This window comes from Hordeum vulgare, chromosome 6H, assembly GCF_904849725.1.
Source record: "Hordeum vulgare subsp. vulgare chromosome 6H, MorexV3_pseudomolecules_assembly, whole genome shotgun sequence".
In the NCBI taxonomy this organism is placed as follows: Eukaryota; Viridiplantae; Streptophyta; class Magnoliopsida; order Poales; family Poaceae; genus Hordeum; species Hordeum vulgare.
The window spans coordinates 552,752,596-552,817,092 of record NC_058523.1 but is presented as its reverse complement, the minus strand read 5'-3'; the positions used below and the strand labels follow the sequence as shown (position 1 = coordinate 552,817,092).

Genomic DNA, 64,497 nt, shown 5'->3' with positions numbered 1-64,497 from the left:
ATGCCTTTATCTAGCAGATCTTGCTCTTTCTTATCCCACTTTGGGATGGCAGTCTCATAGCCCCCTGGCCCTAGCTTGTGGTGATATTTCTTCTTGTCGGCATTTATCTTGTTCTTTTCTGATAATGCCTAGGCATCTTCTGACTCCTTGTACTCTTGAAATGCCTTCCAGTGATTCGCCTGCTTGGCTAGATAACCCTCGAATACTGACACTTTCTTTGTCTTCAGATAGTTTTTCCATAGCTTCTTCTTCCAGCTACGGAACAGTTCAGCCATCTTCTTTAGAGTCCACTGCTTGACTTTGGCCCTCAGTTTGTGTGCAACGTCTTCATTCTCACATTCTGGCAAGTTGAAATGTGACATGAGATCATTCCAAAGATTATCTTTGTACCTTTCGGCGACATAGTCACTATCGGCTGCCCCTTTGCGCTTGTTCCACTCCCGAACGCTGGTCGGGACGTGATCCCTAACGAGAACTCCGCATTGCTTCTTGAATGTGTTAGCAGCATTCTTAGGAAGCTTGGGTTCGCCTGTAGGCAATATCACCTCAAAGGTGTAATGCGTCCGTGCATCCAACTTCCTTGTCGGGCCTCGTTTCATAGCTTTGCTCGATGTGGAGGCCTAAGAGGGAGAAACATTCGTCAAATGAATGTATATGTATACAATATAGAGCTATCTCCAATATTTTTCACATATTAGAAGTGATTGTCGAACTTCATATGTATACCTCGCTGGACTTTATTATTTCTTCACCGGCTTCTCCATCAGTGGAGCTATCACCTTCTCCATCATTGGACCTATCTCCTGCCCCATCGGCTTTATCTTCGTGTCGGTCGACCTCCATTCCATATCCGGAGGGGTTTAGATATGACGACGGAGATTCAGCTGGTTCAACGTCGGGGCCGTCTTTGATTATATCTTCGAGAAGTTCTTCCTCTTCGAGGTTCCTGATATGTGGATCCATAATTCTGCAAAAAACGGATTCTCGTAACCTTTGTACCAAAAAAGAATTATTCTATCAGGAACTCCGTTCCAAAACAACTTTAGTCCCGGGTCGTGGCTCCAACCGGGACTCCTAGATTTCTGCATAGTATTCAAAGTAGGAGTACTTTTCCAATTTGAGCATTCAATAAGAAAAACCAAATCGTAAAATAAAGTAGTATTCAAATTAGCATGCATTCAATTATAAGCAAATACATCATCTCTTTTGTCCGTACATCGTCGAATATTATCACTAATACTCCTCGAATACTATCATACATATAGCATCATTGATACATCTAGAACCGTAGCGCCCGACGGGTATCCGCGCGGGCGGTGGACACCCAAAGAGAAGGAACCATCACAGGATCATAGCTCCAGTGAGATCCCCGAAGAACCTGCCAGGTATGCTCGAACCTGCCCTCCAACGCAACCATGTAGCGACGGACGTGCTCATCCTCCTCGCTGACACGGTGACGTAGCACCTCCGCGGTGTCCGGAAGCCTCGGCAACCTCACTGGCCCACGCGACCGCCACCAAACAAGGATCGGGTCAACGACGGGCTGGCTCCTCACCAACCTACACCCCCCGGAAGGTAGCACCTCCCAATACCAGCCGGGCGGAGCCCAGTCCCGGACAGGGCCCCTCTGATCAAGCAGGTGTCCTCCGCCGAGTCGACGACGAGGATGCGGGATAGGCATCGTAAAATGAACTAAAAAAATAAACTAGTTCTATTAATTTTCTTGCTAAAAATAAACTATTACCACTTAAGCATATACAATAGCAAAATTAAACAATAATCTAAGAAACACTATTAACACTTAAGCATATACACTATACAATAGCAAAATTAAATGACAAAAAAATATATTTGTTCTTCTTGTAACCCTAAACTAATTTTTCCTCTTCTTCTATTTCTCCTCTTCTTCTACTTCTTCTTCTACTTCTTCTTCTACTTCTACTTCTCCTCTTCTTGTAGTACTTCTCCTCTTCTCTTATTCTACTTCTCCTCTCCTCCTCTTCTAATTTTTTCTCTTCTTCTACTTCTCCTCTTCTTCTATTTTTCCTCTTCTTCTCCTCTCCTCCTCTTCTTATTCTCCTTTTCTTCTTTTCTTCTCCTCCTCTTCTTATTTTCATTTTTCCTAATCTTATTTTCTTATTTTTGTTCATATTTCTTCTTCTTGTAACCCTAACCTAATTCTAAATATTACTAACCCTAATAATAGCAGGGGCATATACAATAGCAGGGGCCTTTAGTCCCGGCGCGGCGCTCCAACCGGGACTAAAGGGGGTCTTTAGTCCCGGGGCGTGGCTCCACCCGGGACTAAAGCCCCTCCTCGGCTGCACGATAAGTTTAGTCCCACCTCGCCCAGCGAGGGGGACTAACACTTGTTTATAAGCCTCGTCGTAGCTTCTCCATCGAGCTCCTCTCTAAAGTAGGCTTACACGCCTAAACTCAGTGAAAATTGAAACTATATTCGAAATTATAGAGAAAATTCAACCTGATTTCAAAGTGAGTTCACTTTGAATTTAGATTGAATTTTCTCTATAAATTCTCATATAGTTTCAATTTTTTTCTATTTTCATAATTAATAATTTTGACTATCCGCTATTTTCAATTAAAAACTATGTTTATTAAAAATTCTTTTTGCATATTTGAGAATTTGACAAAACTATGATAATGAAAAGTGTTTGAAATTGAATAAATAATGCAAAACTATTTTCTATTATCATAATTAATAATTTTTACTATCCAAACTATTATCTATTTTGTTATTTTCAATTAAAAACTATGTTTATTAAAAATTCTTTTTGCATATTTGATAATTTGACAAAACTATGATAATGAAAAGTGTTTGAAATTGAATAAATAATGCAAAACTATTTTCTATTTTCAAAAGTAATTATTTTGACTATCCAAACTATTATCTATTTTGTTATTTTCAATTTAAAACTATGTTTATTAAAATTCTTTTTGCACATTTGAGAATTTGACAAAACTATGATAATGAAAAGTGTTTGAAATTGAATAAATAATGCAAAACTATTTTCTATTTTTAAAAGTAATTATTTTGACTATCCAAACTATTAACTATTTTGTTATTTTCAATTAAAAACTATGTTTATTAAAATTCTTTTTGCATATTTGAGAATTTGACAAAAAACTATAATAATGAAAAGTGTTTGAAATTGAATAAATAATGCAAAACTATTTTCTATTTTCAAAAGTAATTATTTTGACTATCCAAACTATTAACTTATTTTTTTTTGAGCTAGTTGACCCTGAAATTGAAAAGCACTAGAAAAGAAATCTGAAAATGTTGAAATTTGGCATGCTATCATCATTTCACCCACATAGCATGTGTTAAAAAGTTGAGAGGGCTACGACAAAAACTGGATGCACTTCGTGTACAAAACGGACAATCTCTCTCGAAGTATGAGCGTTTCGAACGAGAACTCATCTCTTACAAAGGGATTTCATTTTTTTGAACTTATTTGAACTCCATACTTTTTGTGTGTTAAAAATAGACCATTCAAAGGCACATCACAAAATTTCAACAATTTCTGACTTCATTTGGTATTCTTCGTGCATTTACTTATTTTGTTTGAGCTAGTTGACCCTGAAATTGAAAAGCACTACAAATGAACTCTGAAAATGTTGAAAGTTGGCATGCTATCATCATTTCACCCACATAGCATGTGTTAAAAAGTTGAGAGGGCTACGACAAAAACTGGATGCACTTCGTGTACAAAACGGACAATCTCTCTCGAAGTATGAGCGTTTCGAACGAGAACTCATCTCTTACAAAGGGATTTCATTTTTTTCAACTTATTTGAACTCCATAATTTTTGTGTGTTCAAAATGCACCATCCAAAGGCACATCACAAAAATTCAACAATTTCTAACTTCATTTGGTATTCTTCGTGCATTTACTTATTTTTTTTTTGAGCTAGTTGACCCTAAAATTGAAAAGCACTACAAATGAACTCTGAAAATGTTGAAAGTTGGCATGCTATCATCATTTCACCCACATAGCATGTCTTAAAAAGTTGAGAGAGCTACGACAAAAACTGGACGCACTTCGTGTACAAAACGGACAATCTCTCTCGAAGTACCACTGTTTCGAACGAGAACTCATCTCTTACAAAGGGATTTCATTTTTTTGAACTTATTTGAACTCCATACTTTTTGTGTGTTCAAAATGCACCATTCAAAGGCACATCACAAAATTTCAACAATTTCTGACTTCATTTGGTATTCGTCGTGCATTTACTTATTTTTTTTGAGCTAGTTGACCCTGAAATTGAAAAGCACTACAAATGAACTCTAAAAATGTTGAAAGTTGGCATGCTATCATCATTTCACCCACATAGCATGTGTTAAAAAGTTGAGAGGGCTACGACAAAAACTGGATGCATTTCGTGTACAAAACGGACAATCTCTCTCGAAATATGAGCGTTTCGAACGAGAACTCATCTCTTACAAAGGGATTTCATTTTTTTGAACTTATTTGAACTCCATAGTTTTTGTGTGTTCAAAATGCACCATCCAAAGGCACATCACAAAATTTCAACAATTTCTGACTTCATTTGGTATTCTTCGTGCATTTACTTTTTTTTTTGAGCTAGTTGACCCTGAAATTGAAAAGCACTACAAATGAACTCTGAAAATGTTGAAAGTTGGCATGCTATCATCATTTCACCCACATAGCATGTGTTAAAAAGTTTAGAGGGCTACGACAAAAACTGGATGCACTTCGTGTACAAAACGGACAATCTCTCTCGAAGTATCAGCGTTTCGAACGAGAACTCATCTCTTACAAAGGGATTTCATTTTTTTGAACTTATTTGAACTCCATACTTTTTTTGTGTTCAAAATGCACCATCCAAAGGCACATCACAAAATTTCAACAATTTCTGACTTCATTTGGTATTCTTCGTGCATTTACTTATTTTTTTGAGCTAGTTAACCCTGAAATTGAAAAGCACTACTAATGAACTCTGAAAATGTTGAAAGTTGGCGTGCTATCATCATTTCACCCACATAGCATGTCTTAAAAAGTTGAGAGGGCGACGACAAAAACTGGATGCACTTCGTGTCCAAAACGGACAATCTCTCTCGAAGTATCACTGTTTCGAACGAGAACTCATTTCTTACAAAGGGATTTCATTTTTTTTGAACTTATTTGAACTCCATACTTTTTGTGTGTTCAAAATGCACCATCCAAAGGCACATCACAAAATTTCAACAATTTCTGATTTCATTTGGTATTCTTCGTGCATTTACTTATTTTTTTTGAGCTAGTTGACCCTGAAATTGAAAAGCACTACAAATGAACTCTGAAAATGTTCAAAGTTGGCATGCTATCATCATTTCACCCACATAGCATGTGCTAAAAAGTTGAGAGGGCTACGACAAAAACTGGATGCACTTCGTGCACAAAACGGACAATCTCTCTCGAAGTATCACTCTTTCGAACGAGAACTCATCTCTTACAAAGGGATTTCATTTTTTTTAACTTATTTGAACTCCATACTTTTTGTGTGTTCAAAATGCACCATCCAAAGGCACATCACAAAATTTCAACAATTTCTGACTTCATTTGGTATTCTTCGTGCATTTACTTTTTTTAAGCTAATTGACCCTGAAATTGAAAAGCACTACAAATGAACTCTGAAAATGTTGAAAGCTCGCATGATATCATCATTTCACCCACATAGCATGTTTTAAAAAGTTGATAGGGCTACGACAAAAACTGGATGCACTTCGTGTACAAAACAGACAATCTCTCTCGAAGTATCAGCGTTCCGAACGAGAACTCATCTCTTACAAAGGGATTTCATTTTTTTGAACTTATTTGAACTCCATACTTTTTGTGTGTTAAAAATGCACCATCCAAAGGCACATCACAAAATTTCAACAATTTCTGACTTCATTTGGTATTCTTCGTGCATTTACTTTTTTTTAGCTAGTTGACCCTGAAATTGAAAAGCACTACAAATGAACTCTGAAAATGTTGAAAGTTGGCATGCTATCATAATTTCACCCACATAGCATGTGTTAAAAAGTTGAGAGGGCTACGACAAAAACTGGATGCACTTCGTGTACAAAACGGACAATCTCTCTCGAAGTATCAGCGTTTCGAATGAGAACCCATTTCTTACAAAGGGATTTCATTTTTTTGAACTTATTTGAACTCCATACTTTTTGTGTGTTCAAAATGCACCATTCAAAGGCACATCACAAAATTTCAACAATTTCTGACTTCATTTGGTATTCTTCGTGCATTTACTTATTTTTTTTGAGCTAGTTGACCCTGAAATTGAAAAGCACTACAAATGAACTCTGAAAATGTTGGAAGTTGGCATGATATCATCATTTCACCCACATAGCATGTGTTAAAAAGTTGAGAGGACTACGACAAAAACTGGATGCACTTCGTGTACAAAACGGACAATCTCTCTCGAAGTATCAACGTTTCGAACGAGAACTCATCTCTTACAAAGGGATTTCATTTTTTTGAACTTATTTGAACTCCATACTTTTTGTGTGTTCAAAATTCACCACTCAAAGGCACATCACAAAATTCCAACAATTTCTGACTTCATTTGGTATTCTTCGTGCATTTACTTATTTTTTTTGAGCTAGTTGACCCTGAAATTGAAAAGTACTACAAATGAACTCTGAAAATGTTGAAAGTTGGCATGCTATCATCATTTCGCCCACATAGCATGTGTTAAAAAGTTGAGAAGGCTACGACAAAAACTGGATGCACTTCGTGTACAAAATGGACAATCTCTTTGGAAGTAGAAGCGACCCCCACAATAAGAGACGACATTCTTCTTCTCTCATATATGGTGGACACTAGCTCACCTGATTTTTCAACCGTCGATGATGGTCGCTACTCCTACTTTCCCTAGTGCATAACCAATATCTAGCACAAGAAGAAGAAGGAGAAACGATCCCCCACAGCAACAGTCGACTTTCTTCTTCTCTCATGTATGGTGGACACTCCCTCACCTGATTTTTCGACCGTCGATGATAGTCGCTACTCCTTCTTCCCCTAGTGCATAACAAATATCTAGAACAAATAGAAGAAGGAGAAGCAACCCCCACAACAACAGTCGGCATTCTTCTTCTCTCATGTATGGTGGACACTCCCTCACCTGATTTTTTGACCGTCGATGATGGTCGCTATTCCTTCTTTCCCTAATGCATAACAAATATCTAGCACAAGGAGAAGAAGGAAAAGCAACCCCCACAACAAAATTGGTCCCGCGACACGCCACGTGGTTCCGCTGCACGCCACGTGGGACTAATGGTCTTTCATTTTTAAATGACTGTTTTAATCAAAAACAGATCTGTTACAAAAGGGATTTCATTTTTTGAACTGAAGACTTTTTCTATATATATGTGGTCGGAATGCATGATACCATGAAGTTAGAAAGGGCTAAACCATTCAAAAGTAGCAAATGAAGTTAGAAAGGGCTAAACCATTCAAATTTGGAAACTATAATGGCACAAACAGAAACTAGACATATATAAATTGGTCCAAGAAGTACATGATACTAGTCCAAACAGTACATAATAATAGCTATCATAGATATATATATTCGAGGTGACGCTGGCCATAGTTGACGACTCGAATCAGAATGTCCACCTTATTCGAGGTGACGCTGGCCATAGTTGACGACTCGAATCTAGCGGTACAACTCGTATGAAACGTATGCATCTTTTGCTGCATACTCAATGTTGATACGATCAAGTGGGGCCTTCTCGCAAAGTTTGTGCTGAGACTTTGGGAAATTGGTCTTCATATTACCATATTCCTCGTCGATCAAGGCAACTCCATATGAGCCATCGAAGTCCTGACATGTCGAAGCCTGAATACCGTTTGGAGATCAATGAGGCAACCAGTTGGTATCTCAATACCGAAGCTGTACCTCATCTTCAGCTTGTCGTTCGTTATGTCAACGGTAGCAAAAGTGATGCCGCTGCGAAGGAAGTCCATGAGTTCTGGACAATGCTTGTCACTACTGCAACAGAAACAAATTAAAATGGAACAAATGTTACATACTGCTGCAATAAGGAAACATGTTTCACTACAACTAAAGAGAAAATTATCTTTAGGATTCAAATAGAACATATTGCTATCCTATGCAATTTTCATATCCTACGAATTGATCAAGAAACCGTAAATTAACTATGACATATATATATATATATTCTCCCACGGTTTTGCAAATATTCAATAAGCTAGACATATTGCATATTGCTATCCAATGGAACCTAGAGAGATCACTATAGCTATCCAATGGAACCTAGAGAGATCACTAGCTATATGCAATTTTCATGACTATGACATATCATATTGCTATCCAATGGAACCTAGAGAGATCACTAGCTATATGCAATTTTCATAACCTTGGATCAAAGAACACCGCATAAAATTGTATCACTACAACTATGATTTCAATGGAACATATTGAACCAATCAGATTTTTCAGATTGTGGAACACTATTCCAATCAGATTGTGTTCCCTTCAACTAATCAAAATTGTTTCACTACAACTATTTGAAGCGAACCAACTATGATTCCAATGGAACATATTAAACACTAGTTGATTCTAATACGATTTTTCAGATTATGGAACACTATTCCAATCAGATTGTGTTCCCCTTCAACTAATCAAAATTGTTTCACTACAACTATTTGAAGGGAACCAACTATGATTGAAACAAATAAACTTACAATGTCATTACCTTGGATCAAAGAAAGCCTCAAAACTTACCTCGCCCATTGGAAGATCAAGACATGGTGTGCGAAACATAGTTGGATGACGGCAACACCGCGTTGATCGGCCGTGTACTCCAGATCAAGCCCCAAGAACTTCTCATGATCCACTGCAGCGTCAAACCATCGTTCCTTCAACTGTCTAAGAAAATGCGGCACCTCCCTGCTCTCGTTCGTGTACACGACATCGAGCTTGGTCTTGCCATGTGCGAGCACCTCTCCAAAGCGAGTTGGCATGGTGGAAGAAGAGAAGGGAAGAAGAGAGGAGAAGAAAAGAGCGAGAGCAAGAGAGGAAGAAGAACAGAGAAAGAAGGGCGACGCGACACAGACTCTGCTTCGGTTGTGGTTTTGTGAAGCGGGATGCAAACCGTTTGGGCCTTTAGTCCCGGGTTGAGCCACCAACCGGGACTAAAGAGGGATACCAATGGTTGCCACCACTACGGCAGGCCACGTGTTAGGCCTTTAGTCCCGGGTTGAGCCACCAACCGGGACTAAAGAGGGATACCAACGGTTGCCACCACTACGGCAGGCCACGTATCCCTTTAGTCTCGGTTTGGGACACGAACCAGGACTAAAGGCTCCTTACGGGCCGGGACTAAAGCCTCGAGGGAGGCATTGAGAATTGGGGCGACGTGGCCGGGCCTTTAGTCCCGGCCCAGAGGCAGGCCGGGACTAAAGGGTCCCGGCCAAAGGCCCGTTTTCCACTAGTGCTACTACTAAGCAGTCCCATCCTCACTCACCGGAGTTGTCCATAGTAGTAGCGTTTGGCTGAAACCAGCGCTACTGCTATTAACTTAGCAGTAGTGTGGGGACACGTCAAGCGTTGCTACTACGATCAGCCGGGCCTAGTGTTAGAGCATATATCTCCATATGTGGTTTTGGTAATTGATGACAATTCCTATGGACTAATGGTTGCCTTAAGTTATATTTATAGGATTTGTCCATAGGCACTTCTTGAAGTCCATCTGTTGGGTTCAAGGAGTTTATATGATGACCAAGATGGTATTCAAGGTATTATCCAAAGAATGGTCATAGAGACACATGGTTGATCAAGATCTCAGACAAAGAGTAAATCAAGATGATCAACACACAAAGCGTACAAGATGTACCGAGAGGGATCAAGTGATCCCATGGTATGGTAAGCATTGTCCAGTACGTGTTTGTGTACTAACCCATGGTCTTCGTGAGAGTTCTATGTGGGGGTCAGGTGTGTTTCCATGGGCTTGCGTCAAAGGGAAGATCTCATACAACCCATGAAGTATGACGTCAAGTTGTGATCGTCAACAAGATTGCGATGTGCAAGTTCAAGTGGATCAACACGAAGATATCATGCTTGAAGCTTGCCGTCCATTGTGGTGGCAATGGACTTGTGAAGATATCCTGAAGAGTGGCTCACCCATAGTGAGTATGGGGGAGCAATCAACTAGTCTTCATCAAGCCAACGCAATCAAGAAAGGTAGTCCATCTTGAGGAAGCCAAGATCATCATCATCTAGCTCAAGAGGACGAGGTGCAAGGTATAGGTTTGCCCTTGATAGGTTTTTTGTTTAGGATAGATTGTTGTACTATCAAGGGGGCTCTCAAGTGAGTAGCTTGATCGTATCGTTCGTTGAGAGCTCAAACCACATGCATCCTTGCATCATACTTCTTGGTTCTTGTTTGGTGTTTCTCTTTGTGAGTTTTAGAGCTTATGGTCATCTTCGTGACAAGCTCGAGTTCATCGAAAACGGAGTCCATATGCATCTACTATGATGTTTTCGATGTTGGAGTTTTTGCCGGTTCTTCATTCATATAGGACTCACATCTCTATATCATTGGCATTTTCATATCTGCATGGTCTTAATATTTCCAACAAGCTTGGGTTTGCTCGATTCGGAGCTCGTATGCGAAAGTTATGGCTGTTTCAGTGGCAAGCGGTAGTACCGCGGGACCTAGCGGTAGTACCGCTAGAGGTGGCGGTAGTACCGCTGGCCCTAGCGGTAGTACCGCTAGAGCTGGCGGTAGTACCACTGTCCCAGCGGTAGTACCGCCCCTGGTCAGCGGTAGTACCGCTCCAGGAGCTTAGTACCGCCTGCCTAGTGGTTGTTCGTGGACGGACCTTTTTGCGAAGACTTTCTTGGCGGTGGTAGTGCCTTTGCACTACCGGGGGCCCAGCGGTAGTACCGCTGGAGAGCCAGCGGTAGTACCGCTAGTCGGCGGTAGTACCGCCCCCTGGTCAGCGGTAGTACCGCTGGAGTGCCAGCGGTAGTACCGCTGGGCTCAGGCTGTAAGTGGGGGTAACGGTGTGATTCCTTCCCCCACTATATAAAGGGGGTCTTCTTCCCCCTTGGTCTTATCGATCCGTTGAACTCTTGTTCTACCTCCATTGTTGACATTCTTAGAGCTTGCTTACTCTCAATCCCTCCAATGATTCTTGCTTGTTCTTGAGGGAAAAGAGAGAGGAGATCTAGATCCACATCTCCACCAATCACTTTCCCCTCTATGTGAGGGGAACCCCTTGGATCTTGATCTTGGAGTTCTTTGTGAGCTCCTTGTTCTTCCTCTCATATTTCTCCATAGCTTTCGTTGTTGTGGAGGGATTTGAGTGTGAGGGACTTGATCACTTCGTGTGTTCTTGCCATTGCATTAGTTGCATCGGCTTGAGTTCTCCACGGTGATACGTGGAGGTGAGAAGTTGAGAAGCTTACTACCTTTGGTACTTAGTACCCTAGATATTGTTCTCCGTGGATGCTTTGGCGTCCTAGAAGCTTGGTGGTGTCTCGGAGCTCAATCATTGTGGTGTGAAGCTCCGGGCAAGCGTCGGGGTCTCCAATTAGGTTGTGGAGATTGCCCCGAGCTATTTGTACGGGTACCGGTAACCGCCCCCAAGGGTTGCCACGTGTACGGGTTCGGTGACCGCCCCCAAGGTTTGCCATTTGTACGGGTTCGGTGACCGCCCTCAAGGGTCCCTTAGTGGAATCACGACATCTTGCATTGTGCGAGGGTGTGAGGAGATTACGGTGGCCTTAGTGGCATCTTGGGGAGCATTGTGCCTCCACACCGCTCCAACGGAGATTAGCATCCGCAAGGGTGTGAACTTCGGGATACATCATCGTCTCCACGTACCCCGGTTATCTCTTACCCGAACCCTTTACTTATGCACTTTACTTTGTGATAGCCATATTGTCTCTTGTCATATATCTTGCTATCACTTAGTTGTTTATCTTGCTTAGCATAAGTTGTTGGTGCACATAGGTGAGCCTAGTTGTTTGAGGTTTTGTGCTTGACATATTAAACGTTAGTTTTATTCCGCATTTGTTCAAGCCTAAACCTTAATTATTTTAAAGCGCCTATTCACCCCCCCCTCTAGGCGACATCCACGTCCTTTTCACCTAGCTAACCGACCCAACTTAGCAACAGTGCGGGACGTCGACACGCGTTACTGCTAGGTGGGTTAGCAGTTGTGGAGGCCCGCGACCCGTGCTACCGCTAGCCCACCTTATCTCTGGCCCGCGCGCGTGCACACCCTCACTCTCCCTCTTCATCTCCCCTGGCCACTGCCGCCGCACGCTACTGCCCCCTCCCTCACCCCCACCCCCACCCTCGCCCCCCTCGCCGTTGTCGCCATCACCCCCAATGTGTCTCCCTCCCTCCCTTCTCCCGCCATCCCTCCCTCCATCCATTCCTCCCTCCCACCCTCTCCCTCTAACCTTAGTATATGTACATGTTAGGGTTAGTTGTAAGGATTTTTTTAATGGATAGATGTTAGGGTTAGAACTAGGATAGTTTTAGTATTTTTTTTGAAATGAAAATGTGAAACATTTTTTTAATGAAAATCTAAGGAACTTGACTCTATTTGAACATGTGAAGAAATAAAAATGAAAATGAAAATGTGAATTGAAAATGAAAATGAGAATGAGAATGTGAAAATGAAAATGAAAATGTGAATTGAAAATGAAAATGTAAATGAAAATGAAAATGTGAAAATGAAACTAAAAATGAAAATGTGAAAATGAAAATGAAAATGAAACCTCCGTGTGGCCTATGTTTTCCCAGAATGTTGATTAATTTCCATTCCCGTGAATTTCAAGTGCTCGATATGTCTTGTTTTTAGAAAAGGTTATGCCGGAATTTTGTCAGAATAGGAATTAGATGACATTCCGGCAAAACATAGGTCATTTTTATGTCATCACTCCGTAAATGTTATGTTAATTGACTAATGCTTATAGGATTGACTTTCAGTCTATCACAACTCCTTGTGTGACTTTCAGAATGTTCTTGATGGAGGAATACCGACTGTTGTCGTGGGGTCGCTTCCTCTTCTTCTCTTCATGATATATACCTTGGTATAATACGCGAGGAGAGAAGAAGAGGTGCAACCATCACCGACAATCAAAATATTAATGTGAGGGGGTGTCCACCAACATACACCACCATATCAATGTGACAGAGTGTGCACCATATACACCATAAGATATGCGGTTTTTTCAAGGAAAGCGTCGACAAACCGAAACTCAACCCATGCTGATTACTTTCTGGTATAATTTTCTTTGATTTTTAATCTTTGAATCATGAACACAGAAAATGTTTGACGACAAGGGGATCCTTGAGTGTGATTATTGCGGCGAAGATCGGGGTTTGTGCGACAGGCCTCACCAAACGACAGGTTCTTTACCATCAAGCTTGACGAGGCCTTTGATGTTTTTACAGTACACAACGATGACAACTATTTTTTCATAATTACTCATGACTTGTGTTTATTTGCTTTAACGTGTAATTCCCGTTTTTTACAATTCAACCAGTGCATCCCATGCCATGTAAGACGGTATGTCTTGAAGAAGCTCGGTTTTCAAAAAATGGATATGGAGACGAAGAGAGCTGACCTAAGGACTAAACATGGTTTCACATTTCGGATTAAACTATACAATGTAGTTAATCACTAGCATTTTGGTGGCTCAAATTGGGAAGCTCTAAGCAAGGCATATGGATTTCTAACCTTCGATATTCATTCTGAAGATGATATTGAAGATGATATCAACATTTGGATGGATGTCGATATGTTTCCACTTTTACCTCTATGTGTGTTTCTAAACCATATTTGTTAAGTAATTTGTATTGTTTATTTAAAAATAGTTGGTGTTCGTCCATACTAAGCTTATTTATTTATATTTGACAACTTATTTTTTGTCTTCGTGGGAAACACGGAAGATACTTATATATGGATCACATCTAAGAAGGGTGTTCTTGTCATCTTTGTTAATAGTGTCATGTCTTCTAAGGACAACATGTGTAATGGACCTGGCCCAAATCATATATTATACATGCCACTAGTGCATGAGAGAGGAGTTTTCTAGTTTGTATGACATATATTAACTTAGCATTATCGATTAATATGATGATGATTATGGCGTTTTTTGTTTTATGACATTTTAACTTGGTGTGATTAAGATGATGATGAGTTGTTAGATGATTAAGAGGATGATAAGTTATATGACATATATTAGATTAAAGTGGATGGGTGCAAGTGACCAAGTTGAATTAGAGTAAAATAACATCTTATTTTCCTCTAATTCAACTTGGTCACTTGCATCCATCCACTTCAATCTAAATGTTGCTTTTTGCATAATTATTATTGACGTTATATATTAATATATATTGTTGGAAATATGCCCTAGAGGCAATAATAAATTAGTTATTATTATATTTCTTAGTTCATGATAATCGTTTATTATCCATGCTATAATTGTATTGATTGGAAACACAATACTTGTGTGGATACATAGACAAAACACTGTCCCTAGTAAGCCTCTAGTTGACTAGCTCGTTGATCAAAGATGGTCAAGGTTTCCTGGCCATAGGCAAGTGTTGTCACTTGATAACGGGATCACATCATTAGGAGAATCATGTGATGGACTAGACCCAAACTAATAGACGTAGCATGTTGATCGTGTCATTTTGTTGCTACTGTTTTCTGCGTGTCAAGTATTTGTTCCTATGACCATGAGATCATATAACTCACGGACACCGGAGGAATGCTTTGTGTGTATCAAACGTCGCAACGTAACTGGGTGACTATAAAGATGCTCTACAGGTATCTCCGAAGGTGTTCGTTGAGTTAGTATAGATCGAGACTGGGATTTGTCACTCCGTGTGACGGAGAGGTATCTCAGGGCCCACTCGGTAATACAACATCACACACAAGCCTTGCAAACAATGTAACTTAATGTAAGTTGCGGGATCTTGTATTACGGAACGAGTAAAGAGACTTGCCGGTAAACGAGATTGAAATAGGTATGCGGATACTAACGATCGAATCTCGGGCAAGTAACATACCGAAGGACAAAGGGAATGACATACGGGATTATATGAATCCTTGGCACTGAGGTTCAAAACGATAAGATCTTCGTAGAATATGTAGGATCCAATATGGGCATCCAGGTCCCGCTATTGGATATTGACCGAGGAGTCTCTCGGGTCATGTCTACATAGTTCTCGAACCCGCAGGGTCTGCACACTTAAGGTTCGACGTTGTTTTATGCGTATTTGAGTTATATGGTTGGTTACCGAATGTTGTTCGGAGTCCCAGATGAGATCACGGACGTCACGAGGGTTTCTGGAATGGTCCGGAAACGAAGATTGATATATAGGATGACCTCATTTGGTTACCGGAAGGTTTTCGTGCATTACCGGAAAAGTTTCGGGCTCATCGGTAGTGTACCGGGAGTGCCGGGAGGGGTGCCGGGGACCATCGGGAGGGGTGTCACGCCCCAAGGGGTCTCATGGGCTATGGGAAGAGATAAACCAGCCCCTAGTGGGGTGGAATAAGTTCCCACTAAGGCCCATAAGGTTTGAGAAGGAAAAAACACAAGGTGGAAAGAGTTTCCAAGTGGGAAGGTGGAATCCTACTCCAAGTAGGATTGGAGTAGGACTCCTCCACCTCCAATTTCGGCCAAACCTTTAGGTTTTGAGGCTGCCTCCTCCCCTCCCTCCCACCTATATATACGGAGGTTTTAGGGCTGATTTGAGACGACTTTTCCACGGCAGCCCGACCACATACCTCCACGGTTTTTCCTCTAGATCGCGTTTCTGCGGAGCTCGGGCGGAGCCCTGCTGAGACAAGATCATCACCAACCTCCGGAGCGTCGTCACGCTGCCGGAGAACTCTTCTACCTCTCCGTCTCTCTTGCTGGATCAAGAAGGCCGAGATCATCGTCGAGCTGTACGTGTGCTGAACGCGGAGGTGCCGTCCGTTCGGTACTAGATCGTGGGACTGATCGCGGGATTGTTCGCGGGGCGGATCGAGGGACGTGAGGACGTTCCACTACATCAACCGCGTTCACTAACGCTTCTGCTGTACGATCTACAAGGGTACGTAGATCACTCATCCCCTCTCGTAGATGGACATCACCATGATAGGTCTTCGTGCGCGTAGGAAAATTTTTGTTTCCCATGCGACGTTTCCCAACAGTGGCATCATGAGCTAGCTTCATGCGTAGATGTCTTCTCGAGTAGAACACAAAAGTTTTTGTGGGTGGTGATGTGCGTTTTGCTGCCCTCCTTAGTCTTTTCTTGATTCCGCGGTATTGTTGGATTGAAGCGGCTTGGACCGACATTACTCGTACGCTTATAAGAGACTGGTTTCATCGTTACGAGTAACCCCCTTTGCTCAAAGATGACTGGCAAGTGACGGTTTCTCCAACTTTAGTTGAATCGGATTTGACCGAGGAGGTCCTTGGATGAGGTTAAATAGCAACTCATATATCTCCGTTGTGGTGTTTGCGTAAGTAAGATGCGATCCTACTAGATGCCCTTGGTCACCACGTAAAACATGCAACAACAAAATTAGAGGACGTCTAACTTGTTTTTGCAGGATATGCTTGTGATGTGATATGGCCAACGATGTGATGTGATATATTGGATGTATGAGATGATCATGTTGTAATAGAAATATCGACTTGCACGTCGATGGTACGGCAACCGGCAGGAGCCATAGGGTTGTCTTTATAACTAACGTTTGTGCTTGCAGATGCGTTTACTATTTTGCTAAGACGTAGCTTTAGTAGTAATAGCATGAGTAGCACGACAACCCCGATGGCGACACGTTGATGGAGATCATGATGATGGAGATCATGGTGTGACGCCGGTGACAAGAAGATCGTGCCGGTGCTTTGGTGATGGAGATCAAGAAGCACGTGATGATGGCCATATCATGTCACTTATAAATTGCATGTGATGTTAATCCTTTTATGCACCTTATTTTTCTTAGAACGACGGTAGCATTATGAGGTGATCTCTCACTAAAATTTCAAGACGAAATTGTGTTCTCCCCTACTGTGCACCGTTGCTACAGTTCGTCGTTTCGAGACACCACGTGATGATCGGGTGTGATAGACTCAACGTTCACATACAACGGGTGCAAAACAGTTGCGCACGCGGAACACTCGGGTTAAGCTTGACGAGCCTAGCATGTGCAGACATGGCCTCGGAACACATGAGACCGAAAGGTCGATCATGAATCATATAGTTGATATGATTAGCATAGAGATGCTTACCACTGAAACTATTCTCGACTCACGTGATGATCGGACTTGAGATAGTGGATTTGGATCATGTATCACTCAAATGACTAGAGGGATGTACTTTTTGAGTGGGAGTTCTTAAGTAATATGATTAATTGAACTAATTGTCATGAACATAGTCTAATGGTCTTTGCGAATTATGATGTAGCTTGCGCTATAGCTCTACTATTTTTATATGTTCCTAGAGAAAATTTAGTTGAAAATTGATAGTAGCAAAACTTTGCAGACTGGGTCTGTAAAACCGAGGATTGTCCTCGTTGCTGCGTAGAAGGATTATGTCCTTAATGCACCACTCGGTGTGCTGCACCTCGAGCGTCGTCTGTGGATGCTATGAACATCCGACATACACATTTCTGATGACTACACGATAGTTCAGTGCAAAATACTTAATGGCTTAGAAGCAAGGCGCCGAAAACGTTGTAAAACATCACGGAACATAAGTGATGTTCTAAAGAGATGAAATTGTGATTTCATGCTTGTGCCCTTGTTAAGAGGTACGAGACCTCCGACAAGATTCTTTGTCCACAAAGTAAAGGAGAAAGGCTCAATCGTTGAGCGTGTGCTCAGATTGTCTGAGTACGACAATCGCTTGAATCAAGTGGGAGTTAATCTTCCAGATGAGATAGTGATAGTTCTCCAAAGTCACTGCCACCAAGCTGTGAGAGCTTCGTGATGAACTATAACATATCAAGGATACATACAATGATCCTTGAGCGATTCGCGATGTTTGACACTACGAAAGTAGAAATCAAGAAGGAGCATCAATAGTTGATGGTTTGTAAAACCACTAAGTTTCAAGAAAGGCAAGGGCTAGAAGGGATACTTCGTGAAACGGCAAAACAGTTGCTGCACTAATGAAGAGACCCAAGATTAAACCCAAACCCGACACTAAGTGCTTCTGTAATGAGGGGAACAGTCACTGAGGCGGAGCAACTCTAGATACTTGGTAGATAAGAAGGCTGGCAAAAGTAAAGAGAAGTATATTAGATATACATGATGTTGATGTGTACTTTACTAGTACTCCTAGTAGCATGAGGGTATTGGATACCGGTTCGGTTGCTAAGTGATTAGTAACACGAAATGAAAGCTACGGCATAAACGGAGACTAGCTAAAGGCGAGGTGACGATACGTGTTGGAAGTGTTTCCAAGGTTGATATGATCAAACGTCGCACGCTCCCTCTACCATCGGGATTGGTGTTAAACCTAAATAATTGTTATTTGGTGCTTGCGTTAATCATGAACATGATTGGATCGTGTTTATTGCAATACGATTATTCATTTAAAGAGAATAATGGTTACTCTATTTTCTTGAATAATCACCTTCAATGGTTTATTGAATCTCGATCGTAGTGTTACACATGTTCATAATATTAGTGCCAAAAAGATACGAGTTAATCATGATAGTACCACTTACTTGTGGCACTGCCGCTTGAGTCATGTTAGTATAAATTGCATGAAGAGGCTCCATGCTGATGGATCTTTGTACTCACCTGATTTCGAATCACTAGTGACATGCAAACCATACCACATGAGCAAGGCCTTGTTTTCATTGAGATGAAATAAGATAGTAACTTGTTGGAAGTGATACATTTTGATGTATGCAGTCCAATGGGTACTGAGGCACGCAGTGGATATCATTATGTTCTTACTTCACTGACGATTTGAGTTGATACAGGAGTATTTACTTAATGAATCACAAGTCTGAAATGTTGAAAAGTTCAAATCCGTTTCAGAGTGAAGTTCGTCGTAACAAGAGGATAAACTGTCTACGATATGATCATAGAAATGAATATCTGAGTTACGAGTTTTGGTACGCAGTTAAGACAATGTGGAAATTGTTTCGCAGTTCATGCCACCTGGAACATCATAGTGTGATGATGTGTCTGAACGTCATAGCCACGCACTGTTTGGTATGGTGCATACTATGATGTCTCTTATCGAATTACCACTATCGTTTATGGGTTATGCATTAGAGACAACCGCACTCACTTTAAATAGGGCACCGCGTATTTCCGTTGAGATGACACAGTATAGACTGAGGTTTAGAGAAATCTAAACTGTCGTTTCTTGAAAGTTTGGGGTTTCGACACTTATGTGAAAAAGTTTCAGTCTGATAAGCTCGAACCCAAAACGGATAAATGCTTCTTCATAGGGTATCCAAAACAGTTGGGTACATCTCCTATCTCAGATCCGAAAGCAAAGTGTTTGTTTCTAGAAACAGATCCTTTCTCGAGGAAAGGTTTCTCTCGAAAGAATTGAGTGGGAGGGTAGTAGAACTTGATGAGGTTATTGAACCATCACTTCAACCAGTGTGTAGCAGGGCGCAGGAAAGTTGTTCCTGTGGCGCCTACACCAATAGAAGTGGAAGCTGATGATGGTGATCATTGAGCTTCAAATCAAGTTACTACAAACCTCGTAGGTCGACAAGGTCGCGTACTGCTGCAGAGTAGTACGGTAACCCTGTCTTGGAGGTCATGTTGTTGAGCAACAGTGAACCTACGAGTTATGGAGAAAGCGATGGTGGGCCCAGATTCCGACAAATGGCTGGAAGCCATGAAATCCGAGAGAGGATCCATGGATGAAAACAAAGTGTAGACTTTGGAAGAATTACTTGATGGTCATAGGACTATTGAGTAAAGATGGATCTTTAAAGGAAAACAGACGATGATGGTGATAAGTCACTATTAAGAAAAGCTCGACTTGTCGCAAAGATGTTTTCGACAAGATCAAACAGTTGACTATGATGAGACTTTCTCACTCGTAGCGATGCTAAAGGTCTGTTAGAATTTTGTTAGTTGTTGATGCATTATTTATGAAATATTGCACGTAGGATGTCAAAACATTGTTTCCTCGACGGTTTTCTTGAGCAAACATTGTATGTGATACAACCAGAAGGTTTTGTCGATCCTAAAAATACTAGCAAGTATGCAAGCTCCAGTGATCCTTCAATGGACTGGTGCAAGCATCTCGGAGTTGGAATATACACTTTGATGAGATGATCAAAGATTTTGGGTTTGTACAAGGTTTATGAGAAACTTGTATTTCCAAAGAAGTGAGTGGGAGCACTATAGAATTTCTGATAGGTATATGTGGTAGACATATTGTGGATCAGAAGTAATGTAGAATTTCTGTAAAGCATACAAGGTTGTTTGAAAGAAGTTTTCAAAGGAGTACCTGGATTACGCTACTTGAACGTTGAGCATCAAAGATCTATGGAGATTGATCGAAAGCGCTTAATAGAAGTTTCAACAAGATGCATGCCTTGACAAGTTTTTGAAGGAGTTCAAAATAGATCAGTGAAGAAGGAGTTCTTGGTTGCGTTGTGAGGTGTGAATTTGAGTAAGACTCAAAACCCGACCACGGCAGAATAAAGAGAATAGACGAAGGTCGTCTTCTATGCCTTAGCCGTAGAATCTAAAGTATGCCATGCTGTGTATCGCACCTGAAGTGTGCCTTGACTCAAAGTATGTTGAGAGGTACAGAGAGTGATCCATGATTGAATCACTAGCAGTGGTCGAAATTTATCCTTAGTAACTAATGGACTAAGGAATTTTTCTCGATTATGGAGGTGGTTAAAGAGTTTGTCGTAAAGGGTTACGTCAATGCAAGCTTTGACACTAATCCGGATAACTATGAGTAGTGAAACGGATTCGTATAGTAGAGTAGATATTTGGAGCATTTCCGAATAGCACGTAGCAGCAGCATCTATAAGATGACATAAAGATTTGTAAAGAACGCACGGATCTGAAAGTTTCAGAACCGTTGACTAAAACCTCTCTCACGAGCAAGACGTGATGAGACCCCATAACTATATGGGTGTTGGATTCGTTGGAATCACATGGTGATGTGAACTAGATTATTGACTCTAGTGCAAGTGGGAGACTGTTGGAAATATGCCCTAGAGGCAATAATAAATTAGTTATTATTATATTTCTTAGTTCATGATAATCGTTTATTATCCATGCTATAATTGTATTGATTGGAAACACAATACTTGTGTGGATACATAGACAAAACACTGTCCCTAGTAAGCCTCTAGTTGACTAGCTCGTTGATCAAAGATGGTCAAGGTTTCCTGGCCATAGGCAAGTGTTGTCACTTGATAACGGGATCACATCATTAGGAGAATCATGTGATGGACTAGACCCAAACTAATAGACGTAGCATGTTGATCGTGTCATTTTGTTGCTACTGTTTTCTGCGTGTCAAGTATTTGTTCCTATGACCATGAGATCATATAACTCACGGACACCGGAGGAATGCTTTGTGTGTATCAAACGTCGCAACGTAACTGGGTGACTATAAAGATGCTCTACAGGTATCTCCGAAGGTGTTCGTTGAGTTAGTATAGATCGAGACTGGGATTTGTCACTCCGTGTGACGGAGAGGTATCTCGGGGCCCACTCGGTAATACAACATCACACACAAGCCTTGCAAGCAATGTAACTTAATGTAAGTTGCGGGATCTTGTATTACGGAACGAGTAAAGAGACTTGCCGGTAAACGAGATTGAAATAGGTATGCGGATACTAACGATCGAATCTCGGGCAAGTAACATACCGAAGGACAAAGGGAATGACATACGGGATTATATGAATCCTTGGCACTGAGGTTCAAAACGATAAGATCTTCGTAGAATATGTAGGATCCAATATGGGCATCCAGGTCCCGCTATTGGATATTGACCGAGGAGTCTCTCGGGTCATGTCTACATAGTTCTCGAACCCGCAGGGTCTGCACACTTAAGGTTCGACGTTGTTTTATGCGTATTTGAGTTATATGGTTGGTTACCGAATGTTGTTCGGAGTCCCAGATGAGATCACGGACGTCACGAGGGTTTCTGGAATGGTCCGGAAACGAAGATTGATATATAGGATGACCTCATTTGGTTACCGGAAGGTTTTCGTGCATTACCGGAAAAGTTTCGGGCTCATCGGTAGTGTACCGGGAGTGCCGGGAGGGGTGCCGGGGACCATCGGGAGGGGTGTCACGCCCCAAGGGGTCTCATGGGCTATGGGAAGAGATAAACCAGCCCCTAGTGGGGTGGAATAAGTTCCCACTAAGGCCCATAAGGTTTGAGAAGGAAAAAACACAAGGTGGAAAGAGTTTCCAAGTGGGAAGGTGGAATCCTACTCCAAGTAGGATTGGAGTAGGACTCCTCCACCTCCAATTTCGGCCAAACCTTTAGGTTTTGAGGCTGCCTCCTCCCCTCCCTCCCACCTATATATACAGAGGTTTTAGGGCTGATTTGAGACGACTTTTCCACGACAGCCCGACCACATACCTCCACGGTTTTTCCTCTAGATCGCGTTTCTGCGGAGCTCGGGCGGAGCCCTGCTGAGACAAGATCATCACCAACCTCCGGAGCGCCGTCACGCTGCCGGAGAACTCTTCTACCTCTCCGTCTCTCTTGCTGGATCAAGAAGGCCGAGATCATCGTCGAGCTGTACGTGTGCTGAACGTGGAGGTGCCGTCCGTTCGGTACTAGATCGTGGGACTGATCGCGGGATTGTTCGCGGGGCGGATCGAGGGACGTGAGGACGTTCCACTACATCAACCGCGTTCACTAACGCTTCTGCTGTACGATCTACAAGGGTACGTAGATCACTCATCCCCTCTCGTAGATGGACATCACCATGATAGGTCTTCGTGCGCGTAGGAAAATTTTTGTTTTCCATGCGACGTTTCCCAACATATATAACCATGTGTAAATACAATATAAATATAAAAAAAGAAATATATGCGTTTAGTAGCAGCGCGGTATCCAAAAGTTCGCTACTGCTAATGCACCATTAGCAGTAGGGCTGTCTATGAAAGCACGCTACTGCTAACTCGGTTGCTAGTAACGCTGGATCAATCGACGCTGCTGCTACGTAAGGATAGGAGTAGCGCGTAGCAGCACGTGCTACTGCTGCTTAGCTGTAGCGTGGTAGCATGTGCTACTGCTATCCTAAAAACCAGCGCTATTGCTAACCTTTTCCCTAGTAGTGCTTTCTACTCATTCTATTTTTAAAGATTTTTTCCTCGAATATGCATAAGTATGCGTATAATTGCATTAGAGAAGAAGCGGCAAAGAAGTCGGGTACAATGCCTTTCGGCCATTACAATTTACAACGATAATCATGAGGATTAGCAGTCGCACACCCCAGGGGAGCTATGAAAATGCATCACCTAGATCAAGCCCAAGCCAATGGCCATGATGCAAATCACAAAGCTACCAATCCACGTCAGCCATCAGTAAAGAGCTCTACAACATGATCAAGACCCGAGGACAACACAAACCAACGTACCCCATCCATTTGTGCCAAGGGGAAGTCGGCAGGTGGAAGGTAGGGCCAAAGTAGAACTAGAAGGTGTTGTCGAGAGAGCGCCAACGATGATGTACATGGCGCCTCGGAGGCTGACGCCCACAGCAATTGCCGACACTGACTCGAGCCACACCAACGAGACTCCTCGAGAAACAAAATGATGCATCCAAGGAGGGAACACCCACATGACATCGCCATCGCCTGGTCCGAAGGTCATACCAAGGGTTTCCCCCGAGCACGAGGGAGAGAGTCCGATCGGGGCCAGGAGAATGCCTACGTAAATTACATTGCTAATCAGCCTCGGACAACACGAAGCGGGGATTTTTTCCAACCCCACACCACTATTAGAGTTATATTCGAGCTTGTATATTAGCCCTGTTGTATGAAGGGTTTCCTGGATATTTTTTTATTATTATTTTCATTTCATTTCATTTGTTTATTATTCTTTTTTTCGTTTAAGGGGGCTGGGGCCCTTCTATCAAAGGGTGGGGGCTAATTGGGGGAGGGGAGAGAATTAGCCCCGAATTAACCAGGGGGTCGGGACCGAGGCCAGCCAAGGCCATGGCCGGAGGGGGTGGCAGGGCGGTCGGCGACGAGCTCGACGGTCAGGGTGAAGGCGACCCGATGACCAGCAGTGGCGAAGAGAGCGGCGAGCACGGGCACGGGGCGCGGGGCACGGCGCGGCGGCGGGTGCGTGGGGCGGCAACGACGGGGGCAGCGGGACGCGACGTCAGTGCGAGCGGTGCCAGTGAGGCATGGGGCCAATGGGGCGGAGGGTGCCGGCGGGGCACCGTAGAAGCTTGTCGGAGGGGCGGGGGCGCGCGGCGTAGCGGTAGCTGGATCGAGGAGGGGAGGGGAGGGGGATCACACGAGGGAGGGAAGGCGGCCTCACATGCGTCGTATGAAGGGAGCGACGAGGCGTGAGGTAGTCCGACGGAGAGGGGACTAGGAAGGCGATGGTTGGGGGCGACGCCGACGAGGCATCGGGCGAGGGGGACTGCAAGGGGAGGGCCACCATCGGGGAGGGGGGAGTGGGGAAGAGGGGGAGGGAGGAAAGCTAGGGTTAGGGGGCTGCCCTTTGATAGGAAAGAGGGAAGGGGGGAGAGATTGGCCACCGGCTGAGGGGTTTTGGGCCGTCCTGATCGGCCTGGTGGCTAGCTGGGCCAAGGTCCGGGAGGAAGGTTCCTTCCTTTTCTTTTCTTTTTCTTTTTCTTTCTTTCTATTTTATTTATTTCCAGTACCAATGTACTTTTGTAAAAAGATGCACTTGCTCAAGTATTAAAGTTATAATATTTGACAGAGCCACAAATATTTAAGGCATTTTAAATTTATTTAAAAACTACGAAATTAAAGGGCATTTATTAATTGATTTGTACTCATTTTTAATTATTTTGAGGCACCAAAAGACTTGATACAATATGATGTCATATTTTATAGTTGCCATGTAAATATTTTCAAACCAATCATGATTTTATTTTTCATGTTTGACAAAATATTTTTTTTACTTATTATTTAAATTTTGATTTTCAATAGAAATTTGAAATGAGATACGAATCAAAGGTTGATCAAGCACTTTTAGCAAATGCATTTAGCTTAATTCTTCACCATCGTTGTAGCTTAATTACGATGGTTACTATAGCTTAATCCGAGGATGTCACATGTATGTAGCGTTTCGAAAGGCAGATCTAAGCAATAAAAGGATGTAAACACATACGAACTTACATTTCTCTAACACGCTAACATTCTCACAACCGTTTCATCTCATGACTGAAAGGAGGTGGCGGTTCTTCTAGATCCAAGGGCCCGTCGGTGATTACGCCGCTCCCCTCCTCTCCAATCGCCGTCTTGGCTTTGCAAGGGGGAGACGAGCCCAGGTTTCTCGGTCGTGCGTGTGCTGTAGCCCTAGGGTTTTTAGGTTTCTGAGTTTCCTCCGACAGTGTCATGGTGGGGCAGATGCTGGTGGTGCTCATAGGAATAACGGTCTTAAAACCCATGCTCCCTGCTCGTCAGAGATGTTGCTCGGGCCAACGAGATGTTTGTGGAGTCCAAGCTGTTGGAGCAACTTCGATCTGACGTTGTGTCTTGGCGTGATGGCGGGGATGGGTTGTTCTTGGAGTGCGACTGTGATGGCTGCTTCAGAAGACGGTAAAGGATCCAGCCGCCTTTTGAAGGGTGGGTTCTTGTTGGCCTCGAATACAACGTTGAAGAGGCTTGGAACCGATGTTTCTTATCGGGCTAAATCCAGCCTTCCAGGGTGGGTGGCTATCATAGCTCGTTAACAGTGCTAAGATGTGGACCAGGTTTTGATGCTCCCCTTCTTCGGCGTCAGCGAAGGTCATGGGATGCTTGATAGTTGCGGCAAGCACGGTATGCCACAGTACAACCACTTGTATCCTCCTTAATTTTTGGTGCGTGTACGTGTTTTATACCTCCCCTTACATCTTATGAACACAAATATTGTATGCCAAAAAGTGTACATCTTTACCTAATAATAAAAAGGCTATCGCTTCCGTCGGAAAACCCACCGAGATGATTTTACAAAAAAGCCCTTACTGTTTATGACATTAAACTCGTAGTATATATTAAATGTTTTTTAAAATATTCATATCTTTTAAACCGTAACTCCAAATTTAACATATTATATATGGAATTTGATTAGAAAAATATGTAGAATTTAAATATGATATTATTTTATCTGTTAAACGTTTAATAAAAATACTATCTAGGGTTCAATCTTAATAAATAATTCGTTATTCGTCTTTCTTTCATACCGGTACTCATCCGGGTTGGGGATGAACACGTCAACAAAATCAGGATTAGAGATGAAACTGAAGGTCACTTGACTGATTCTTTGTACGTATTAAATCTACATACAAGCCGTGTTAAATAAAAGACCTGTGAAATTTTGAACTGCATTTTTGTAGGATAAGACCATCTTATTTGTGTCGTAACTATAAATTCTCAGATTATAGACCATTTTTTATAAATTAAGAGCGTGTGGTATTTCTTTCTCCCGTTGCAACGCATGGGCCCTTTTGCTATATATACCTAATAATAAAGCGGCTATTGCTTCCGTCGGAAAACCCACCACGACATTTTTATAATAAAGCTCCTGTAATTTTTGTTATTCAACCCGCGCTCCATCATTTACTACAACGCAAAAGGAAAAAACGATTCGCTGCAAAAATTATACCCATACGCATCGCCTCCTCTCGTCGACCCTGGGCCACCCTGGCCTGTGCCCAGGCCGCCGCCACACCACTCGCCGCCGTGGCCGACCTCAACCGCCACCTCTGCCGATCTCAACCCACCCGCCTCCGCGGCTGTACCTCTCCCCGCTCACTGCCCCCGTTGCGGCGCTCGAGCGCATCGCGTCGACCCTGGTCCACCCTGGCTTGTGCCCAGGCCGCTGCCACACCACTCGCCGCCGCGGCCGACCTCAACCACCACTGTTGTCGATCTCAACCCACCCGCCTCCGCGGTCGTACCTATGCCCTTTGCTGCCCCGTTTCGGCGCTCGAGCACAGCTTCTGGATCAAATCAACGCGACAGCTACAGCGACTTGGGATGATGCGTCTGCTCGATGCAGAACGTCGGCGGTGCGCGGATAAGGCGCGGAGGAGCGAAGTACTTGCAGGTGGAGGCGGCCCTCCATGGCTCACACGGAGAACTCCAAGGTTATGGCGCGGCAACGACGACTCCTTATGGCCACATAGAGGCGACTAACCCCTTGCTCCCCTCATCGTATCCCCTCCTCCGGTAGGACTCATCATCTGGTGAGATCCCCTCCCCATGCCTCCAACCGTGTGCCAAGCACTGGCAAGAAAATTTGTTTTGTGGAATTTTTTTTGCTGATGAATGAATGTATTGAATGTAAGATTGCATTGTTGTAGAGAGAGAGAATGGAACACCACCTTCAGTTTGTCATCTGATCCCACATTCTCTACCCCATGAGTGAAATAAGATAATAGTTCATTGATCAATTCAGGTAGCCTTTTTGTTTTGCTTTGCTTGTCCCGCTCAATTTCTCATCATGGTGAAATTAACAATGAACGGGTTGATTTCTCAACAAAATAGGATAGGACTGACTACATTAGTTAGTTAGCTTATTATTTTAATAAATCAACATTATTATAAAAAGATTAAAAACGTGTGGTATTTTTTTCTCCCGTTGCAACGCACGGGCCTTTTGCTAGTCTTTAAGAAAAGGTATAAGCGGTTGTCCTGTTTTTATTTTATTATTATATATTTCAATTTAAAACCGGTTGAGCAGCATGAAAACAGAGCGAGTGAGCAGGCAGTACAAAAGTGCGTTTTCCCGTGTTTTTTTTTGTTTGTTTTTGAGACAACTGCGTTTTCATGTGTTTGATTGAGAACTGCGTAGAATGACAGGCCCATAGCCCTGGCTGGGCTGCGCGCGCCGAGGCGCGTCGAATCACCAAAGAAAGCCCTTGGGCCTCGGCCCAGCTGCGCGAGAGGAAGGAAGGAGCTGGTTCCTAAAAAAAAAAAAAAGAGACAGGAGAGGAGGAGGAGCACGGTGGGGGAGGAGACGCCGCATCTCCGGCGGGAGGAGGAGGTGGCGCAACCTTCTTCCTCCCCCCACCACCCTCTTCCCGGCCTCACATTTGGAGCCAGTACGGGCTCGGGCGGCAGATATGGACGGCGTCACGACGGCGGCTTAGCGCGTGAGGCCGTCCGGGCGGAGCGCGGGAGCGAGAGCTTCTCAAAGGTGCGTGCTCTACATGCAAATCTCTACTCTCTAGTTGTTTCTTACAACCCATGCCCTTTGGCCTTTGTGACGGAATCTCCAGCCGAGGTGTCCTCGGTTGATGCCCATGAGCAGTGAGCTAGAGCGGGCACAAGGTGTTTGCGGAAATGCCTGGGAGGAGAACCCGGCTGCTGGCGTATTTTCCAGTCCTCACAAATCAATCTGTCCCTTGAAACAAATCTTTATGGTGCTTCTGTGCTCCCCTAAAACCTTATTTAACCTGATTCCAAAGCGTACAATTAGGTAATCGATCAATGACTCTTTGAACCGGAGCGTGGTAGTTATCAAATCCCCCCAAAAAAGAGGGAGACGTAACCTTGGTACTGTTAAGGGTTGTTCACATTCTCCTATATAAGTTTCTCATTTCTGGACCGATGGCACTTGTTTAGTTATGGGTTATGTTGTATACTTTAAGCATTTTGGATCAATGCGACAGCACGTCTTTTCTTCTAGGTGAGCATTGTGTATGTTTTGTAATGTAATTTGAAGTCGCTTTTCCACATGATTTCTGGCACACTAAAGTGAGATATCCGATATAACCCTGACTATTTCTTACTTCCATGTTTGTACTTATAAAAAGCTGCATAGTAACTAAGAGACATATTGCATGAAAAGCTAACGAATATACAATTATACTATCCCTTTTTTTAAGGACACAAAAGATTAACTGCATAACTTGCCTTCTTTTATGCATCCAAAATTCTTCGTGAGAAGGTCTTTAGAAAGAACATTTAGACCTCGCTCATTTGTTGTGTGAGCTCCTGGAGCTGAAATACATTGTCTATATTAAAACAAAGCTTCTTGTTCTTCAAGAAAAATACCAGTTCACATATGCAGAAATTAGACTGCCAGGTACTAGCGTCCCTCTAGCACTGTAATGCTCATGGTATTTGCAGAATTCACAGTATTTTCTGCTGCTCCATCGGCACAATAGTTATTTTCTACAAAATACATAGGCTCTTTTGGAGTTGGAAGTGATATATCTCCATTCTCCAGAAAGGACACAATTGATGACATGAGTGGCCGCGCATTTGGGCTGCCTTGAACACATAAGAGTCCGATATGGATGCACCGTAAAGTTTCATCCAGTGAGCAGCCCCCCACAATTGGTGAGTCAACAAAATCCTTTGTGTTCCCATCCTTCCATAAGCTCCATGCCTGCATCCATTCTCTTCCCTTTCAAGATGCATATATTTACTATACTTGCAGAAATTCAAACATGTCATTTTACTTACATAGGCTATAATGCTGCTGAAGTCTGCTTTTAGGAGCACAGAGCTGATCTTTGAGCCACTCACAATCTCCAGTAGTAAAACTCCAAAGCTATATACATCAGACTTCACAGAAAACACTCCTTTCAAAACATATTCAGGTGACATGTAACCGCTGTTTGAACACAGAACATAATTTTAGTCAAGTACAAGAATAATGCGTAAAGATAATCCCTGCAGTATATCACTTACTATGTGCCAACAACACGGTTAGTATTTTCTTGCTGCTGATTGCCACCAAATATCCTTGCCATACCAAAATCAGATATCTTAGGACACATTTCGGCATCTAACAATATGTTGCTTGCTTTGAGATCCCTGTGAATTATCTTCAGCCTTGAATCTTGATGAAGATAAAGAAGTCCTCTAGCTACCCCTTTGATTATCTCGAATCTTATCGGCCAATCTAGCATTGATTTTCTTGTGGCATCTGCTACCAATAGCACCAATTGAGGGATAACATCAGTCATTTTGGTTGATTTCATTACTTACTGAAATTTGTCAAGACGTAAGCAGAACATACCGAAAAGCATGGCGTGTAGACTTTTGTTTGATAAGTATTCATATATCAAAAGTTTCTCATCTCCATGGATACAGAAACCTAGAAGTCTAACCAAGTTTTGGTGCTGCAACTTTGCAATGAGTATTACTTCATTTCTGAACTCCATTACCCCCTGACCAGAACCCTTACTTAGCCTTTTCACGGCAATTTCTGTACTATCTTCTAATGTTCCCTGCCAATCGCATACTTTTAGATCAAAGACGATGGAAATACAGTTATGTTGCTCTATAAGACAAAATTTACCATTACCTTGTAAACATTGCCAAAACCTCCATGTCCAAGCATGTTGGAGCTAGAGAAATTGTTCGTTGCAAGTATTATTTCTTTGAAGCTAATAAAAGGATACTTCATGTTTCCATCGCGAAGTTCAACAGAGGTGCTCAAAGTTCCTGACATCAGCTTCTTCCAAATTTTCTTGTTTCTTTGTTTGCCTAGCAGGAATATTGATGCAAACATTGTAATAAAGGAACATAGAACATAGAAATATGGAATAGCATTGGCCTGTGCAAACATGCTTGAGGGAAATACACAGAGAAAAGTATGGAACTGTGTTCTACCTCCCAAGTTGCAGATCCAAACAAGCCACACACATATGATCATGAGCAAACTTGACACAACTGGCAGTGTAATTTTTAAAACAATGCTCTTCCCCTTTTTATCTGTCAAAATTCAGTCTGTAAGCAAACATAATTTAAACATTTGCTAAATAGTTAGTTTCACAAGACAAATATTTCTTACAAGTATGAACTACATGCACATTGTTTCATTCTCAAGCAATCTATTTCTCACATGAATAATTGCATCATGAGTATGATAACATTTGGAACATGCAAATTGTCTGTTTGATACTTAACACTAAAACCCGCACAACATGTTTTGTTGAACTGGATGGAGTGGTTGTCATGCCCTATTTTTTTATACACTATAATCAGATGGCATATACAACTTATGCCAGAACATGAAGGTTTCCTTCTATAGGTATGTATAGACATGGATTCTATGAACTTGTAGGAGCAACTACATTTTCTATTAATAGGAAATAAACCCTCTGTTCCTAAAATAAGACGTTTTGGCAGTTCAAATTGAACTGCCAGCACGTCTTATATTTATAAACAGAGGTAGTAGACAGTAAGCCAAATTCATGTCCAATTAAATAGGACTTGAACCAGGGTTGTGAGACTGTACACTCACTCTCCTGTCAATATGAGCTATGCTCACTTCCTATACATTCGCTGAGATTAGATATATACACTTTGGAACAACTGTATTGGCGGCTGGCAAAATGTTTCTGAACACCTCAATGTCTGAAGCATGTATTAGAAGCTGTTCCTTAATAAATGTTTCAGATGGAAGTGCTTTACATACTAACTAACTTTATAAACATGATCCGAAATATTGTGAACCATTACTTGCTCATATTTTCATGCAACATCCGTGGCTCCTAATCTGCACCCTCCAATTGAATAAGCTATGTTCTTTTCATATAAAAAAGATTGTAGTGATTCACACACTGTATATATGTTACACCAAACTGTTCTATCATAATGGCATTATCAAGTCTTTACCCTCTAATATTTGCCCGCCACTACTAATTTAAACCTATCTTGTACTCACATTGTACGTATAGAACTCAAGAGGATATTACTGGAGCTCCACTGGAGCCGCAAATAGAGGAGTATATCTAACAGCACAAGCAGAGAAACAGAAATAGTAAACTGTACCACTCAGTCCATTAACCCGGATATAGAGAGTTTCCCCTTGTCCAATAAGCTTTTCCATGTCGATCAAATCTCCGATCCATAATAGGCATCTAGTTTCATCCCCATTTATAGCATCAATGCTCATATTGGTGTAAGTAAACGCCGTGCAGGAGCAGTTGCTGGTGCATTCTGCTATGCATTCATCTAAGCTTCTATTCTTGACATACAAGAACTGGCTGGGAACCTTCATGGTTAACATATTTAAGAAGCCATCCCCTTGACCACATCTTAGTGCTTCCATTCGGTGGCATCCCTGCGAAAACCTGCTGGCCGTCCAGTCTTGTTTGTTGTTTGGCTCAAAGCCATCAAGACACTTGCATGTCACAATAGGCTGTGTGTTGTCGCAGTAACCAAATGGACCACAATAACCAAATTTGTTGCATTCCTGGTTAGGTCCTGACCACAGGTCAGTCCATTTGGACCTGCTGCTATTCCAGACTCGTGTTTTTATCTTGCCTGAGTAGTCAATCTTCATTTGCAGTAATGAAACACCTGGTACCGGCAGTCCAAAGGAAGCATAGATCTCATCATCAATAGTACGCAGTTCATAGTAAATTGTGGACTTGATACTCTCGACATACTGTCCGACTACCAAATTTTTATTCCATATAGAACCTCGCATGTATGGGGTTGAGCCATTCCATATAAAACGTTGTCGAAACTCATCAGGGTCTGCACCATATAAGAAGTTGCCTGGGGACGGGTCTTGGGGACTTCTCCAAGAGATGAGCCGTTGTAGTGCATGTGTCTTGTGGGTGAGTCTGAGGTTCATACCTGGAAGGAGGTTCATATGTGGAAGGAGAGTGTCGGTCGGGTAATCGAAGCTTTGCCATAAGATGATGCCATGTGATGACTGAAGGATAAAATTCCCATTGTTCTCAAGCGTGGCTATTCCACCAGTTGCCTCTGACGATGAATTTCCTGCAGCGCTGATGTTTGTCGTCCAGAGAAGCTGTCCGTTGGTGTCTGACAACGCAAGATCGGATTCGCTTGTGAACGCGAGTGTTGCAGAAGAAGGATCAGTTATGGGCATGGCACGGTTGGCAACCCACACACAGTTGTCTTCGGGTATGTTCTTGTACCATATGCCGACGTAGTAATGTTTTGTGCTGGAGCTGGACAGGGAGAAGAATCCCAGGGCAAAAGTGCCGTCATCGGAGGTGATGGTGCTTCCAGCAGAAAGCGGCTTGTCGGGAAGAAGGCGGCTGCCGGATGATGCACAGAACGGGAATAACCAAAATGACCAACAAACAAGCCAGATGATTGTGTGTAGGGGAAGGGGATCCATTGCTGTAGTGAACTATGGAACTGGGATATGGAAGCAAAGAACTGCCTTGGACAATGCAAATCAGAACTGAGGCAGAGTCAGTCAAGCATTTTATTTGGGCTCCTTTTTCCACAGGAAGCTACTGGGAAAGTGGGAATCTTGGAAGTAGTCAAAGAGAGATGTTTCTAGGAAGTTTGAAAATGTTGGGTTGGTTGCTATCACCTGGACTATGATGGACTGACCTTTGTCAGCAAACAGAATAGCCATTTACTTTTCTTTTCGATGTGACTGCTGGGTTTTCTTGTTTGAATGTGCTGATCACTACAATTTTAGTTGGAACAAACCCCTTGTTTTGGTTTTGGTATGTTACCTTAGATTTTTTTGAAACAAACTTATCTTTTGTGTATCTACATATGAGATCATGGGTCTTTATGTCGGACATCAGTGGTGCAGGAAATTCCGTGGTCTTTCCTTTGGATTTGCTTTAGCTAATGTTTGACCATCTGAGTTATAACTGGATAAGTTGAAAACATGGACATACCAGCTCATAAAGAAGCAAACATTGTTTGTTCTTTCGGGCTTCAGATGAACACCATTGAACCCTGTCCGAATGTACAAAAGGACCTTGTGCTTGTTGCTTAAAAATTACATTAGGATGTGAGGTCAAACATTATGGGTGAAATAACGTATATATCCCTGTTCTCTGCAATTATAGAATTCGCCAGCTACGCTGTTGAGATGCCGCAGATCGTCCTCGCCGTGGACTGAAGTTCAGAGGCGGCCGCGGGCGCTTCCCAGGGGACGGCAGGGTGGCGTTGAGCTGCTTAGTGGCGGCTGCCAGGAACTGTCCCAACGTCCAGGAAGAAGGGCATGTGGCAGTCCGGCTGCGTGGCCGTTGCATGGTGATGGGGGGTGAGGCAAATCTGCTCGTTGCCGTCGCGCAGGGTGCTGGAACCGGGGCGCTTTCGGGGTCGCTGTGTGTGGGCCGCTGCAGGAGGCGAATCTGCTGGGGGCTGTTGTGGCATCTGGCCTCGTCGGGCGCTGGACAGGTATGTTCTTGTACCATATGCCGACGTAGTAATGTTTTGTGCTGGAGCTGGACAGGGAGAAGAATCCCAGGGCAAAAGTGCCGTCATCGGAGGTGATGGTGCTTCTACTAGAAAGGGGCTTGCCGGGAAGAAGGCGGTTGCTGGATGATGCACAGAATGGGGATAACCAAAAAGACCAACAAAGAAGGCAGATGATTATTTCTATGGGAATGAGATCCATTGCTGTAACGAACTATGAAACTGGGATATTGAAGAAAGGAAGTGGATGAGTTGCCTTGGGCAAGGTACATCAGAACTCCGGGAAGAAGCAGAGTCAGTCAAGCATTTTATTTGTGGTCCTTTTTCCCACGGGAACTTTCTGGGAGCCTTGGAAGCAGTCAAGGAGAGATATTTCTAGAAAGCTTGAAATGTTGGGTTGTGGTTGTTATCATCTTGGCCATGATAGACTAGCCTTTCTCAATAAAGAGACTAGCCATCTACCTTTCTTTTAGATGTGACTGCTTGGTTTTCTTGTTTGAATGTGCTGATTACTACAATTTTAGTTGGATTCCATATGTTTATGAACAGAGCAAACTCATGTGTTTATCAACAGAACAAATTCATGTACTTTTAGTTGTTTTGGTTTTGGTATTGTTACGTTGGATGTTTTTCTTTTAAATGAACCAATTTTTTGTGCATATACATATGAGATTGTAGGTAAATGTGAACATCAGTAGTGCAGAAAATTCCATGGTCTTCCCACTGGACATGCATCACCTACTGCTTGACCATGTAACTGGAGAGGTTAAAAACATGGACATGTCAGCTCATTAAGAAGCACACATTTCCTTTTCTTTTGGGTTTCAGGAGAACATCATTAGGCCCTGACTGGATTTACAAAGGGACCTTGTTGCTTAAAAATGTGAGGTCAAACTCTCTGGGTGGACTTAGACACACCGTTCTGGTCTCTGCAATTATAGAAGTTTGCCAGCTATGTATTTCAGCGTGCAGTCGTGCCCATGTTTGCGCCCCTAGCTTTGCAAGAAAACGGATTTTTTTAGATGTCTGAATAGAGCGTGTCACCTGTTTAGTGTCTCATCATTTATCTGAAAAGAGTGTATCACTTGAAAAGGATATTTTAGCTGTCTATGCATTTATGTTATTGCAGATGCTCACAGATCACAATGCATGGAAATGCTAAGATGGCAAGGCTGTGTCAGGACCCAAGTGTGTGTTCTCTGAAGAAATCAACACTGCATCGTCGATTCAGTTAAGTTTGAACGAGACAACTCTGACGCTCCTCCTGTCTCCGTACCGCTTCGCCAGTTATGAAGACCCAGATCGTGTCCGATCAGCATCTAACGGCTGCGAGAGCCTCGCTTGTCGCTGTTGGCTTTCCGGCAAGCCTTCAGAGAGCTAACTACTCCATTTTGCCTTTCCTTCTTTTTCCTCCAAGTTGTAATAAGGCTATAAAGCCGCGTTTATAGAACTCTCTGGGTATCTCTCTTGTATTAGGGTTTCCCCCTAAGGCCGCGCTTAGTAGCGGTGTAATCAAATACAGTCGTATTAATTTTCCAGGTGTATCTTACCGGTTGCTAGCAGATTTCCAGCCGGAAAAAAAAACGACGAGGAGAGGTCTGTATTTTTTCGACAGAGGTATTTGTGTCAAAACAGTAATCCAAACAGAACCTAAGCTGCCAGTGTTCCTGGTTGGCCTTTGGTTTTTCTTGTATCACGCTCGAACCCATGAATTCGTCCGATAAAGTAGCTAAGATTTGCGAGTTTCAGTTATTCTTTCTTAATCTTGATCTTCAGGCCAACTTGGGTCTGATAGGCTGGAGCAACTCTGTTTTTCCGTGTATGGGTAGCACTGTAGCAACTCAGAGATCTACTTATTATTTACAGAGTTGTTTCAGCGGATATTCTTATGCTCATACTATCGGGACATCAATCTGCAAGTCATTATCTGACCCCGTGTTCCTGATGCATATGAGTTTAGATAGCATCGTTGTGCTAATAATACACATGTATCTATGTGTGACAGATAGTTGACTTCATATTTGCGAAGAAGTTGGAAGGCGACTTCAGGACTTACAAAGCATGTTGCATAGCTGATTCTCTGGCTTCAGAGATTGTTTTTGGCAAGGGGCATGAGTTTACTGCTGACCGGTAAGTCGTTATGTACCCCCTTGTGTACTCGTGTAGGATCTTCCAAATTATGTATCTGATCAACATTGTTATATATACTATATTTTGTATAAGAAAATTTACATAGGGCACGTCCATTTCCTAAAGTTTGTTCTTTTTAGTGCCGAACCATATGAGTAGAAAAACCTAGTAATCTCCTAAAACAAACATAGTGGCGCCTGCATTCAGTTGGTTACAGTTTTTCCATTCAGAAATAGAAGTTTCGGTAATAAACATTTTGAACCGCTGAGGCTTCCGATCAGCGCCTCAGAGACGAGCATCTGGATTCCCCAGCAGGGGCCATCTCAGACAGGTACAGTAGGACTGCCTGCAAGTTTATGTTTGCATATTATGTTGCTTTCATGCGTAGCAGCATCTCTGACAGATCGATACAGTAGCTGGCACTTAATTTGCACTTGCAAAATCATTTGATTTTTCATGGTGTTCTCAAGGGTCTTGGTGACTGCAGGTGAGCTCACCTGGTTGGCAAATCCGAGCCCGACGCCGAGCAGCGCCCTTCCGAGGATGGTCACGTACACGTTGACGGCCCCGCTGCTGACGGCGGCGCCGGCCAGGCATGCAACTGCTCCGATGATCATGGACGGCGGACGGCCAGGACGCCAGGAGCATCGCGGTGAGCAGCCCGGAGATGTAGAGCGAGGAGGTGAAAAGCGTGAGGAGCTGGCTGTCGAACTTGCAGTAGTTGCTGACGGCGCCGCTGTTCATCCGCCGGTACACGTCCGGGAAGAATTCCCTCAGGAACGGCATCATCGACGACACGCGGCCTGTATCAACGTACACAGTCAAAAAATCATGCTCCAAGGTGCCGATGAAACAAAGTTGGCGTCTCTGGTACCTGAGGCTCCGAGGTCATAGCCGAAGATGGCGCCGGCCATGGCCGCTGTGGCGCAGGAAAGCACCACCACCGCGGTTATCTTCGCACCGTACCGACGCTCCTCCTCGCTGGAACCGCCGGCTCCGGGGTCCATGGAGACGACGGCCATCGCGGAAGCTGAAACAGATGCAAGATGCTGGTCAACGTAGCTGAAGGTCTGAGCTGCTGTGTTGATCGGCAGATCATTTCCAGCCAAGCTTGATGTTGACGTGGGCATGAATGCTCGGGGAAAGCTAGTTTTGTTTGCCGAGCCGTGGGTGATTTGTTTGTTAGTACGGCCGGCACCCGGAGCACAAGTTTTCCACAGCGAAGCTTTGACCTGAGTGCATACCTTATTATTGGCAGCTTTGGAAGAGTGTAACTTACCGACCAATGAGCAATTTCGGACTGGAAATGAAACGGCCAACTGAGGCATGTATCTTTTACGGAGGTATTTCAAACGAAAACGCTGATCCAATCAGGTCCTAAGTATCTATGTTTGCAAGTTCAAACATCTGGCCGGCGTAATTTTTTTCGTTACGTGGACACGGAAATTGTTAAACCTGTTTAGTTTTTTCTAATTCAGAGAACCTCTCACTCCGAAGGAATTTTGCTTATGAGAGTTCAGTTGCCTTTCTTGGCGGAGGTAATGCCTATGAAAAAGTTCCCTGGATAGATTAGAGTAGACAAGCAGTGGAACGGGGCAAAATGTGTGGATGTGAATGGAGCTTTGATAGAAGAAGGAAACCCAGCCACGCAACTAAAAAGTACTGATCATGTGAAGTTACTGTTCACTTATCGCTGTTACTTTTTGCCACATAATTGAACAGTAGTTATAAGAAAAACATTAAGAAAAAACCAAAGGATTGTCGCTTAAGTATGGGAAGCTCTAGGCATCAAACCACTGATGCCTATCCCTGCATCAGACCAATGCCCCACCGTTGGATGAGAATACTTTGACTGGTTAGATTTGATTTGAGAACGTGGTGCATGATAGTTTCCACGTAACAAAAGGATTTGAATGCGATTTGTTTCCTAAAACTGTCCAGCGAAAATTACGTGCCCTCCTAAAGTCATGCAAGCATAATTGGCAGTCTGTTTATTTTTTTTTTCTTTTTGTTGACAATTTGGTTCAAAAATTTCTGTATGCCATGCATGCTACTAAAATCTGATGCATATTAATTTTGCGTCCACCGGAATGAAAATGTGCTTCCATAAGTTAATAAATTTGCTTCAAAGTAAAATATGTTCTACTTAAGGAAAAGTTGTTTTGTGTTGGATAAACTTATTTATCTAACGTCGCAGCTCGAACAGGGAATTTGTTTGCTTCCGATGCATACCAAAATTTCTTTAGTGTAACACACGTTTTCAACACAATGAAATCATGTTTCAGTGAACTCGAGAATTTGCGTGTGGTGCAACAACAATAAGCTTCTATGTTTTTTTCCTTTGGGGAACATAATTATTATGTTTGACCATCATAGCTTGATTAGAGAATTTGCTTCCACGAGATAGATACATGTGTCCAATGTAACTGAATATCCGTTTCGACAGTAAAACTTGGGCCAGCAAATTATACAGTTTGCTTCTATTATGATTAGATTTTTTTAATCTATATACATATTAGGTGTGCTGTATCTTGTTCTGCATCGTTCGTTCGTTCTTTGCTTCATATATTCATGTAACATGTTTCCAACAAATCTAAACATTTGCTTCATTTAAGTGCCAATGGTATACTGTTCCCATCAACGGTTTCTCACTGGCTACAAATTTGCTGCAATCTACTCCCTCCGTTCCTAAATATAAGTCTCTACTATTAAAGCAGGATCGAACGTCGTGATGGTTCGACCTAGCTATGGTTCGACCTTCCTTCTATCGTTAGAGAGAAGAGAAGTCCACCCACGTCCACCCAAACCGTCAAAAGGCAAAAAAAAAAAGACGCGACCCACGAACGCACCTGCCTCCCCCCACGCTCTCACGATCCCCTCCTCTCGGCCTCCGTGGTCTCCCCCAACCCCGGCCTGGCGGCCTCCACTCCACCACCGGCGCCACCTCCCCTCCTTTCCCTGCTCGTAGATCCTCTCAAGCATCGAAGCCCACGGTTAGATCCTCCATCTCTCCTCCCGACGGGAACCCTAGCCGCCGGCCATGCCGACCGACCGACTGACGGCGGTGGCGCCGATCCGATCAGGGCATGATGCAGGATGATGGCAGAAGGGATCCGGGAGGTGGGGGACGGCCGCAGCGGCGCCGGCCACGCCCACGCCGGTGACAGTGCCGACGGCGCCCGCTCAGTCACCTCCCGAGCCGGCCATGCCCGCGCCCACCGCCACCCCCTTTACTCCCGCGCCCACCGCCACCCCTGTTACTCCCGCGCCCACCGCCACCCCCGTCGCGCCCGCTAAGCCGCCACCCGCAGTCGCGCCGATCAAGCCGCCTCCGGTTGTCGCGCCCGTGTCCCGCCGCCGCTCGTCGTGACGCCTCCTCCCGTGTCACCACCGCCCGTGAAGGCGCCTCCTCCCGTGACGCCACCACCGGTCACCGCACCTCCGCCCGCGACGACTCCCCCGCTGGCAGCCGCACCGGCCGAGGCGCCCGCAGTGCTCCCTTCCATGGCGACGCCCCCGCCGGTGGCCGAGGCACCCGCCGTGCTGCCTCCGGCCAAGGCTCCGTCCAAGAGCAAGAACAAGCACAAGAGAAAGAGGAGCGGCAAGAAGAAGTCGCCCGCCCCCGCGCCGGAGCCGTGCAGCCCGCCGGCCCCCATCGCGCCCGAGCCCACCACCGTGGAGGACGTCTCCGGCCCCGCACCATCCGCCAACGATCTGGTAATCCATCACTCTCTTATTTTTTGTTAGAGAAGAGCGGCAGCAACTAATGGTGATCTGAGTTGAACGTTTCTGAATTTGTTCTTGGTGCAGAGCGGGAGCGGCCGGCAGTACGGGCGCTGGGGGATCGTCGTGCAGACCGCCGCCATGGCCGCGCTCCTGCTGTCGCTAGCGTGGTGAACGTGAAACACAACAGAGAGATACATCCATACATCCATACATCTTATTCATGTATCGAGTCCATGATTTAACCATTACGCTTTGCTTGTTATTATGATAGAGATCCATCATTTGTTCGAGGCTTGTAATAAACAGTTTTTTGACATATTTTGGCATCCAGCCGGGTCGGGATCCATCGTTGCGGCGCGTAGTGGAGGCCCTCAGTTGTGTGAGATCTGATTTTATTCAGAATTTGTGTGGAGCTTGAAGCACATGAACAAGAAATTGGAGATGATTCTTTATCCATGGGATCTTCAGAAAGCAGAAAACAACACAGGAAAGTATTCACTATAAATTGTACCATATTCAGATATTTTGTTTGCTTCCGTGGCTGCGGATATGGGCTTCCTGGGATATTTTCTTGCCTGAAGGTACTGATCCTTGTTTTCTCTTTATTTATTATTTCAACAAAGTAACCTCAGATTTCACTTACCATCAGTCTCCCATGTCATTTACCATGGTGACATATCTATCTGGTATATTACTGTTCATTATTGTTGTGTCCATGTACAAAAAACTATAGTACCTGTACTCTGTTTGGCTGATGCACTTGCAATGAATATCCTTTCCTTTCTGAAAAAAAGAACACAAAATAATCTGTTTATGTTTCTAATATCCTCCTTCCAAACAATTTTTAGGGAGCTTCAACAGTGCATTTTCAGGATCCCAGTGCTGAAATAATAAGGTGAAGAACAATCCCCAATGTGCTCGCAAATCTCGAGCAAGCTCGAGACAAACAGAGTCATCAACATGGAAGCCCTCTTACACCATCCTGGCAACAGTTGCCTCAAGACATTCATTTCTATGCTGGGGATTGGGAGGAGCTTCACACGGTCCTGTCGGTGATACTGGAGGATGAGGTGGACGCATTTTCGGGAGTGGGACTAGGGTTCTGTGAAGATGATCTTTTGGATGGTTACAGCAGCCAGGATGGGAATAATATCTGCCAATCGAGACGATCAACAAAACTATCAGGCACTGGCAGCCGTGCATGGGAGAGGGGAAACGAGGCATATTCAGGAGATGAGGGTGGATATGACATAGTGTTATTGAATGAGATCCCTTACTCTGCAAGCTCTCTTCAAAACCTTCATTCGCTCATCAAAAAGGTTAGTTACTAAAATTGTAATGCTATTCTCCAGTGTCATTTTGTCAGAGAAGACTCTCTCTTGCCATGAGATGCCCAATAAAGGCAGCGAGTACTTTCCTGGGGCGCATTATGCGGATTCGCCATCTACATCGAAACTGAACCTGCTTAACTTTGACCTTCATTTCAGCTTGTTCCTGCCCTTGCAGTGCCTGCGGCCACCATATGGAGTGATGTATCTCGCGGCGAAAAAGAGCTACATTGGCTCCAGCAGTTCGGCGCGGTAGCTCAGAGCATTGATCGATGAGGAGGGCGCCTACGGTGTGCACCTCGTCGTCGAGCCCCCGAGAGGGAGATCTGGAAGTTCTTCTCCAAATAAATGCAGCTCATCACGGCTCGCAAAAAACTGACCAAGGCTGCTAGAGCCATCAGTTCTGTATATATAACTTAAACGGATAACCCAGCCAGTGTCTGACATTGTTTGCCATTTTCTGAATGTAGTGCTGATCATGTCAAACTAGAGACAAACTTTGACATTAGGATGTCCTCTGCTAAGTGTCGAGGTTCAATTGTGCAAAACCAACTTGGTGAGCTTTTGAGTGCGGTTTTATTAGGATGTCCTAGGCGGGCCGCGTCGCCGAGGCGGGGGGCGCGAGGGGGCCGGCCGGCGCGGGCGCGGCGGGCGGGCGAGCAGGGAGGGCGCGACGAGGAAGGAGGCACGCTGATCCTCGGGGACGTCGGGCGCGCATCCGCGTTCGTCATCGCCACGCCGTGGAAGCTGCAGGCCGACGAGCTCGCCACCGTGCGCCTCTTCAAGGACAACACCCCCTCCGTCGTCTACATCACCAACCTCGCCGTCAGGTACGGCCGAGCCGATCCCCTCCCTCTCTCTCTCACCCGCCCCCTTCCCTGGGCGCCTCCATTGCTCTCGCCTTGGCCGGCGCCTGACGCGAAGAAGCTTGGGGTTTCTGTTTTGGCTCTTTGTGCAGGCAGGACGCCTTCACGCTGGACGTGCTCGAGGTGCCGATTTACTTTTCTGTTTAAATGATAATTTTGGTTCAATGAAAGGAAGACTTACTTCCCTTCCCCATTTCTCTCTCTAATCCCCCATGCTCACATGTGGTATGCTCTTCTCTTGTAGATGTGCAGGAAGAAAAGGGCCATTGGATTGTACAGGAAGAGTGGGATGTTGTTCTTTGCTGCTCCTCCACATTGCCCCTGGTAAGCTGGTTGCTCTCCCTCCTTCTAGATTTGTATGTCGGTATGTGTCTGCTGCTAAAACAACAATCACCACCAATTAGCCTTGTTTGTGTAGTTAATTGTTGCACTCAACGGACAATGAAATTGGAATTCTTGGTGTTGATGACAGTTAATCTTGTCAATAATAGATTCCAACTTAACTTCTCAAATAGAATTACCGAATGATTTTTCTAGAACACATCACATGACATGATTGATTGCTTCACTGTACATTGGAACGCAGGGCGATACTTTACAACGATGGCGAACAGAACCATTTATCATGATTATAGGAAGTGGAAGGTAATAGCGGTGCACAGTGCAGTTATGTGTTTGTAACCATGTTTATCGATGATCTGACAATTTTGTATTAAATGTGTTATTTTAGATGGGTTCCACCTGCTTTGCCATGCAGATCGTAAAAAAGGATCTACTTTTGCAGCTGGTAGAACCAGGGTAAGGTTTAGTCAGACCTTGTCACATGCTCTTTTTTACTTTGCCATCTTTTAGATGGTGTCTATTACACAATTAATTTGTGTTCAATTCTCCGCCGTGTTGAAGTGGAACGCACATTGACTGAGGCACAACATGATGAATTTGAGGACATGCTGCGTGCATTAACATTAGAGAGAAGTCAGATAAGGGCAGTTATGGGATTTGCATTGGATAATGTCGATGTTGCTGGAGAGGTAATACCCGCCTTGCACATTTGACCTAATCAGCTAATTTCTCTCTTCTTTTTGCCTTGAATTAAGTCTACTTGTGATTATGAATTTGTTATTGTTTTGATTGATTTGATCTCATGCGTGCTGTTAATAGCTCTTTCTTGTTATTATTTCGTTATGAGTAAATCTGATTGTGGTTGTGCCTTGCAAGCTTGATGAACTATCTGATTGAAACATATGCTTGATGAGACCTAATGTAAGGGAGTAGACAAGATAATACATACAGTGATACATTTTTACTGTCAGAACTGTCTGGTTGCATATATAACTGTACATGTTTTATTCTCTGCTTGATGTCATTTATTTGTTGTATATTGTTGTGCACTTCCAAGTATATTTTTTCCTTAATCTATATGCAATATCAGATCCTCATTTCTTTCTATGTAGTTTCATTGCCCGCCCCTCATGATTGGATGGTTCAGGATTCAGTCTCTCGTCTGAGGGCTCATGTGCTGACTGCATAAACCAGTTAGTAGGGTTGCTTAACTTTCTTCCACACTCATTCTCATCAGCCATCACGTGCTCCGTATAGTCGTATTGCAATCTATGTCAATCAGGAAAAGCGTGGGTTTATAATAGAATTAAAAACATTGCTTCCCCTCGCCGTTGGATGCGCACGGCGGCGGCGATGGAGGTGGTGGCGGAGGCGGGGGCGTACCAGGAGATGCTGTGGGTGGTGGAGGCCTGCGCTTCGCGCATCCAGGCCCCTTCTCCTCCTCCTCCTAACTGCCGGCGCTTGGCAGGAGGAACACGAGCCGCCGCCTCCCGGATGCAGCTCTTCAGTGTGCTCGACAAGGTCCGTCTTCCCTTCTCCATTTCTCTCTCTAATCCCCCATGCTCACATGTGGTATGCTCTTCTCTTGTAGATGTGGGTGGGTTGCCTGCAGCAGCATCATTATCGCTAAGCACTCTTGAAAGTGAGCATCCCCGATCCTAATCCTTTCAGCTTCAGTCAATTTTCACTTTGTTTTGCTTCGCCTTGTTCTTCCCAGATTGTTAAATTGGTGTTCACTTTTCGCGGAGGCTGCAGACCGGACAGATCACTAGAGTGTACGTCCTGACAGAAGAAGTAATCTGATTCTTGTTGTTTTCCATCTCCAAGTAGTTTGGGCGTATGTCCTTTTAGACTGGGAATTTTCTATCTGCCGTCTGTTCCAGTCAATCAGTCCATGCTGAGATGGAGCAGCGCTTGTGTAAAAAAATTGTGCTCTGTGATTGGAATCATCCAATGCTACGTAATGGCTAAGATTTTTTAGGTAGAAGTAAGGTGATTGGAAGAATATTTGGTTTGTGGTTTAAAGTGCTAAGTTCTTGGTCCATGATGAAGATTTGCAGTTTTGTTTTAGTCCGCTAGGCCTAAGGTAAATCATTCAACTTTTTACATGTTTTGAAATTAATTAACAATATTTGTTTGACTTGGTTTGGACTTTAGGCTTGTTGATTCAACAAACGCACCTATGAGGAATTGATTTAGTTAGCTTTTCTGTAGATATTAGTATTTTTTTGGACCCCTCCAATTTTTACACTACAATGGGGGTTCGCAGCAGGGCAGAGCAGTCATGTAGTGTCATCGGTGTTCATGAGCATCAGGTTACGGTGGTCGTTGGCATGTTTCTCAATGTGGTTTGCATCTCCTCCCACCACGGCGATCAGCAACCATGTATTCACCACAAGAGCCCCTCTCCATTGATTTACATGAGTATGTGTCAATTTATTCTCCCATGGTAAATAGATGCTCGAATTTGCTTACATTTCATACATAATTTAGTTATTTGAATTTAGATATATTATGCCCCCATATATGGAGAGGCGAATCATTGTGTTTTCGATTTTCATATCGACTCCAAATTTATTTGTTTTGACCATATCTATACTACAAGCTTAATACTTGTTTTGAGCCGAGACGTACGATGCCGCCCACCTACCCATTTCTATACACAACCCATCAGTGACATGGTCGACTGTGATGGCGGATGCATTGTTCTCTCTTGTAAGTATACCTGCATCCTCCCTCTTCCACTCCCTTGTACAGAAAACTAGGTTTATGAGATTTCCATCTCTCCTATACTCTCAATTCTTGTGTTGTGTTATGTTACGTTAGGTGATTGTAAACTTGAGGAAAGGAAGTCCACTATGTAGTAGTAATATGCATTTGTTAAAGCTTACTGACACAACCTATTCACATATGTACACTATAGCTGTTCAAGCAAAAGTTGTCTACAAAAGTGTGTAAAAGGACCTTCACTATGTAGTAGTAATGCGTGGTTTTCTTACTCGTACATAAATGAAATAAACATCTATTTGTCAATAAAAACTTAATGATTGTCAGTTTGAATGCCAACTAGAAAATGGATCATAATCTTTCAGGCTTTGTATTCAGAAATAATCTCATACTTGCTTACAAATCAATAAATATGAGAAAGAAACACGGTTAAAGGGGGAAGCTCCCTCCTTCAACTTAATGTGGTTTGGTAGAAGCGAGTCCTATGTGTGTGCCTATGCCTACCATTGTACCACAGGAGAGTTCTCAAAGTCATTAAATATGCCCATTTGCCTGCCTATGAGAACATTTGCTCACAACACGTCTGTTTTGTGGTCTTCTGAAGTTGCTTCCTTGGAACATGGCGCTGTTATTATTTTTTATGTTTCATTATTGTTCATTATCTTTATTTTGTTGTGGATGACAGTACTCCCCATTTCCCAGAAGCTGAATCTTATCTTCTTTGTCCATCTGAATATTGAACATTCGCATTGTCTTTGAACGTCCCAACTACGATGAGGGAAACAGTAAAACTGGAGCATCTTCTTTCATGTATAACTTTTTTTATTTTATTTTGTCTTAATTTGTACTTTGTAAATATTAAACAGCTGATTCTCCCAGTATATTTACACCATGATGTCGTTTTTTAGCAGAAGGGTTAAGAATGAAAACTAAGGTTCTTCAAGTATGAGCATGGGTTTCATGTAAGCAACTGGCTTTGGTGTTCCTTTTCTAAGTCATGAAAGGCAACTTTAGCATTTTTGGCATGTAGCACCGTCTCCAATCAAAATCTACGAGCAGCGACCAAGGCGAGGCGTAGAACGGGAATAAGAGTACTTGGTCAAGCATCTGCTGCCATCGTAAAAAATTAGGAACTTGGAGGTTTATAGAAACCATTTTATAAATCATCACGCATGCATCTTGATTATGTTTGGGATTATTCTGAGATATTGCCTCCATTACTTATGTTTCAGAGAAGGAATTTATCTTGTGATAAATGGAGGAGGTTCAAGACTATGGTTGTCCCTGCAAATGTGACTCTGTGAGATAAAGTTTTCTACAGTGGTTAACATGGATAATTGCCTTATTGACTATCACCCCTGAGCCCTTGGATATGTTTCTACACAGCCTGAGATGCGCTTGGATATGAAGAAATGGAGCAGCTTGGATATGAAGAAATGGAGCAACATATGGCGGACGTTAGTCCAATTCAACTATTTACTTTGTCCTTTATCGTCTGATTATGTAGAATCTTAGATCAGAGTGAGTCACCATGGAGGCTGACGAGATAGCCTTCAGGATTGTTTAACGGAAATATTGTAACAAAAGAGTTTTGAATATGGCATGTCATTTATTACTCTTGCCCATCGTTACACAACTTAAGTCCTATGCTGACATTACATTCAATGGGTAGATTGTTTTGTTTACGCCTCCACTCAAATTTCCTACGCTGGCAAATTCCTATGACTCCTAACTGGATTAATAGAATGTGCATCTTGTTTGTGTTGGATTCTAAATTTCTTATGGACGTAGGTATTAATTACAATATTTCCCTTTTCCAAAAAGGTTGACTTATTTCGAGTCGAGCACGTTCAGAAATAGATCGATGTCTCGGAGAAAACATAAAAAGAAGATCGATCATAGAGATTGATGCAGTAGAGTGTGTAGTACATAGTGGTAATTTACCAAGAATTTTATGGACATACATGTATAAAAAAAGTAGTATGGTTATGAATATAAAATAAATTACAGTACATTCGTTCTAAATTACAAAATGTTTCGGATATGTTAATATGGACTACATACAGACTGAACTGAATGAAGCACACTAAAATGCGTCTATATACATCTGAATCAGAAAGATGTTAGAACATCTTATAAATTGAAACACGGGAAATATTTAGAAAATGTCATTCTATTCTTAAGTATTGTTTGTTTGTTGTGGACCTTGCATGGCTTCATGTGGTGAAAATTCTCTAATATGCCTTCCCGTCGTTCACTATATATGTATGCTTGTTCGGTGATTCTGTAGTAATCAATGCTAAAGATGCCAGATGTAAGGAGCACTGTACTGATAATTTTTCTTTTTTATTTTTATCTTGTGCGCTTTGATAATGATCTGCAGACATACATAGCGTAAGATATCACCTTAAATGAAAGCTAAGCGCAAGATCATATTTATTGCAATAATAGAAATAAGCCACGTATCACTCATTTTGTGGATTGCAAACTATTCAAATAAATAGATAAAATCAGGACACTTGCTTTGTGGATTGCAAGATGATTGCCATGTACTACAAACTATTCAAATAAACAAATAAAACTACATTATTTTGAATTATTCGGTAGTTGCTGAATTAAAAAAAATGTATATTATTATTATATACTTTATTCCGTGGCAACGCACGGGCAGCTAACTAGTCTTTCTAAAGGTTTCACTAATGGACTACATACAGATGTATATAGACATACTTAAGAGTATAGATTCACTCATTTTGCTCCGTATGTAGACACCTAGTGAAATATCTTAAAAGACTTATATTTAGGTACGGAGGGAGTACTTGCTAATATGCTTCCTACATGCTTCATATACTGAAGAACAAATATATTACGAGCACTCCTTTCCCTTGTTTTCCAACAAGTAGCCACAAGGCTATTAACACAGAACTATTGCATGAGGTGGAGTGTGTATGGAGGCGCAAGATGGGTCGTGCATGTAGATGTAAGGTAGATCAATGTTTACAACAGACATATGTGAAAAGCAAAGAAGCATGGCGGCCTTGTATCCATCAGACTTCAGTACAATAGAAGCATAACCAAGAGTCAAGAGAACCATGGATGTTAGTATATGGATCAGAACTAAATAATATGAGAATGAAACTAGCACGGCCTTTTGATACCTCGTCGTTAACCAGCTGCAGGGCACTTGCAAGAATATGAACAAGTGAACACCACCCAGGGAGGCGCATCTTGTCCAATCCGGAGATGATGTGGCTGACATGGATCAAACGAAATAGCTGTGAGACGGGCATGGACGGTGCGTCAGCGACGAGGAGACATGCGAGGTGAGAGGAATGTAGGACGGTGAGGACGATGCAGAGCGGTTGTTGGCGACAGGAGGAGGGGAGAGGGATATACGGGGCGAGCGATTAGGGCGGAGGTTACGTACGGGGATTTCGGCCGTGCGGATGGTTAGCTCGCCGAGGGGATTTTTTTTGTACGAAGCAAGTTGTGACCGTGAGATCCAAATCATATCAACGGCAGTCGTCAGGTCTGAAGATTGTATCGTATCAGACTATTAGATATGAAGTGTTTCTCCATGATAAATATGTTCACCTCCAATTTGAATAGGCATGGATTTTGTTTTAACATTACTTTTGATATATTTTTTCTTAACAATAATACGAAGCGATATTTATCGCAAAGCAATCATAACCCAGAAGCGATTGTTTGTGTACTACATTTTTTAGATCAATGTTTTATGTTTATTATTCCATGTCAACGCACAAGCATTAAACTATTGTTATTTAAGAATATTCTGGGGCCCATCACATTAAGGGTAAACATATGGAAACCCTACTCTTATTGCATATGTTATAAAATTAAATGATTCATTTGCTAATGATTAATATTTGTCAATTTATTCTTTAGTAACGGAGCCGACGTGGTAGTAGTTGTGTAGGCGGATATATCCACAAAGACACGGCACATGTTTAACCATTGAAATATTTATGTTCAAACCTGTCAGATACTGGAGAACCTGGCATCCAGCACCTCCATGTACCGACGGACGTGCTCGTCCTCTTCCCTGACACGGCGACGTACGTCCTCCTCGGGGGCCGGCAACCTAGGCACCGAAAGTGCCGCCCGCGACCACCACCAAAGAAGCTCTGGGTTGACGACAGGAGCATGGTTCCTCACCAAGCTGCGCGCCTGAAAGGTAACTCCTCCCAGTGCCAGCCCGGCGGAGCCCAGTCCCGCACATGCTGGCGCCTATCAAGCAGGTGGCCGCCACCGAGTCGACGATGAGGATGCGGGTCGGGCATCGGATATCCTACTATTTAAATTCCTACTATTTAATAAACTTTTCCAAACTTGTACTACCTCCGTTCCAAAATATAAGAACTTTTAAAGATTTCATTAGAAAACTACATACGGAGCAAAATGAATGAATCTATACTCTAAAATATGTCTAATGGATTCTCTTAACCTTAATTTAAGGAATATATATTATGATCTTGTATAAAGTTTTTATTATATGAATGTAACTAAACTTGACTTTTAATTATGCACTTTTTTAACACTAACAATATTTTTGAGAAATCACATGAATGTAACTAAACTTGACTTTTAATTATGCACTTTTTTAACATTTTATTATATTTTTTAAATATACCACTTTTTTATTCGTTAGGTTTTGAATCCAAATTCCGTGAACATTTTATTACATTGTTTTATCTTTTTAAAATTCCACAATATTTTTGAATAATTTACAAATATCACTTAAACTTTGTCGCATATTTGAATATCACTTAAACTTTGTGGCACATTTGAATATCACTTAAACTACAAATATTCTACGAATATTCACGGAATTCACCAAATATTCCACAAATATTCTACAAATTGAATCATCTGCATATATACACTACAAATATTCTTCAATCTACAAGAAAATTCACCAATGTACAATATCTTCAAATATTCTATATATAATCTATACAAATATCACTTAAAATTGCAAATTTTTTACGATCCAGCGAGAGGATGCTCACCGGCGGCAGCGAGAGAATAACACTATATTCTAGGACGAAAACATCTACGAAAACATCTTCTCTTCCTCTTTGCAGTCCGTCTCCTCGACTTTGCCAAAAGTCTTAGTGTTTGCAATAAAAGACACACTTTAATATGAAAATGAGATGTACATCATTTGGTAACAACCACACACATTCAACAATGGAGTTGAATGGTTGTAACTCTGCTAGAACTACAACGAGCTCTCTGCCTTTGTCATGCGTGACGCTTTAAGCAACATCACAACAAATACTCTAGCTAGCAATTACAGAAACATCTATCATAAGGGTTAAATGATGTTTTTGTTGAAACTTGTATGCATATCGCTGGCATATTTCAACGGGTATACACTACTTGCCATGTGTTACATCAAAATATATCACCACATCATCTTCCCTCATCCTCGTCCTTTTGTGTGCCATCACGAGAGGGGCGTAGATTTTGTGCTCCTTGTCTTGATTTAATGGAATAAGAAATTTATCTCCGTTAGAACACAAATGCTTAAATAGCATCTGCTAGTCAGGGAAGGATTATGTGGCTTAGATAGCATCTGCAAGTCATGGAAGAATTATGTGGCCATGTAATGTTTGAACAAGAACAAAAGTCATGAAAATTTACAAGTAAAGTCCATGAAGATTGAAATGGTACAATCTTATCATTTCTCAGATTTTAACTCTCCTATGAGTGTAGACAACCAAATTGGTTCAAATATCTACCTAAAGTCAGAAGAATAAGAATGAAAGAGATCACACAATCAAGATGGGGTTGTCATGCTCTTTTGTTTGTGCAGATCATCAACCAGAAGAAACAGGTAAGTAAACAAAATGATGAAATGGAACTTATTCGACTGATTGGTCATAGAAGATTGTATAAAATTGATAATAGATCATACAGTCAAGTGAAGAATGAACAAAGCACTAAACAGTCCTTTGGTGCTCACAAGCACTTGACAAGTGCATGGTACTCCTTAATAACTATTATAAATGGATTTCATCTAAAAATACAATGGTAGACAAAGTAAACGGAAGGATACCATATGGTACTTAAATTTGTTGTTGACTATCAAGATTGGTAATGATGTTGCAGAAGATGTTCTTGAATATAAATCTAAAGGAGCTAAATTAGCAAGAAACATAATTTCATATTAAAAATCATTTGAAAGTTTCTCATCAAACGGGGCTTTCAAACACTGATCATTCAATTCTTGAAATGGAAGTTGTCATCGGGCAAAGAGAATTTTTATAGAAAAAATAAGATGCCCTATTGACATGCCAGTTCAGTTTAAACGTCAACTTTAGTGCCATCCATAAATCAACTGGAAGTGCATCTACGCATGGATGTTATAGAGCTTTAAAAGCAAGAATAAACTATAGAGATAATAGTGTATCTCTAAATGTAAAACTGTCCAAGTAACAAGCTTTTTGTTGTCAGTACAAATGCAGTTGATGTTGCCAAGATAATTCGTCTTCTTTGTCCATAAAAGAGTAGAAACTTAACACCACAGCATCTTATCATAAGTGATCCAAGTTGTTGAAGCACTAAGGGAGTTCAGATAGGAGCGACACCTAGCAGGTAAGTAGTCATTTTGTTTCAATCATCATGCCATTTCAATGATGTCATGCTTTCTAAACTCTTGATACAGTTACACGAACATTTATAAATAGGAATCTACACCAGTGCATAGCTTCATGCGGAATTTAGGAACTGAGTCTCAACAAAATGAATTTAATAATGTTAAGTTATCAAGCGCTCTTAATAAAAATATGACTTCAAGAACTTAATAAACATCCAAAGATGCCAGAAGGCATTAGCTTCCAAAGATGCCAAGTAATAAACTTGTAAACTACTGATAGAACAAAATAAATCAGTATTGACGAAAATGTAATATCAATTTATGCACATTCATTTTTGCAAAAATAAACTAATACAAACTTGAAGGAAATCTGAAGTAAGGCCCTCCATATTAGCTCAAATAAAACTCTGAAACCATATAGAAGACAGTGCACATATTATAACTTCTAGAAAATCTAATAACACTATATTCTAGAACGGAGGCGGTGCTACCTAGAGAAGATATCGCTAGCTGGATGGCACAAATGTGTATGTGCTACCTACCAACTTAGAACCTGCATATAGTGTGAACCACATATCATTAGAAATTTAGAACACAAACTCTTGAAATAGTCTTTCACCTCACTTTATAAATAAAGCAACATGTCCATTTAGAACACAAACTAAAGAAGCTCAAAATGAGAGAGAGACAAAATTCAGCCAAACCTCTTCAGTTTCATAATTGCAGCAGTGTTCTAACTTATCTAATACAAGATGAGGAGCGTCATAAAAATATTTTCCCATTTTAGTCATACATATTTTAAAAAATGCATGCCAACCGATGTTATTAAGAAAAATCACTCATACTCATAATACATACATAATTTGATTTCAGAACACCCAAGTAGTGTGTTAATATATACACAATGCTCCGCCAACGGTAAAACAATGCTAGTGCCTGCTAAAAATGGAGTAAAAACAAAAATGATGGAACGATAAAAAATAAATTGAGTAATCGATGTGAACATCTACTTTAAAGATGTTGCCCTCGAACTTTCTAAATATTGAAATCCTACAAATATTCCTTCAAGTCAAAGAAATAGTTATATAATTTTACTCATGGAGAGCTCACCAGATTTTCCTTCGAGGCAATGAAGAAGACACGCCGTTGCGACTAGTGCGGACCCGGACAACCTTCCAACATGTATGTAGCGGCGCGCCACGCACCTCACTGGTTCTCCACCGCCCTCACCTCTCTGTAACACAATAGCAAAAAATTGTCCTTTCTAGTATGTTTATTCTAGAAAATACGCAAGGAAGTGAACTCCTCTTTTTCACTTCTATATTTTCTGATTGATACATTTGTACAAGTGCCCGACACATTAGACTTATACTATAGCTCACATGTAAACTGTTTTTAGATAAAAGAAACTACAAACAGGATTACATATAAGATACTAGTACACGGACACGTGCTCGTGTATGCCAGTATATGGTAATCAAACATAACATAATACAAGAAATTTTTTGATATCATATTAACCACAACAATGCTCATCTAAAAATAATTATTTTGAAAAACTAATTTGCATAATTCATAATTCGAATTTTTCATCTGTTATTGTTTCATAAATACTTACAAAATGTATTTCTATGCGGTTGCAGGGTACCCTGTCAAGAAGGAAGCTGGCATGCTTCAAGTGATCAAAGGGGTTCCATGGTGATCAGGGAGTTATTTGAGCAAGGCGAAAGTGTCAGAGGATGCCGTCGGCGCTGGAAAGGAGACGGCGAGGGCCGCAGGGAAAAACCTGACTGAAGAGGGATCTGGACGGAGGGCGGCCGGAGATGGGCGCCGCGTGACCGACGGTGGAGACGGCCGTCCGGGTGCTCGCGCGCCTCCCCCTCCTGCCTGCCTCTAGGGACCAGAGGCTAAATATACCCCGGAATGCGGTGGAAGGGAATGCGGGGAGGGAAATCTAAATCACATCAATTATTTAGAATCAACGGTGCTGATCCAAAAGTGACAAGATATTTAGATAGTTTTGCTTATCCAAAAGAGACCCATATTAAGTGTTCCTAAACTGCAATACATTTCAGGGCTGTCAAACACTTGAGCCATCTGCGTATTATCATGAGTCAGAGATGATATACATCACAAATGTTATGTGGAAATTTTAGAGGCCACCATACAACATGCAAAACTCATCGTTTATCATGCGATGGGTAAAAGAGAAAACAAGAAAGGCCTAGCAAGTCATAAAGGAGATTAAATGGTGCATTGAACATCGCCATGGTGAAAATACATCAATTGGTTCTAAAAGAAACATAATACAGTACACATGATTCGCACCTGAGAACGTTGTTGCTTTGATTTCTGGGATGGTGATTGTGACGCAACATACTTCAAAACATCAAAGAAGGTATTCTGTCCAATAGCAGTAACCTTCTGGACATAAACGACAACAACATCGCTGGCATGAGCTCTCAACTCAAGAAAATTACGGTCAATTTCATTCTCATGCTGTGAAATGTATGGCTTAAAGAAAGTCCCATAAATGTAGGTAGCCCCCTGCAATGAAAGCACATATCAGTTAAACGTGCAGAAAAATCTGCGAAAATAGAAGTTGTAAGGGACAAATCTAGTACCTTTGTCCTGGGGTACCACAAGTATATAAAGAACAGGACCTTTGCCTCTGAGTAAAATGGTAGCCTTCAACATGATAAAACTAATCCTAGGGACTTGTCCAAAGAGATGATGAAAGAATGCAACCATCGGTAGCCTTACCATGATATTGTTAAATCTCCAAACCTCTCCATAACCGTCATAAGGGCAACTAAAATCCTAGACACAAGAAACATAACAAATTTTGCAAATTATTTCCCTAGGATAGTGCTGTGAACTTCTAATCATACAATAGAAGGAGCCAGCTTACGAGTACTGACACCAGAACATGAGTTGCTCGATCTCAGGTTTGTTCAGTTCAACAATCTTGTAGCACTCGTATGCAGGATACGCATAGCCGAAAACCAGCCTACATGTAAATTGTGCATCAAACACCAAAACATAAAATGGAAGTGTTTATGTTTATTGACTACTAAACATAATATCCATGCTTTATTATCGAGTTCTTTCCCACGTGATTTGGCTTAGATGAAGAAATTGTTTTATTTTACACTTTGATCCACTTCACAAATAATCCACAAAGTGGAGCAGCTAGCCATTTTGAAGATGCACTGAAGTTGAGCTTCTCAGCATCCTTTGTGCTCGAAAGAACACGAACAAACAAGGCCTAATATGGAGGCAGATCTCGATAAAAGATGTTGGTGGATGCAATGTTGGTTATATTTGTGAGCTTGTTTCAAATCAAGCCTGAAAAGTGAGTTCGGCATGAACTGGCAGAAAACCGAATTAAAATCAATGTGCGAAAACAACAATACATTATCCGACTGTAAGCATTTCTTGGAATTGACCATCAGACAAGAATATTCAAAAAGAATAATAAATCTGTATAAGAATATAAGCGAAGAGAACATTTGACCGTTGTGCAACGCATTGAAAAATTTATCCCATGCTCCTCGACCTCGAGCTAATAAAACATGTACTCGTATAAATAAACTTGTGAATTCGTCCGGCCCGTATTTCACGTCAGGGAAGGGGGTTGACAAATCGACACGAAGCAAGGCATCTCCCGATTTGTTTTTTTGAATAAAGAGAGCCCTCTGAACAGGCACCAACCAACAACCAATGCATTACTATTATTCTGAAGAAAAATCAGAAGAAAAGCCGCATGCCTATGCCGCCTCGGATCAGTTTCTTTCCAAGTCCAAGATGACAAATTTGGCAGGACCACGCTTTCAAATTTCAAGATTCAAACGGAGGGGGGCAGGCGGCCGCTTACAGGAGGATCCTAGAGACGAAGCCGCCCATCATCTTCTCCGACGGACCGTCTGCGCACAACACCCAGATCCAGAGCACGGGTCAGAGGACGCCGCCGGCGCCGGAAAGGAGACGGCGAGGGCCGCGGGGGAAAACCTGACTGAAGAGGGATCTGGACGGAGGGCGGCCGGAGATGGGCGCCGCATGACAGACGGTGGAGACGGCCGTCCGGGTGCTCGCGCGCCTCCACCTCCTGCCTGGCTCTAGGGACCGGAGGCTAAATATACCCCGGAATGCGGTGGAAGGGAATGCGGGTAGGGAGAGTGAGAGCAGGAGGAGAGCAAGCCGGAGAAACCTCGAACGGCGGCTTGGTGGGGCGCTGGATGTGAGGAAGGAAGAAGAAACGGAGACGCTCGAGCGTGCTGGGCGAGCGGCGCGGTGGCCGAGTGGGGTGCGGCGGGTGGCGAGCGTCGCGTGGGCGAGCGTGCGGAGCACAGGGCGGCGACCGACGCGAGCGTGCTGGGCGAGCGGCGCAGCGACCGGCACGGCGAGCGGGGGTGGGATCGCGAGAGGATGTGCGAGTAGCCAGTTATCGTGCGGTGGGTCGATGTGTGCGGGTGAGACCGTGAGACGACGTGCGGGGTGTGCGATTAGCGCTAACGAAAACTGATTAGTTTCGTTAATGAAGTATCCAGGCCGTTGATTAAGTGATTAGACGGTTCAGATGATGATTTGGATCTGCCCTCTCGTGCTTTTATTAGTGGAGATAACCCTCGTTTTGATGCACTACAGAGGTTACTAATAGCATCATATTAGTTAACTCACAAACATCGAATCATATACTCCCTCCATCCCAAAATTCTTGTCTTATATTTGTCTAGATATGAATGTATCTAGTCACATTTTAGTATTTTGATACATCCATTTCTAAACAAACTTAAGACAAGAATTTTGGGACGGAGTAATACTAAAGATACTTTCTGTGAACCCAATTGAGACCCATAAATACAAATAAATGTCAAGTACCATAAAACTTTTCCCCATATCATTTTAGAATTCTCATGTGACAAACATATGCAAACAAAGCCATTGTTAGCTCGACTTTTCTCGCCATTATGACCTACTAATATGGGTAACAATACAAATCCCACAGTAAAGGGAAACCACTACCAGATACTCCCTCCGTTTCAAAATTCTTGTCTTAGCTTTTTCTAAAAATGAATGTATCTAAATACTAAAAATTAACTAGATACATTCATATCTAAATAAATCTACGACAAGCATTTTGGGACGGAGGGAGTACATGACATCACATAATGCGCCCTTCCTCTGGCTAGAAGACAACAACATATTTATTTTCAGGTTTGCACTAACTCTAGAAATTCACCATATCCCAGAGACAAAGTAGATATATTTAGTACTTTTGCGTGTCAATATATCCAGGAAAAAAGAGATTTAATTACGTCCATCAGAATCAAATTCTTCTACCAAGATATCATGAGCTTGCTTATGCAATCATCGTTTATTATTGGATTTCATTTTTAGAAAAAAATTCTTCTAAGGTGATGTGCTGCTATAAAGGGCATGCCAATTGAGATGGTAAACTTAGTCAATAGAATAAAAGTAGTGAACAACAGAATAGGTGTGTTACATGCATACATTGGGCAGATACTTAAATATGGCTTCATGAAAAGATCACATAAGCCTGTTGTAGTTGTTCATGGAGGATCATAGAAGCTCTATGCAGGAAGGAACAGTTGGGTATGGTAGAAGTTAATCATGTTGTTCCTGTAGGATTAGAGGCAATGCGTAGCATCCACTTGCCCTGCAAATTAGTGCATGCAGCAAACTCAGCCTGAGATGCTCAACGAAACTCTATGCAACGACCCAAACTTGGCTTTTCGGACTGCACACATTAACCTTGCAATTTTGCAATTAAATGGTGCAAAACGAACTACTCACATTAATCTTGACTATGATGTTGCTTCTCCACGTGAATGCATTGACAATTTGCTTCTCATTGTGAAAGCATAGACAATTCCTATAAGAACAAAAGAGAACCATAAATTACAATTAGGCAAAAATTGAGAACAGTCTTAAACTCGTACCTAAAGCTAGAAAATTGTTGTTGACATCAACCATTGATGTCATCTCACCGAAGATGCGGAGTACAAGATCGGCGAGAGGCCTACCTTGGCTTTCTCAAGCACGAGGACAGCGTAACGTTGCTTCAGTCTAAGAGCCCGCCCATCACGGCCATGAGGGCCCCTGCCATCCTGCTAATAGAACAACCATCAGCAATATAACCAGTGGCGAAGCCAGCAATCTGGCAAGGTTTGACTGCTGCCACACCTAACATATTCATGTATACTAGGTTTATGCAGTACTTAATTAATGATTTAAGCCAAGCTATGTATATTAGTAACCTCTGCCACACCAATAAAAAGTTTCTGCATCTGCTATTGAATATAACCAAGTAGTGCTTCCGCAACAGAAGGGTGTCGCACGAGTCCCCATCTCCACAACGCAGCCCGTGTCAAGGCAGGCACCAGCGCAAGTCGTCATTGCTGCGTGCCCAAGCTGATGTGGTGCCTGAGTCCCATCCTACGGCTGCTGAGTTCGTCGACCCAAGGCGGCGAGAGGAGGGAAGCCTAGGACCGGCAGGGGCGACGACCCGTGGCGGATGTCGAGCATGAAGGAGGGGGCGAGGATGGCTAGCAGGGATGGATGTAGAAGGCATAGTGGTAGGAGGCTGGGCTGATTGAGGAGGTATCGTGTGGCGGCAGCGGCGACGGCGCAAGGAATCCTAGCACGCGTGAGAGGAGCGGCTCGCTCCGGCAAATTGATTTTTTTGGGGGACTCAAGACCGGAGGGGTGAAAACCGGTGGGCATAAAAAATCGGTGGAGGGGCCCGCGTACGAGTGGGAGGAGGGTCTAGGGGTGGAGGTACGAGACGAACGAGGTACAAGTCCTTCTTTAGGAGTAGGGATATCTTTTGTCGTGCTATAATCCGTATCGGGGATGTGCGGGTGGGCTTTGCCTAGCGGCAGAAACCTTAGCCGCCGTCAAGAGAGCCAATTTTCGGCGTCGTTTTTCGGCAGCTCTCCTTCGCCGGCGAACTTTTGGTTGTCGGTTGGAGTCGCCGGACCCCATTCGTGCGGATAGTTTTTTGCTTTAGGTTTTAGGGTCCTAGTAGCTTAGGTTTTTGGATCGTCCGACGTCATGGCTTCGGCGGTGGCGACGGCGATGCTGCATAAAGAAGCTCTGAATTCTTCCCCGGTGAGGCAATCGTCTCTATGATCAGTGATGGATTTGGGAACCGGTCTGTTCAAGAGGGGATATCGTGGCAGTGACGACATCCTTATGATGCACGTGTGTCCTCGGGCTCTGCCTCTGCGACGACGTCTGCTCCAACGTCGGCACGAAGCTTGGGAGGTATTCCAGGAGAGGATGCAGATTATGGTATGCGTCGACGACATCTGGAAGACAGAACGTGTGTTGGGTTCATGGTTGATGGATAGAAGGTATGGTTTCATCCTTTGGCGTCTTAGTCGTGGTGGGATGCCAGATGTGGAGTTTGATGGCGTGTCCGGAGTGTTGCCCCGGTCTGATTCGTTCAACGACAATGGCTTCATCTTTGATGAGCCACCTTGAAGGTCCGCAAAGCTGCATATCAGCAATGGAGTCGCGTCTAGCTCGGGTGAGGAGGTGATCCGTCATTTTTTTATGGCTGCTATGGTGGTGCCGGAGACAGGTGATGGTTGTTAGTGTCAAGCTCAGCGATGCTCCGCTATATTTTCTGTTGTGTCAAGTCGGTTTTTACCTGACCTTTATGATATGAAAGAGACATGTATTATCAAGAAAAAAATCTGGTCCGTGCTATTTTTAAATTAATTATTCAAGACAAATAAGTAATCAGTACAAATACTAAAGCTCCCTTGAAATGGGCAGCCCCGGTGAATCGGGGCTGGGGTAATCCAAGTTGGCTGAGACGGTTGGGCCTATTCGTCGGTAGTTTCTTGTGCCTTGTGTGCGTCTTCCTGGGGCTGTACGCCTCCCCTTTCCTTTTCCTTCCCTGCTCGCTTCCCCCGATCTTCCTGGGACTGTAGCCGTCTAACAGAGAAGGCGGCACCACGGCTTCCTTTCCTCCTCCTTCAATCCCTATCCCATTGCGTCCCTATTTTTGTTGCCGTGATGCCGTGCTTCGGGCGAGTCTGCCATCAAGGATGGATGGCGTGGACCGCGTCAGGGAGCACCATTTCCCGTGCCTCCTCGCGCCAAAGCTAGTTTGTGCGGGATCCGTCAGCCGAGGGGCCGACGGCCGGCCTCCACGCAGATGCCATAGCGGACCTGGTCGGGTCAAGACCAGGGCGGCACTCAGCTGACTCCTGTTGATGGCTTGGGCGGCGCCATTGGTCACGTCTCACGTGGCAGCGGATCTCGTGGCTCCAGTCCTCATGGAGAACTCTGGGTCTGGGGCGGCGGCCCGATAGGCGTGGTGGCATCCCCCTCGGCTCGCAACCCTCGCGGGGGTGGATGGATGCCTTCTTTCTCCGTGTGGGTGGTGAGTTACCACCGGTGGATTTCCTTCCCGCTACAGCCTCTATCCCGCTGCATTTAGCCCTAGTTCTTTTGGCAGAATCTGGGAATTCTCCCCGAATCTGACCCCTTCCCAACTTCTTCCAAAATCTTAGAGCCTCATTTATTTTACAATCCTATCTATTTATGGTTTAATTAGATAGGATTGTAAAACAAATGGGGGTCAAAGATTCTATATGAAGCCGGAAAGTGGTCGGATTCTGGAAGAATCCCCAGATTCTGGGAAAAGAACTCGGCCTTGGTGGCTTGCGATCTCGACCGTCGAGCCTCGGTGCGTTGGCACGGGCAGATAGAGGTGGATTCCAAAGGGAGAAAATTTTGCATGTAAAATTCTGGATGGCTTGCTCATCCGGACGGTCGCGACAACCAAGTCCGCGTCTCTCCTTCTTGCAGGTGACGTCAAGGTCCCTCCCTTACACCGACCCCACACTCTGGTGAAGACCCCAAACCTTTTCGGATTGGATGGCAGTGGCACTACGTGTGTCGTTTCCTTCTTGAAGGCGGCGCTTGGTGTGTTTGGGTGTTCAGTTAGAGGAACTGAAGGGATGGGACTAGTGACAACAGGTGGTGTTCGGAGGAGCGGCGTGGCCTCTAGAACGTCGACAGCAGCGGGTCTCGACGGCATGGAGCAGCGGGTCTCGATGGCATGAAGAAACATGATCTCGATGGTGGACATGTGTTTATAGACGAGCATACGATGATGGCGGCGGCCCCGATAGGCGTGGTGGCATCACCCTTGGCTCGCGACACTCGCGGGGGGGGGGGGGGGGGGGGTGGATGGATGGCTTCTTGACCGCGTGGGTGGTGAGTTGCCGGTGGATTTCCTTCCTGCTACATCCTCTCTCTCTCCCGCTGCATTTAATGTCTTGTGATCTCAACCGTCGGCCTCGGTGCGTTGGCAGGGGCAGATAGAGGTGGATTCGAACCGGAGGAAAATTTGGATGTAAAATTCTGGATGGCTTGCTCATCCGGACGGTCCCGACAACCAAGGCCGCGACTCTCCTTCTCGCAGGTGACGTCAAGGTCCCTCCCTTACACCGACCCCACACTCTGGTGAAGACCCCAAACCTTTTCGTATTGGATGGCAGTGGCACTACGTGTGTCCTTTCCTTCTTGAAGGCGACACTTGGTGCGTTTGGGTGTTCAGTTAGAGGAACTGAAGCGGGATGGGACTAGTGACAACATGTTGTGTTCGTGAAGGAGGAGCGGCGTGGCCTCTAGCACGTCGACAGCAGCGGGTCTCGACGGTATGGAGCAGCGGGTCTCGACGGCATGAAGAAACATGAATTATTTTGGATTTAAAATTCTGGATGGCTTGCTCATCCGGACGGTCGCGACAACCAAGGCCACGTCTCTCCTTCTTGCATGTGACGTCAAGGTCCCTCCCTTACACCGACCCCACCCTCTGGTGAAGACCCCAAACCTTTTCGGATTGGATGGCAGTGGCACTGCGTGTGTCGTTTCCTTCTTGAAGGCGGCTCTTGGTGCGTTTGGGTGTTCGGTTAGAGGAACTGAAGGGATGGGACTAGTGACAACAGGTGGTGTTCGTGAAGGAGGAGCGGCGTGGCCTCTAGCACGTCGACAACAGCGGGTCTCGACGGCATGGAGCAGTGGGTCTCGACGGCATGAAGAAACAGGAATTATTTTGGATTTTATAAAAAATACCGGGCGGAAGAAGTACCACAGGGGAGCTACGAGGAGGCCACAAGCCTGCCAGGCGCGGCCTACCCCCTGGCCGCGCCTAGGAGGCTTGTGGGCCCCCTGTTGCCCCTCTGGCTCCCATCTTTTGCTATAAGGACGGTTTTATTCCAGAAAAAAAATCAGGAGAAGGCTTTCGGGAGGAATCGCCGCCGCCACGAGGCGGAACTTGAGCAGAACCAATCTAGAGCTTCGGCAGGGCCGTCCTGCCGGGGAAACTTCCCTCTCGGAGGGGGAAATCGTCGCCATCGTCATCACCAACACTCCTCTCATCGGAGGGGACTCATCACCATCAACATCTTCATCAGCACCATCTCATCTCCAAACCCTAGTTCATCTCTTATAACCAATCTCCGAATCGCGACTCCGATTGGTACTTGTAAGGTTGCTAGTAGTGTTAATTACTCTTTGTAGTTGATGCTAGTTGGATTACTCGGTGGAAGATTATATGTTTAGATCATTGATGATATTCAATACCTCTCTGGTCATGAACATAATTATGCTTTGTGAGTAGTCAGTTTTGTTCCCGAGGACATGGGATAAGTCTTGCTATAAGTAGTCATGTGAATTTGGCATTCATTCGATATTTTGATGTGATGTATGTTGTCTTTCCTCTAGTGGTGTTATGTGAACGTCGACTATATTACACTTCACCATTATTTGGGCCTAGAGGAAGGCATTGGGAAGTAGTAAGTAGATGATGGGTTGCTAGAGTGACAGAAGCTTAAACCCTAGTTTATGTGTTGCTTCGTAAGGGGCTGATTTGGATCCACTGGTTTAATGCTATGGTTAGACTTTATCTTAATTCTTCTTTCGTAGTTACGGATGCTTGCGAGAGGGGTTAATCATAAGTGAGATGTTTGTCCAAGTAAGGGCAACACCCAAGCACCGGTCCACCCACATATCAAACTATCAAAGTAGTGAACGCGAATCATATGAACATGATGAAAACTAGCTTGATAGAAATTCCCATGTGTCCTCGGGAGCGCTTTACCTCCTATAAGAGTTTGTCCAGGCTTGTCCCTTGCTACAAAAGGGATTGAGCCATCTTGCTGCACCTTCGTTACTATTGTTACTTGCTACTTGCTACGAATCATCTTATCACACAACTATCTATTACCGATAATTTCAGTGCTTGTAGAGAATACCTTGCTGAAAATCACTTGTCAGATCCTTCTGCTCCTCGTTGGGTTCGACACTCTTACTTATCGAAAGGACTACGATAGATCTCCTACACTTGTGGGTCATCAGTCACACCTCTTCTTTTCTCCTTGTGCATTGTACTGATGTATATATCGCAAGAAGAAAAGAAGAGGAAGCGACCTCCTCGGCAATAGTCGATATTCCTCCATCAAGAACATACAGAAAGTCACACAAGGAGCTTCGACACACTGAAAGTCAACCCTATAAGCACTACTCATGCGAGTGGAAAATGACAATGAAAATGTGAAAATGATAATGAGAATGTGAAAATGATAATGAAAATGTGAAAATGAAAATGAAAATGAAACCTCTAAGTGGCCTATGTTTTGCCGGAATGACATTTAATTAATTCCTATTCTAACAAAATTTCGGCATAACCTTTTCTAAAAACAAAACATTTCAAACGCCTAAAATTTTCCGGAACGGAAATGAATCGACATTCTGGCAAAACATAGTCCACTCGGTGATTTCAATTTCATTTCCATTTTCGTTGTCATTTTCATTTTCACATTTTCATTTTGATTTTCATTTTCAAACCATTTTGAAAGACAACCCTAACCATCATCGTTTAAAATTACATTCTGTTCTACTACTAGTTAAATCAAAGTTCGAATACATTTTTCTACCAACTATTTTTTTACCTAATTGAGTAAATTAGAAACTATAAACTAATTGGATAAACTATAAATTAGAAACTAGAAACTAGAAAGTACTACTACATCTACATCTACTAGTACATATACTATACTAAAAACTAGAAACTAGAAACTGAAAATTCCTATACCTAGAACAGTACTTAATTAGGAGAGAGAAGGTGGGAGGAGTGGGTAGTGAAGAAGAGGATGAGGAGGGAGGGAGGATGGCTGCAGGAGGAGGGAGGGAGGAGGGATGCATGAGGAGGGAGAGAGGATGGCAACGGGAGGATGGAAAAGAGAAGAAGTGGAGGGGGAGGGCGGTTGGAGGAGGAGGGAGGAAGGAGGAAGGAGGAGGCTGGTCAAAGGAGGAGGAGAGGAGGGCTACGGGAGGGGAAGGAGGATGTAGGAGAGAGGAGGGAGGAGAGA

General features: G+C 43.3%; 3 protein-coding genes, 2 long non-coding RNA genes and 2 pseudogenes across 6 annotated transcripts; 4 read left to right on the top strand and 3 right to left on the bottom strand.

Moving 5' to 3' along the window:
• The first annotated feature begins 28,008 nt into the window (after positions 1–28,008).
• LOC123403039 lies at positions 28,009–33,727 on the top strand. The gene is made up of 2 exons (XR_006611389.1): positions 28,009–28,371; positions 32,931–33,727. It is a non-coding gene; the product is annotated as an uncharacterized LOC123403039 (long non-coding RNA).
• Positions 29,173–33,291, bottom strand: LOC123403038 (G-type lectin S-receptor-like serine/threonine-protein kinase B120). The gene is made up of 7 exons (XM_045097015.1): positions 31,965–33,291; positions 30,801–30,902; positions 30,493–30,674; positions 30,205–30,415; positions 29,874–30,111; positions 29,646–29,796; positions 29,173–29,568 (listed from the first exon to the last, which is right to left on the bottom strand). The coding sequence occupies exons 1-7, from the start codon at positions 33,289–33,291 to the stop codon at positions 29,266–29,268; spliced, it is 2,514 nt and encodes an 837-aa protein (XP_044952950.1). The 3' UTR covers positions 29,173–29,265.
• Positions 33,728–34,516: 789 nt separating the features above from the next.
• On the top strand, positions 34,517–36,033 carry LOC123403040. The gene is made up of 2 exons (XR_006611390.1): positions 34,517–34,603; positions 35,467–36,033. It is a non-coding gene; the product is annotated as an uncharacterized LOC123403040 (long non-coding RNA).
• Positions 36,034–36,584: 551 nt separating this feature from the next.
• On the bottom strand, positions 36,585–37,892 carry LOC123403037. Of its 2 annotated transcripts, XM_045097014.1 has the most exons (3): positions 37,342–37,892; positions 36,965–37,270; positions 36,585–36,813 (listed from the first exon to the last, which is right to left on the bottom strand). In XM_045097014.1, the coding sequence occupies exons 1-3, from the start codon at positions 37,793–37,795 to the stop codon at positions 36,791–36,793; spliced, it is 783 nt and encodes a 260-aa protein (XP_044952949.1). In that variant the 5' UTR covers positions 37,796–37,892; the 3' UTR covers positions 36,585–36,790. The 2 variants fall into 2 exon arrangements, with proteins under 2 accessions (XP_044952949.1, XP_044952948.1); XM_045097013.1 differs by having other exon boundaries at positions 36,585–37,270.
• Positions 37,893–39,507: 1,615 nt separating this feature from the next.
• Positions 39,508–40,364, top strand: LOC123405866 (annotated as a pseudogene).
• Positions 40,365–40,648: 284 nt separating this feature from the next.
• Positions 40,649–42,045, top strand: LOC123405865 (annotated as a pseudogene).
• A 12,328-nt stretch (positions 42,046–54,373) lies between these two features.
• LOC123405864 (putative HVA22-like protein g) lies at positions 54,374–55,990 on the bottom strand. The gene is made up of 5 exons (XM_045099392.1): positions 55,959–55,990; positions 54,993–55,091; positions 54,845–54,901; positions 54,706–54,769; positions 54,374–54,628 (listed from the first exon to the last, which is right to left on the bottom strand). Exons 1-5 carry the CDS (start codon positions 55,988–55,990, stop codon positions 54,374–54,376), a joined length of 507 nt encoding a protein of 168 aa, XP_044955327.1.
• Positions 55,991–64,497: the final 8,507 nt, after the last annotated feature.

Bases quoted from the DNA above. Each gene is read 5' to 3' on its own strand.
- LOC123403038 (XM_045097015.1), bottom strand. From the start codon at position 33,291: ATGGATCCCCTTCCCCTACACACAATCATCTGGCTTGTTTGTTGGTCA. The intron at 30,675-30,800 runs GTAGAACACAGT...TATTCCTGCTAG, and splicing joins TTGGATCTGCAACTTGGGAG to GCAAACAAAGAAACAAGAAA. The intron at 30,112-30,204 runs GTATGTTCTGCT...TATTGGTAGCAG, and splicing joins TCTACACGCCATGCTTTTCG to ATGCCACAAGAAAATCAATG.
- LOC123403037 (XM_045097013.1), bottom strand. From the start codon at position 37,795: ATGCCTCAGTTGGCCGTTTCATTTCCAGTCCGAAATTGCTCATTGGTC. The intron at 37,271-37,341 runs GTACCAGAGACG...ACGTTGATACAG, and splicing joins CTATGACCTCGGAGCCTCAG to GCCGCGTGTCGTCGATGATG.
- LOC123405864 (XM_045099392.1), bottom strand. From the start codon at position 55,990: ATGATGGGCGGCTTCGTCTCTAGGATCCTCCT. The intron at 55,092-55,958 runs GTAAGCGGCCGC...ATTTACATGTAG, and splicing joins TTCGTCTCTAGGATCCTCCT to GCTGGTTTTCGGCTATGCGT. The intron at 54,629-54,705 runs GTACTAGATTTG...CTTTCATTGCAG, and splicing joins TGTGGTACCCCAGGACAAAG to GGGGCTACCTACATTTATGG.